General features: G+C 39.1%; 4 protein-coding genes across 4 annotated transcripts; 2 read left to right on the top strand and 2 right to left on the bottom strand.

Annotated features, from left to right (window-relative positions):
* Nucleotides 1–33,319: 33,319 nt before the first annotated feature.
* LOC113506040 lies at nucleotides 33,320–35,370 on the top strand. Its single transcript, XM_026888900.1, has 2 exons — nucleotides 33,320–35,005; nucleotides 35,113–35,370. Exons 1-2 carry the CDS (start codon nucleotides 33,671–33,673, stop codon nucleotides 35,368–35,370), a joined length of 1,593 nt encoding a protein of 530 aa, XP_026744701.1. The 5' UTR covers nucleotides 33,320–33,670.
* Nucleotides 35,371–47,310: 11,940 nt separating this feature from the next.
* Nucleotides 47,311–48,949, bottom strand: LOC113506114. The gene is made up of 2 exons (XM_026888968.1): nucleotides 47,800–48,949; nucleotides 47,311–47,322 (listed from the first exon to the last, which is right to left on the bottom strand). Exons 1-2 carry the CDS (start codon nucleotides 48,601–48,603, stop codon nucleotides 47,311–47,313), a joined length of 816 nt encoding a protein of 271 aa, XP_026744769.1. The 5' UTR covers nucleotides 48,604–48,949.
* A 9,108-nt stretch (nucleotides 48,950–58,057) lies between these two features.
* LOC113506032 lies at nucleotides 58,058–58,915 on the bottom strand. Its single transcript, XM_026888896.1, has one exon. The coding sequence runs from the start codon at nucleotides 58,913–58,915 to the stop codon at nucleotides 58,058–58,060; it is 858 nt and encodes a 285-aa protein (XP_026744697.1).
* A 9,196-nt stretch (nucleotides 58,916–68,111) lies between these two features.
* On the top strand, nucleotides 68,112–71,150 carry LOC113506031. The gene is made up of 2 exons (XM_026888895.1): nucleotides 68,112–69,441; nucleotides 70,741–71,150. The coding sequence occupies exons 1-2, from the start codon at nucleotides 68,112–68,114 to the stop codon at nucleotides 71,148–71,150; spliced, it is 1,740 nt and encodes a 579-aa protein (XP_026744696.1).
* Nucleotides 71,151–71,311: the final 161 nt, after the last annotated feature.

Genomic DNA, 71,311 nt, shown 5'->3' with positions numbered 1-71,311 from the left:
ATTTCAATGGAATGGATAATAATATACCTGCATAAGATTTATACTTACAAATATACTTACAACTTATTTTCGTTTTTTTTTTATCTTGGAAAAGATAAAAAAAAACGCAAATAAGTTGCATATTGGATTAAATAATAATTAATATTAGTAAAAATAAATTCATGCAAAAGCACAAAAAATGTCAAAGCTGTAAAAGATAATATGCAAAAGCACAAAACATGTCAACAATTATATATACAAATAATGATAGCTGTGTAATCGAGCAGTTCAATCCCAAGCATTTTTATCATTTAAATAATCTGATATTTTGTAATGTCCTTTTCCGGATAGTTTTATTTAATAAAAGTTTTAAATTTCCTAGTCGGTAGCTTACGAACATGAATGGGAAGCTTGTTGTAGAAACGTATACATTACCCATGAACGAGTTGCTTACTCTATGGAGACGAGTAGCATGTACGGCTAAATTATTTTTGTTCCTTGTATTAACTGAGTGAACATCGGACAATTTTACAAAGTTCGATTCGTTTTTATGAACAAACATTAAATTCTCAAATATGTACTGTGAAGTTACAGTCAGAATGTTTATCTCTTTGAATTTCTCTCGGAGAGAAACTCTGGGGCCCAAATTATAAATAGCGCGGACGGCCCTTTTCTGAAGTACAAAGATAGAATGAATATCTGCACAGCCTCCCCAGAGGAGAATCCCGTACGAAATAAGGCTATGAAAATAGCTGAAATAAACTATTCTGGCTGTATCCACATCAGTTATCTGTCTAATTTTTTTTACAGCATAGGCCGCTGAACTTAGCCTGTCTGATAACTTAGTTATGTGAGGGCCCCACTGTAACTTGGCATCCACAGTTATGCCAAGAGAGACAGTTGACTCAACAGGGTCCAATTCTAGCCCATTCAGTTGTACATTGGTACTTAATTGCCTTACATTCGGCATTGAAAATTTAATTAATTTAGTTTTACTTGGGTTTAAAAGTAGATTATTTATATTGAACTAATGAACAACCTTTATAAGGGCAACGGTAATTTCTTCAAAGTCTTGAAGCTGACGTTTAATTTTCAAAAACAAGTGATGTGTCATCAGCAAATTATAGAATTTTGTGATAATCCCTTACATGAAAGGGTAAATCGTTAATGTAGATCAAAAATAGAAAAGGGCCTAGTATTGAACCCTGCGGTACACCCATAGTTACAAGAGCTCCTTCAGATTTTTTGCCATTTACATCTACTCTTTGAACTCGATTTTTTAAATAAGAGCTTAATAGACTAAGAGACTTATTTCTTATGCCATAGTGTTGCAGTTTTTTGATTAGTGTATCGTGACAGACACAATCAAAGGCTTTGGACAAGTCACAGAATATACCTAAAGCATCCTGTGAATTCTCCCAAGCCTCATACACATTTTTGAGTAACTCCATACCCGCATCAGCAGTAGACCGATCCTTGGTAAATCCGAATTGTTTAGAATGAAAAAGATTATGTCTATTGAAATGAATTAGCATTTGGTTCAAAATTAATTTCTCAAAAATTTTGCGCAATGTGCGCAAAATTGAGATTGGTCTAAAATTAGTTGGATCGGTTGTACTTCCTGATTTGAATAATGGAATCACTTTACTTAACTTCATTAAATCTGGAAACACACGGGAGGCGATACAAGAATTGAATACTATTGCTAGGAATGGGGCGATTGATTTAATTATTGAAGATATAATATAAACAGAGAGTCAGTAGTTTTCTTAACTTCAATATTCTTAAATGATTCTAAAATTTCCTTGGCGCTAACAAATGTTAATTCAAATCCTGTTTCGCACTCCTCAACACATTCTAGGAGTATCGAGTATGCGGAGCTGGAAGACGACAACAGAGTTCTGGTTGTTACGATCGAAATATTAGTGAAAAACTTTTCAAACTCAGTCGCTACCTCCATATCCGCCCTTATATCTACGTCATTAATTTTTAAATGGAAATCTGTATTTTTAACTTTACTTTTTCCTATTTCAGTATTAATAACATTCCACGTAGTTTTAATTTTGTTTCCAGATACTTTAATCTTGTTTCTTATGTGCATTGATTTTGCCGAAGCACAGACTCTCTTGAAGAGCTTTGAGTACCGTTTGACATATTCTATAAATACTCGCTATGGTTTATTTTCTTTTCATTATAGAATTCAAATAATTTCAATCTACTCTTGAAGATACCTGGTGTTGCCCAATCACTAAACACAATACGATCACTTACAGAAACTGATTTAGAAGTGAAAACCTTCTTAAACTCGGAATTAATAAGATTAAATAATAAAGTGTAAGCTTGATCTGGGTCACTGTGATAGGGCAAACCGGTCAATTTTTCATTTAAATTGTTATCAAGAACTTCCAAACGATATTTAGTAACAGGAACAAAGTTTACAGTTTTTCTATGACTTTTAACACTCTCCCTAGGCAACGTGATTAGCTGGCCACAGTGATCAGAGTCTAGTATATTAATAACTGAATAAGAAAACGGCTTAATGTTAGTAAAAATATTATCTATGCAAGTAGCACTAGTGGCAGTTATTCGAGTTGGCTCAAGAAATGTGTTGTACAAATTATATGACTTAAATAATGTAATGAATCTATTTACAACATGAGCCTTTTCTAATAAGTTTATATTAAAGTCTCCACAGACAGCAATCGTCTTGTTAGTATTAGAAATTTTAAATAATACATCTTCTAGTATTTTCTCAAATATATCATATGATGCAAAGGGGGCCCGTATACACTCAATACAACAAACCGCTCAAGCTCAATACATGCTATCTCAGCAACTCGCTCAACAGACAGACTCACAATATCACTGCGTTCTTTGAATTTAAGATTGTTCCGAACAATAATTAATGAGCCACCATGTATTAAATTATTTCTGCTGAATGAGCTGGCCACTTGATGGTTATTAAAGCTGAGCATGAACTGATAATCTCTTAACCAATGTTCTGTGATACATATGATATCAATGGAATTACAGTTCATTAACAACTCCAACTCCAATTCCTTACCCGTCAAGCCCTGAATATTCTGATGAATAATACTTAACATATGCTTATTATTGATTTTACTACTGACAATTAACAGGCTTGACGGACCACAGATAGAAATTTGGCTATCATTGCAAGAATTTGACTCTATTGTCTTAATATCTTATTTAAATTACTTGGAACAAATTCCAATGTTGTATCCACTAAGCTACAATCTACATGCTCAATAGGAGGATGACGTTTAGCCAAGCAATTGGCTTTATTTAAAATACAATAAGATAGCGAAATTGCTACCTGTCCCTTATAATAATTAGAAAGATAATAATTATCTTTAGTCCTAAAATAATTTCTACTACTGATCACATTAGTGTCAATAAATTCCAATTGTTTATTATACAATGTTAGTGTATGCAACTTCATACTGCATTTGTTCTTAATATTTTTCTCAGTCTGTGACAATCCCTGACCATATGGAAAAACATATAAAATATTTTTTTCCACACTCAATTTCATTAAACTATCAAAGTATCTCATTGTCATATTTACACTAGTGTTACCCCTTCTCCCAATTAGTACAATTATAGTAGTTGATGGACTATAGTTGCCCGTTATTATCTTATTCATAATTTGTTTATAGTCTGCTGCAGGCATGCAACAATTGATCACCTGAGCACCTAAATGTTCATACAGCTTATGAGACATATTTTGTCCAATTTCATCACAGAACATCATTATCTTGTTGTTCTTATTTGTAGATAAATTATTATTACAATTAATTTGTGTGATGAAGGAAGTACTGAGGAGACAGTTACACAACTCCACAGGGTGAGTGCTGGGTGGTAAACACTCCAGAGATATAGCTGGCTGTGAACGGTCTGGCTGACCAGATTTAGTGTCCGATGTTTGACTGTTTACAAGGGAGTTATACATCCTCTCATTTTCACTGCACAGGTCCACCAGGCCATTCATTGCCAGTATGTATTCCCCTATTTCATTTTGTGAAATGGTATATTTTTCCGAAATAGTAATTAAGGAATCCTGTAAGCGGAGAATCTCTGACTGAAGGTGTTGTATATCAGCCTCATATTTTATTTTGGTGTTCTTATAATTTGTTTTAATAATATTACATTTGTTTATTTTTCTGAAATTATTATTAAAATGTTTTTTTATTTTTCGACTGTTTAGTTCAGCGTTGTGCTTGAGGGTTAAATCAAACCCATCGCTGCACTGGTCAAACTGATCAACTAAAAGCTGAAGTTTGTCCCTTTCTTCGGTGACATAAACTAACTGACAATGAAGCTCTGCCATCTCACCTTTGAGTTTGCTATTGTTGTAATGATATCTACAATATAAGACTATTGTCGCCATCTATATTGTCTATGTTAAACATGTTTTATAAAAATTAAAAAGTTAGTCTATGATTTGCCTTTACGAGTCACGTTGTTTTATTATAGGTTATGGGCCGCTCGCTTAAGCTTATAAGTAATCACGTCTTTTTTTTAACCAGTATTTTGCAGTATTAGCAAGTGTTAAAAAGACAATTTCGAGACGCGATTGAACTGTGTCGTGACGGATTGATATTAGAATCGCAGTGGACTAGTGGGTATCGTAGTTATGTCGACGAACTACCTAGTCAACGTGCCCAAGTTAACGGGACGCGATAATTACAGCGAATGGTGTTTCGCGGCAGAAAATTTCTTAATCCTGGAGGGCATGAAGCATTGCGTGCAAGCAGATGCCGGAAAAGAAATAAAAAATGCTGATGACGAAAGAACTAAAGCGAAATTGATCATGACAATCGACCCGTCTTTATACGTACACGTGAAGAATGTTAAAACTTCAAAACAATTATGGGATAAGCTAAAACAGTTATTCGACGACAACGGATTTTCACGAAAAATAAGCCTACTGCGGAATTTGATTTCGATTCGCCGAGAGAATTGCAGTTCGATGACGTCTTATGTAACGCAGATTATCGATACAGCACAGAAACTCAGTGGAACAGGGTTCGAAATTAATGATCAGTGGACAGGATCATTGCTGTTGGCGGGATTGCCTGATCGTTTCTCCCCTATGATCATGGCAATCGAGCACTCTGGAATTCCTATAACGGCAGATTCCATCAAAACAAAATTGCTGGACATGGATTTGCCAAGTCATGACGAGAGTGAAGTTAGTGGTGCTTTTACCATTCGTTCAAAGTTCAAGGGAAAACCAAAAACTAATTTGTCTATGGCCCGAAAAAATGATGTTGGTAACACTGGTTCATCAAGGTCGAATGTCAATGTCAAACAAATTAAGTGTTATCGATGTAAGCAAGTCGGTCATTACAAAAATCAGTGTACAAATAACGAAAACAACTCATCAAATCCTAAAAATAAGGAAAGAATGCAGTCTAATGCTTTTAGCGCAGTATTTCTGAGTGGAAACTTTAGTAAAGATGAATGGTATATCGACTCGGGTGCAAGTGTACACCTTACAGCAAATGAAAGTTGGGTTATGAATGCACAGTATGAACAAAGCAAAGAAATTGTTGTTGCTAACAGTCAAAAGGTGTCAGTATTGTGTTCTGGAGATGTAAATATTACGACTACAACAGATAACTGCGAATATGACATCATAGTTAAAAACGTGTTTTGTGTACCAACCCTAACCACAAACTTATTATCTGTTAGCCAATTGATGTTGAAAGGCAACAGTGTCTCTTTCACAAAAGATGGTTGTTCAGTTTATAATCAGAAGAATGAGCTAGTTGCTAAGGCAGTGTTAAGTAATGGAGTATACAAAGTAAATTTGTTAAAACAAGAATGCTTAGCAGCACCGGTCGTGTCAGGACTAACATGGCATCGCAGACTAGGACACATTAATAAAGATTATTTGAATCACATGAATAACGCTGTGCAGGGTATGTCACTTGATAAAAAAGTTGATATAAGCAAATCCTCATGTATAACATGCTGTGAAGGGAAGCAGTGCCGGTTGCCGTTTTACAGTACTGGCCATCGAAGCAGTAATCTTCTAGATATTGTACATACAGACATCTGTGGACCTATGGAGACTGTGTCTATAGGTGGCTCGAGATACTTCTTGTTGTTTGTTGACGATCACAGTAGGATGACATTTGTTTATTTTTTAAAACACAAAAATGAGACTTTGAAGTATTTCAAAATTTTCAAAGCTCAGGTGGAAAATCAAAGCAAGAGAACAATCAAAGTATTAAGAAGTGATAACGGGCTGGAGTATTGCAATAAAGAATTTGAAGATTGTCTTAATAGTGCTGGTGTGATTCATCAAAAGACCAATCCATACACACCACAACAAAATGGATTATGTGAACGATTCAATCGTACAATTGTAGAAAAGGCAAAGTGTCTTCTTTTTGATGCAAATTTAGGAAAAGAGTTCTGGGGTGAAGCCACAAATACAGCAGTGTACCTGCAAAATCGAATTGTAGCAGCAGCATTGGATAATAAAACTCCATATGAGTTGTGGACTGGCTCCAAGCCGGATATTAGTCACATAAGAATATTTGGTAGCACAGTTATGGTCCATGTAGCGAAAGAAAAGCGAAAGAAATGGGACAAGAAAGCAATCAAAATATTCTCATAGGATACCCAGATAATGTAAAAGGATACAGGGTCTACAATCCAGAAACAAAGAAAGTGTCGACTAGTAGAGACGTGATCATCATTGAGAAAGAATCAAAATCTGAACATCTCATTGAAGTTCAGGATCAGAATTTTGATTCAGTGGGGGATAATAAGAAACCTGATGATACACAACAACAAGAAACTGAATCAATACCTAGTCTAAATAATTCTGAAAGTTTTGTAGACAGTTTTCAAGATGATGATGAGACATATTTTCCCAGCGACTATGAAGGCTCTGACAACACACTAAAGGATATTGAAGAAGGAACACCGCAGTGCCGACCTAAACGGATAAGGAAAATTCCTGAGAGATATGGACTCTCAAACCTCTGTGTCGACAGTGAAACATATGATGATGTGGCTAGCCTGTCTCTTCATGATGCTTTGAATGGACCGGAAAAGGAGCAGTGGGAATCAGCTGTCAGAGAGGAGCTACAGTGTTTCAAGGACAATGATGCGTGGGAGTTGAGTGACGCTCCAAAAGATGGTAGAGTGGTACAGTGCAAGTGGGTGCTTCGTAAAAAATACGATAGTGAAAACAGAGTCCGTTTTCGTGCGCGTTTAGTAGCTAAAGGTTTTTCACAAGTTGAAGGTGTAGACTTTACAGAAACCTTTTCTCCTGTGGTAAGACATACAACTTTGAGGTTACTTTTTGCATTGTCAGTACAACTAGGTTTGAATACAGCCCATCTTGATGTAACAACTGCTTTCTTGAATGGCACTCTAGAAGAAACTGTTTATATGCAGATACCAAAAGGTTTTCCTGAAAGAACAAAAACCAGTCAGGTACTTAAATTAAAAAAGGCCATTTATGGGCTCAAACAGTCCTCTAGAGCATGGTACAAGAAAGTAGACGAATGTTTATTGAACATGGGTTATATTAGATCTAAAATAGAACCGTGTATGTATACAAAAATGCAAGATCAATTGAAAACCATTGTCACATTATTTGTAGATGATTTCTTTATTTTTTCAAATAATATAAATGAAATTAAATATTTAAAGCAGGTATTAGCTAGTCAATTCAAAATAAAAGATTTGGGAGAAATAAAGAAATGTCTAGGTGTAAACATAACTATTAACAAATCTCAGCAAACATTAACATTAAGTCAGAGAGATTATATTGATCAGCTGTTGCAAAAGTTTAATATGAGCGAATGTAAACCGATTAAGACTCCAATGGAAAATAAGTTGAATGCATCTAACAATGAACATTGTGCAGGTAATTTCCCATATCAACAAATAATTGGATGTCTTATGTATTTAGTAGTTTTAACAAGACCAGACATTGCATATACAGTTAGTTATTTAAGTCAATTTAATAATTGTTATTCTAAAGAACATTGTGCATATGTAAAGCGGCTATTGAGGTATTTAAAATGTACCAGAGATTATGGCCTGAAGTATTCTGGTAATGGGAGCTCAATATTAAAAGGGTTTGTTGATGCCGATTGGGGTGGAAACATCATCGATAGAAGATCATACACTGGAATTTGTTTCACTTTGTCTGGTTGTGTAATATCTTGGGAAACAAAAAAACAGAAAACTGTTGCTTTATCGAGTAGCGAAGCCGAATATATGGCGATTACCGAAGCCTGTAAAGAAGCAGTTTATTTGCGTAATTTACAGTATGAAATAACTCAAGAAATGTATACTATTGATCTTTTCAATGACAACCAGAGTGCACAAAAGTTAACCATAAATCCAGCTTATCACAAACGAACTAAGCATATTGATATAAAATACCATTTTTGTAGACAATGTGTAGAAAATAAAGTTGTGAGAGTCAGGTATTTGCCAACGGCTGAAATGCCTGCCGACTTATTGACTAAGAGTTTATGTTCTATTAAACACTATAATTTTTTAGATAAATTAGGTGTGCAGATTGTTTAGTATTTAAGTAATTTTATATTGTTAGATATAGTGGGGGTGTTGTAATGATATCTACAATATAAGACTATTGTCGCCATCTATATTGTCTATGTTAAACATGTTTTATAAAAATTAAAAAGTTAGTCTATGATTTGCCTTTACGAGTCACGTTGTTTTATTATAGCTATTATTATTTAAAATTTGTAGTACTTCCTTCTCATTGTCATCTTGTTCTCTTTGCAAATCCTCACATAAATTCTTATATTTATTTAATTCCATCAAAGTAAGTTGGAGTTTGGATTCCTCCATACGAGCAGCGCTCCTTCTGGTCATCACCCTGTCCATTTCAAATAATAAAAGGGACGAGTGCCAACTCAGAAAGAAGTTTTATCAATATTCTATGAGGATATGCAACGAGGGAGTGCAAATGTACTAGCAATTTAGCTGGCAAAACGTACCTTGACACGAATAATGCTCAATTAGTGATGATAAAAATAACATTAAACACTGACACACAACTTTATGATGACAATGCACTTTAAAATGTTCGTTACAGTTTAACTCGCTCCTTGTAAAACACTTTGGTACTTAGCTGAAACCGGTTGGACTGGTAGCCGACCCCATAGTTGGGAAAAGGCTAGGCCAATGATGATGAGTTTAACTTGGTTTGACAGCGAAACTCGTCACAACTTTAAAACACTTTACTAACGAAAGCGGATCAAATCACGACAAAATAACACTGCCCGACCTATTCTTAATATATTTTGCGTATGAAATTGGTATTTAAACTTAACAAAATACAAAAATTACATTAAAGTTAAATTAATTAATTGGGAGAAGTTTTGTTGACGTTTTGTCAACAGTGTTGCCACAGACCAAAGAAAAAAAGGTTTAGTTGTTAAAGGTTAGTATAACTTAATCTAACAAACACTGGATAATAAAAAATGATTAGTAAAATATAACATTGGTGTATATACTTATGAATACGATTAGTTTAGAGTACATATTATAATAATATCTAACGAGTACATTCCACACATTCATACAATTTGGTGCGGTTTTTATGTACCACATCTTCTTTTCCATTTTTAAGAATTTTTACGTTACAGTCTAAGTCGCTTAGTACTAAATACGGACTAATAAATAAATCGGTTCCATTTTATTTTCGGATGGATTTCTTAACAATAAAAAATCGCCTTTCTTATAGTTTATAGGGTTAATACCCAAGTCATATTTATTCTTCCTCTTAATTTTACTTCGAATTAAATTACTACGAGCATCTTGGTGAGCTATCTGCAGTCTGTACTTCAATTCTAAAGCATAGTTGTCATGAGCGTAGTAGATCGCCGGTGTAGTAGATCCGCTAGATCTACTACACCGGCGTTTAAGTTTCCTGGTAATAAACATCTTTTACCGAACACTAATTCATGAGGCGTATAGTTGGTTTCCGTATGAACCGTATTGTTATATGCGAAACACCAATACGGCAACCAACTACTCCACGCCCCTGTCTTATTTTGGCAACTAATTCTTAGATACGCACCCATATTATGCGTGTTCTCCAATGCTCCAATGCTCACATGGAGATATGCTGTAGAACAAAGTTGCTTAATTTGTAGAAGTTGGCATACCGCTTTCATTGTGCTGGAAATGAACTCCGAACCACGGTCGGTTGCTATCTCGCGTGGTATGCCAAATCTTAAAACAAAGTTGTCAACGAATCCACGAGCCACACTTACCGCATCTTTGTTGTGCAATGGATAAGCTTCAGTAAATTTTGTTAACTCACATTGCAAAGTGAGCACGTAACAATAGCCATTCGCATCCCTCGGGAGCGGTCCCATGGTGTCTATATATATTTTTTCTTATGCCGAATTAGCTGTAGTAGTAACTGACATTGGCTGCTTGACGCCCACCGAGTACTTTTGCCGTTTACATTGATCACACTTAGAAACATAATCGATTATGTCCTTCTCCATGCTCGGCCAAAAATAATATCTTTTTATATTGCTTGTCATTCGCCTAACGCCAACATGGCCACTTGTTGGTAATAGATGGAAATCATTTAAAATGACTTTCCTGTTATCCAAATTGTCTATTCTTTGTACATGATTAACTACATAAAAACGAGGTCCTAGCCATTCCTTGTAGTTGTTTATCTGCTCTGCAAGTTCACATAAAAGGGCCTTATTTTTATCATTTCGGATTATACATATTTCATTAACAGATATTTTTTTACATAAAACTAACAAATCTCTCACGTTGTTGATGATCGAGATACTGTTTTATTAATGTAAATAATAGACTTACTCGGCAGATAAGTTAAATATTTATAATTTTCCATTACTATGCCCTTAGATAATAACTTGTCTAGTTGTTTACTATCAATAAGCACTAGTTCGGTTATATTTGCAGGTTTTTTTAATTATATCAACGATCCTAGGCTGGCGGGACGTCAAACCGGTGTCTACCGGCGCCTCACTGTTGCCATTTTTATTGGTACTCATTTCATGTTCACGAAGTTGTGCCCTTGTCATCATACTAACTACCTGCTCATTCATTATTTTCAAATCATCGCTTGAAATCGTAATTCGCGAGAGTGCATCTGCTACCGAATTAGTTTGACCTTTGAGATATTCTATATAAAAATTATACTCTTCCAACTGTAAACTGAACTTCAAAAGCCTGCTTGATGGGTCCCGCATACTGAATAAATAAACTAACGGCCTATGGTCGGTCTGTATCTTAAACCGTTTTCCGTACAAATAAGGTCGAAAATGCTTTGCACTCCATACTATCGCTAGAAGTTCCTTCTCAATAGTGGGATAGTTAATTTCCGCCTTATTTAAACCTCGACTGGCATAAGCTACAGGCCGACCATCTCTGTTGCACAATACAGAACCTATGGCTTTGCCAGACGCATCAGTTTGTAATAAAAATTCATTGCCTTCTGAAAAGTCGGGATACTGAAGCACTGGCGGGCTCATTAAAGCAAGCTTCAAAGCTTGAAATGCTTGTTCGCAGTCTATGGTCCACACGAATTTCGCGTTTTTAGAGCATAAGTTATTTAAGGGCTGTGCTAATTCTGCAAAACCTTTTATGAACTTTCGGTAGTAATTAGCAAATGCTACGAATCGTTTTATCTCATCCGCGGATTGCGGCCTTGGGTAATTTTATTAACTTTAATTATTTGGATCCAGCAGAATTTCTGTACCTGAAACTACGTGACCTAAGTATAATATTTCTCTCTGTAAAAAAATACATTTAGCCGGGTTTAATTTCTAACGTTTTATTTCGGGTTTAATTTGCGTAGTCTATTAAAAACATCCATTGTTTTTTTATTGTGAACATCTAAATTGCGGCCTATAACGACGAGGTCATCTTGATACACTAGACATTTCTCAAAATTAAGACCAGACATTGCTATTGCCATGATTCTACTGAAACTACTGGGGCTAGATTTTAGCCCCATTGGTATCCTTGTCATTTGGTACTGATTTTTACCCGTTGTGAAAGCTGTACAAGGTCGACTATCTTTATTTAAATTAATTTGGAAGAAACCCTGATACAAGTCTAAATGGGTGTAGTAGATTGCTCCGGATAAGGAATCCAATATTTCCGAGATATTGGGTAAAGGAAATTTGTCGTCCTGTATTTGATTTTTTAATTTACGGTAATCTATTACCACTCGCCACTTTCTATTGCCGGCATTATCGAGTTTCTTTGGCACTAATAACAATGGACTGGACCAAGCACTTCTAGCCTCTTCAATAATACAGGGTGTCCGGTGGCAGAATTAGGATTTAAATTTCGAACTGTTTTCGAACCGTTAGCGGAGGGGCGGGCGGGGGGGTCACGTTCGATTCGTCATTCGTGCGGGTTCCTTAGTCACGATGTCGCAGTGGACGGGTGAACAACGTGCGTTCGCAATCGAAGCTTATTTTAAAGCAAACGATTCCTGTGCTATTGCTCGTCGAAGATTTTGTTCGCGGTACAATATCCGATGGCTACGTGATGCGCCAAGCGAAGATTTGATTTGATTGTGGGTGCGGAGGTTCAGAAAAACAAGTTCAGCAGCAAATAATCCGCGGCCGGGACCCAGCCGAACGTCGAGGACTGATGACAACATCGAACTTGTCGCAAACAGTTTACGCGATAACCCACGACAGTCCGTGCGTAAGAGAGCGGCTGCTGTAGGGCTGCCAAAAACAATTGTGCACGAAATATTGAAAAAGGACCTTAAACTTCACCCCTTTAAAATTAAAATTGTGCAAGCGCTTAAGCCTAATAATTACAATTTACGCAAAAGTTTCTGCGAAACAATGTTGCAGCGATGTCGTACAGTGAACACAATCTTTTGGAGCGATGAAGCCCATTTTCATTTAAATGGAAGTGTAAATAAACAGAACTGCCGTTATTGGTCATCTAAAGGACAGAACCCACGATTGAAACATCAGCAGCCACTTCACAGTCCCAAAGTGACGGTTTGGTGTGCATTGTCAAGCAGAGGAATAATCGGACCCTATTTTTTTGAAAATCGTCAAGGACAAGCCATTACTGTGACCGGCGTTTCTTATCGGCAAATGCTTAACGATTTTTTTCTGCCAATATTAAGAGAACATCCTGCCTACAGTTCACAGACATGGTTTCAGCAAGATGGCGCCACGCCTCACACTGCTAGAGAGACCATGGCGCTTCTTCGTGATTTGTTCCCTAACAAATTGATAAGCCGATTTGCTGACATCCCCTGACCGAGGTCGCCGGATCTTACCCCCATGGACTTTTTTCTGTGGGGGTACCTCAAAAGTAAAGTTTATGAAACCGCCCCACCGACCATCTCAGCATTAAAAGAAAATATCGTTCGCGAGGTTAATGGCATCCCGACGTCCCTTCTCCAGCGAGTGGCGCGCAATACTGAAGCCAGATTCCAAGAGTGTGTCCGACATGATTTAAGAAATAAAACCCGCACTTCCCTTCTTTGTTATAGTCATTGTAAAAATATTTTGCAGTTTTTTTATTATTTAATTTTCAAATCCTAATTCTGCCACCGGACACCCTGTACCATCATTTAACATATTTTTAATTTGATTATTTATCAATTTCTGACTTTTGGGAGTATGGCAACCGATACGGTTTTGTGTAAATTGGTCTGCTAAGCGGCTTTAAATCAATAGTTTGCTCGTTTATCGGTGTTGAAGTGTCCGGATATTTGGCGCATATTCTCTCAATGGATATTTGTTCCTCAGTATTAGGTCCTTTTAAATTAAGTTGTGAAAACAACATTTTTACTCTATCCGCATTAACCGTGGGTGTGTTAAACTGACAAATAAAATAATCATTCAATTTAGCAGTATTCAAATTAAAATTATACAATGACACGTCTTTGTCTCCCGTATTCAATATGCGTACATCATCCGGCATCCTTCCATTTTTGGGCTTAGTTAACATATTGACTAAGAAAATACTTTCGCTAATTTGCTGGCCTAGCACCACACATTCGTCCTTCAAATCGGTGTTAATAAAATGAACGGACTCACTTCGTGCTGGCACTTTTATGTAACAACTACCAATATCACGTGTAAAGAAATTAAAGGTAACTGTAATATGATTCGACTTTTCCGTTATTGACTGTATTGTATTAGACTCAATGTAGCTCGATATTTTTTCGAAAAATCCTGACCTAATATTCCGCTATCTTTACAGGGTAGATTTTTAAAGACATAAAATTTGTGCCTTAAACTGTACTCATTATAACTTAAACTAAGATAAACATATGTATCCCTCCGAATATACATCGCCACCGATGCCCGTAACACTGATTCTCTCTATATGGTATGGTATTCGTAAACACTTTAAACACTCGTACTTTATTCCACATATTGATGCAACGGTGTCAATTAACCAGTCATGCGCATGTTGTCCGATTTTGAATGATACTTTGTTTAAATTATTATAAATGAGAATATGACATCAGGCTTGAAAAAAATGAGTTAGCTTCATTATTCTTATCACCTGGCTCTGCCTCGTGATTATTTTCCTCTTCGTCAGGTGTTGTACCTTCACGATCTGTTGCTATGACGTTTATGTCGTTTGGTGATCTAAAACCGCGACCTCGGCCTTGCCTACCCCTACCGCGAAAATAGTTATTGTAGGTCGAACGCCGATAGTCATTATTACCTGCAGGTTGCTGTTGCAAATGCTGTCCTCGTCGAAAGTTTAAATATGCATTTTGCATGGGCCCGCGTGAGCCAAAATTTCTTTGCGCTCCGTATCCTCGCCGCCCTCTCCTAGACCAAGAAAAAGGCTGCTGGTACATACCTACAAATTCCTCTGAACCAGCCGGAGACGACACTTCCTCGTCTAACGCTGCTTGCACCGCATCTGTCAAAGAAGAGTAATTACGCGCAGCCACGAGAGTACCAAGGCGACGATCCCGCAGGCCGTCGGCGAATCTTTATATAGCAGTTTTTTTATTTAGGGGTCTTAATACATTGTAACTACTCGAATTTTCTTCGGCCTGTGAAATAGTGAAGTCCACGAAAATTTCTGTTATTTCTTTGGCAAACTCTGAAATGGTCTTGTTATTCTGTCGACACTGCTGCAACTTAGTCTGCAGGGCGGTAAAGCTTTTTTTCGGCAACAACAATTTGCGCATATCTCCTATAAGCTCATTGACACTATCATATTTTTGGCCTATTTTTAGCTTGGCCTGTTGCGACAGCCTATTTTTTAAAACAAATTGTATCATTTTATTCTTACACTCAGAACTAGATAAAAGGGAACTATAATATTCAACACCCTCTATTAGTTGCTTAGTATTATCATCATTGTTAGTCATGAGTGGCAGAAGACTCAACGCAATTTTTAAATTAAACTTTTCTTCAGCCATTGTAGAAGAGGACTCTTCCCCTCTTGTTTCCGCTTTACACAATAAAATAACTTCTGAATACAAGGTATCAAATTGATTGCAAATTTTATTCACTAATGAAATCTCTTCAGAGCAAGTTTTTCCCGATTCAGATTTACTTTTATATATGTCCAAATATTCATTATATTTTACAAGTATACTACAAGCCTCTTTTTCCTTTGTCTCTAATATTTGACCTACTCTGCGACTAGGGCCAATTTTAATCAGATACTTTCTTATAGACTGTAGCTCGTTACACAAAAGAACCAACTCCTCTGCCATAGCATATTGTTAAAATATTTTAAAACTATTATAGGTATACATACAAAATAATGGTGAAGTTCCTATCCAGTTTAGTTATTTGCCGGTCACCTATTTGCCGCCTATTTTATTTCTTTCTCACTATGGCACTACTTTTCCACACACACTCACTTTTCCAAACGGCGACGTTTCATACGATGACCTCAGGTTTCCCGAATGCCGGCTGCTGGTTTGCTTGGGATTGGGCCCGCTTGAGAATACTGGAATACCTCCTCAACCTTAATTGATCCAGCCTGCGTTCAATTTGTTTGCCACGATATCGCTTATAGAGCTTGTATATGATCCCCAGTAAACCAATCGCCAGAATTGTGCAGATAACTATGAGAATAGCGTTGGTCGTCTCATGCAACTGCCTCGTGTAGACTGTATTCGAACCGGCACCCGCAGTTCGGGCTATCACCATCTCTTCTTTAGAGCTTGAGCCACCCATTTTTATAATTGAATTCGGGAAAGGATGAGCAACGATATGTCAAATACTCCAAACGCCGTGCAGTAAAATATTCCATGTTATAAGTTTGCAATAGATCCTTTCCACGATTGTTTATAGATCGTCGCCCATATAAGGAATCTCCGCGCGCGCTCTTCACATGAGCTCATTCACAGACTCCTGTCTCTGGCAGGGTCGCCATGTAAGGTTAGGTAATCAAGACACAAGTGAAACACCAGAATGCTGTTAACGTACTGAATATAATTGAATAATAAACACGGTTATATGGCTTAAAACTACTACTACATCACAGTAAGACGAGATGCATTTCTTTTTGGAGCTAACCTCGGAGGAAAAATAAAGGCCACAAAATCAGGCCTTCAAATAACGCGCAACAATATAAGCAATCCGTCTTCATCTAGACTGCAGTTAAACTGGAGAGGCCTACTCCGGTACCAAGCAAGCAGGGCTTCAAAACCGGGTGGGCCGGAACCGAGGTTCACGCCCCGCCAAGAATACTCAACACAGCAAGGTCGGCGACAGATAACTGTGAACCGAGGCCAACCTACCCGGAAGTCGGATCACAGGACACGCAGGAACCAATAGAGGTAACTAGTGCTGGTAGATTGCAATATTTCATTGGCTGCTGGAAGGCCATAACCAAGGATACAGTTGTGTTAGACTATATTAAGGGTGTAAAGATCCCTTTTGTCACTCAACCTTTTCAAAATGATGACCCTAGTAATCCTAGGTTTAGTAAGACTGAACTTAAGCATATGAAATTGTCTATTTCGAAGCTACTGTCCTCAGGAGCTATTAAAAGATGCAAACATGCGTCGGAGCAGTTCATATCAAATATATTCTTGATTCCCAAAAAAGATGGTTAGTTTAGATTCATTTTAAATTTAAAGTGTCTTAATAAATTTATTAATTCAGAGCACTTTAAAATGGAAGCCATTCGTACTGCTACTAAGTTGATCAGTAAAGATAGTTTTATGACAGTTATAGACTTAAAGGAAGCGCATTTTCTAGTACCTATTCATGATTCTCTGCCTTTTGGCTTATCCATAGCACCTTACATTTTTACTAAATTAATGAAACCAGTTGTATCTCATCTTAGAAACAAAGGGTTGCTCTTTGTCATATATCTAGATGATTTGTTGTGTATAAACGAATCGTTTGATACTTGTTTAAAAAGTACAAAAATAGCGGTGGATCTTCTAGAAGAATTAGGGTTCATCATAAATACAGAAAAAAATAGCTTAGAGCCAAGACAAATTCAAAAGTTTTTGGGTTTCGAGATAATTCACAAGATATGTGTTTGAGGCTGCTAGATAAAAAACGTCAAATAATATATGACCAAACAAAGCGAATCTTGAAGAAAAAGGTTATAATAATTAGAGACTTTGCTAAATACATAGGTTTACTTTGCTCGGCTTGTCCAACAATTTGTTATGGTTGGTTATATACAAAAAGTTTCGAACGCGAGAAAATGCTAGCTTTGCGTAATTCGGCAGACAATTATGATTGTATCATGCATCTTTCGCCCAGCCTAGGATCGGAGTTTACCTGGTGGAAAAATAACATATTAACATCAAGAAATCCAATACGTAGTGGTAGGTTTGCACTTGAAATCTTCTCAGATTTATCTCTTACGGGATGGGGTATTTTTTGTATCGGAGTTCGTGCTCATGGCTTTTGGAGTCAAACGGAATCTAAAGAACAAATAAATCTTTTGGAGTTGAAAGCAGCTTTTATTGGCGTTAAATGCTTTGCAATGCTTCTTTTTAAGATCTATATGATAAAGAAATTTTACTTAGAATCGATAATACGACTGCTATAGCTTATATCAATAAATACGGAGGAATTCAATACCCACATCTTAATAAGAAAGCTAGAAAAATCTGGCAATGGTGAGCATAGGAATTTATTTTATTTGCTTCCTACAACAAGTCTTAAGATAATACTGAGGCCGACCAGGAATCTAGACGAATTAATATTGATATTGAATGGAATTTAGCAATGTCCGCTTTTGAAAGGATCACAAATACATTTGGTAATCCCCAAATTGATCTGTTTGCCACACGATTAAATACAAAATGTAAAATATATATATATTGGAAACCAGATCCTTCGGCTTATAACATAGATGCATTTACAAAAGACTGGTCACATTCTATTTTCTACGCGTTTCCTCCTTTCTCATTGATTCTTAAATCTTTAAGAAAGATAGTAACCGATAAAGCTACTGGTATTATGGTCGTACCTTATTGGCCTAGCCAGCCATGGTACACTTTGTTTTTATCTCTTTCCCAAAACCAAGTTATTTATTTAGATCCGAGTCCTTCATTGCTACTATCACCTTTCAGGACTCCACACCTACTTTGGAAGAGACTTACCCTGGTATCGTCAGTATTATCAAGCAATCATACATAAGACAATCGCTACCAGAGAGTGCTATAAATGTAATGACATCGTCATTGGCGGACAACTCTCTTAAACAATACAATGTAGTTTTAAAAAGATGGTGGCAGTTTTGTGTTACAAAGAGAATCAGTATTTTTGATAACAGGGTATCGAACATTCTTGAGTTTTTAGTTAGCGAATATCACTTGGGGGCAAATTATTCTACCTTAAACACCTGCCGTTCGGCGCTTACATTAATTTTGGTAAAATGCATAAGTCAAGACAACCGAGTCATCAAGTTCATGAAAGGAGTTTTTAGGACTAAACCTTTCTTCCCTAGGTACAAATGTACAGGGGATCCTAATCTGGTGCTTGATCACCTTTCGAATTATTATCCAAACGAGAGCCTGACCTTGGCCTCGATGTCAAAAAAAATGGTAGCTCTGCTCGCGTTGTCAACTGCACAACGTGTGCAGACGCTATCGCTAATTCGTTTGTCTAATATTGAAGTAAACAACACGAGGATAAAATGCTTTCTATCTCCTTTTTCATTTATCGGTTGGACAAAATACAAGAAAAAATATAAAATAGATTAAATACACTACGTACGAGTCCTATTTGTAACTTCCTAACACTACTACAAATAAAGAGAGAGCTGTCTAAAAAAAAAGTGAGCCACTGTTGCCGCCTTGACCCTACAGCAAACAAGATTTTAAACTAAAAAATACACGTTTTTACGAAAATCTAATGTTTTTTTAATACATTACCCATCATAACAGTAATAAGATTAAAATTACCCACATCAAAAACCTATAACCATGTACATTGACACAACCATAGCTAAGATAGAGTTTAGTCCATAATTCTACAAAATTCGGCTTTTGGAATCCCTATTGTTGCATTTATATAACCCCGGCGCTAACATTAGAGGTAAACAAGAGCGTAAACGTGAAATTATTTCCGGTTATCGATTTTATTACTCAAACTATAAATATGTTCAATTTGTGTATGACAAAGGGTAATAGAAAAAAGTTTTCCTTTTTAAAAGTTTTCCTGTTTAAAAAAAAAAATGGTCAATGACAGGACATTTAATTATCGCTGCTTTCACGGACATTGCTTTGCGAGACTCCGAAATGGCAAATGCGGGTATGTGTTAATTTACAATTTTAATTAAATATCAATTCTATTTGTTTTATGCCATCTAAACGTAGACACTTAAAATATTATCTGTAGTAAATTTTTACTTTCTACAAAAAATAATAATTCGCAATATGTTTATAGGTTCCAAGCGTTCGAGAATGGAATTGAATGACCATGAAAATACCCAGGATCTGTTTGAAAAACATGTCCAGGCAGAGTTAGCCTCAAGGGTGTAGAAAACCAGTATTGGTGGTGCACCGAACGCAAGGCCACAATGTGAGAAATGTGCAACGTTTGGTGCAGACCAAAGAAACGAACATTTCACACATCTAATTCTTGAAGAGTTAAAGTATATAGCTCCGTGTATGCGTAGCCGAGCTTATATAAAAAAAATAAACTTTTTAAATACCTACAATAAAAAATTGTCACACTGAAGAAATTGATTTAACGGAAACCGAAAAAAATTAACATAATTACATACATACCAATAAAGCAAGATAAAATTATTGAATAAAACACTTTAATTATTCAATCATGGGTTTTATTTTACTTATTACCACCACTAGGCTTTTTGTGAAATTCTGAAATGCAGTTGTCTAAACACAAATAAGTGTTACACTGTTTGCACATATATCTTGTATATTTTGTTTTTTTTTTTTCAAAGCACAAACTCTGCAACGCTGCCTTTTCTTATTTGGTATGGCCACAGGAAAATGTTTGAGAACATCATTTGGTAAAAAGCAACAGGGATCTTTCTGAACGCCACGCGATGTCGAAGGGACCGGTTCATAATCATGTATTTTGTTTTTATTAATGATTTGCCGTATAACTGTCAGCTGAAATTCGCTAAATGGTTTTTTTGGACAGTTATTAATATGTTTGTAAGTGTAGAATGCATTCAACATAGACATGTCGATTATACGAAGGGCTAGTTTTAAGTACCATCGTCTCGTTTTCCTTATGCACGATAAAGTACTCATCATCATGTCTACGGTGTCAACCACTCCCATGTTGTTATTATAATCAATTACACATTCAGGTTTTAATTTTGGCAGACCAGTAGCTCTGTCTTCCTTATTTGAAGGTAATATTTTAGCATCGTGCATGGTGCTCATCATAGTTACAGCTTTTTTATCCTGCCATTTTAAAGTCATTAAAGGAGGAGAATAGTAAGCATCCACTTCTCCTTTAGACAACTTCTTAAATTTAGGCATGCCCGTTCTATTTTTCTTAACTGTACCGCATGCATATATCCCGTTATCTTTCAAATAAAGGAATAACTTTGGACTCGAGTACCAGTTATCCACAAAAAGTTGTCTGTTCGTGTTAAAGTAGTCCTTAAGGAGAACAACCACTACCGACCCGCTCACACCCAAATCAGAAATCTGCTCAATATCCGTTTCCGATCCACAATAGACTATAAATTCCAGTATATATCTAGTTTCCACATCGCATAATACGAACAGTTTTATTCCAAAGCGATTTCTCTTTTTAGGCAAGTATTGCTTGAGTACAAGACGGCCTTTGAAAGGGACAATACTCTCGTCGATACATAATTTCTGGTGCGGTGTTAAACCGCTTTTAAATTTGTCCCGTGCATGATTGATTACAAATTGCAGTTTATGTAATCTTGGCAATCCGGTGCCGACGGAAAAAACATCAGTGAAATGCATCATAGCCAAAATTAAACAATATTTATTTCTGTTCATGGTGTTTTGAAATATTGGGGAACTCAGCAGTGGATCCGTGGACCAATGTTCTTCAATGGATAACCTTTTGTTCCTGGAAAATAACATTGTTACAGCAAAGAACAAATAAATGTCTTTCGCGTCAACGTCACGCCAATCATGGGTTCTCGAATGTTCTCGTATTTCGACACGTCGGACGTAAAATTGGTAATACCTATTGGTACACCTCACTATCTCAGCCACAGAACCATCATCGACGAAGTATTCCAAAAAATCTAGTTCATCAGAATCTGTTGAAATGTTTATTTCTGATAATCATTAAATGGTTGTATGATTGGCGACGTTTCTGCCGTAGTCCAATGGAATTCACTGTCACCGCTTTCCTAAAAAAACAAAAAACAATATGTAGTGAGTTAGAAAAACAAAAGGTATTGTATTTTTAGAATTATAAGAATAAATCAAATTTGTATACATACCTCTTCTTCTTCTAACTCATTATCGGTCACAAATTCTTCTACATCTTCCTCGAAATCTTCTAAAATTCTTATTAATTCCTCTGCACTCGACATTTTGCGATACAAACACAGCCACAATAACCAATGAAATAAATTAGGTACCCACTAATTCATTATTAAATAATGTAACGGTTTACTCACGTGTATTTATCGGGGTAGCCCGACTAGTTTCGGACCCAACCGGAGTCCTTAATCATGAGCAGACGCGGCGGGATCGCGAGTCGAACTGAACTAGTCGGGCTACCCCGATAAATACGCATGAGTAAACCGTTACATCATTTAATAATGAATCATTCTCACGACAGTAACTATCAAAAAAACCCACTAATTCATTAATATTTTTTAACAAATAAAGCAGATGTACCCTCACTATTATCATTATTAGTTCGCTTATGACGTCACAAGCGGTTGCATATATGTATACAACTCCGGCGATGGACTCCTTTGATAACATTAAAGTGCTAGGGTTGTTACCAAAATATGATTTAGTAAAAACCGTCACTTCAATTGTAATATGAATCTACCTTAAATCATGTGAAGTTTTAGATGTTATAGTTAGAAATAGAATCAAACAGCAACAAGCATTGAATTACTTTCTAATTCTGAATGCCTAACTTATTTCTATGTTATTTGAATAAACTAAAGTTGGTGTTAATGAGCAATAAATAAACTTACGTATTACATCACTACTGTTGTATTTATACACCTCTGGCGGTACAGGTTAAGGTCAAACTTGCATTTTGCGACGAGTTTTATTCATTTTTTTCACCGTCAATTTGGCGCTTAGCATAAGTGATTTTAGGGAATATAAAAAAAAATTCTTGAAAGGCAAAGGTGGTCTTTATAATTATTATGAAACTAGCTTTTGCCCGCGACTTCGTTCGCGTGTAATAGCGACTTTCGGCAGAAAAGATAGCTGTGTCCGCGAATCTGTTAGCGTGTGACTCCTTCTGTTATTAAGTTAATGTATTGGTAATATTGTTTAGATCACATTTACATGAGGCTTAAACTATATTGGAAGTTGTTGCGTCCGGCACGTGAACATAAAGATTTCTAGAACTGCTAACCCGGGAAAGAGCAACGTATACCTGACCATGCGAGAAACAACTGACACCGAGATCTACTCCGGCAACACGAAAAGTCTGCCCTTGAGCTTTATTAGTTGTCATTGCATAACACACCGATACCGGGAATTGCGTTCTTTTAAATTGGAACGGAAAATTATTTGGTATAATGGGTATTCTGGGGATAAAGACGGTTTCTCCTGCACCGCAACCTGTTACAATTTGAGCGTCGATTATATTTTGTTGCAACTGGGTTACTTTCAGTCGAGTTCCATTGCAAAGTTGTGGTGGTCTTAAATTTCGGAGTAGAATAATCGGAATGCCAATTTTTAAACAAATTTCATGAGAAGGAAGTCCGGGCATAATTAAAGAATTTAAGAATTCTATCGGGTAGGTAATTAGTGGCTTCTTGTTCATCGACCATTCTATTTATTGATCTATAAACTTTGCTTTCCCCTTGTATATTTGACAGTATTTTGTTATTAATCTCAAATGCCTGATCATTGCGAGGAGTTAAAATGGATCTTTCGCTGAGCCAAGTATTGTCCCTATTTAATATATTTGTCACTGAAACCGACGATATCAGATGTGTTTGAGATTGAACTATACAACATAATTCAGGCGTCAAAATAAGTTTTCCTTGGTGTAGTTGTGGATAGGTACCTCCACCAATCTTTAATAATGTATTAGAAAATTGACTATTATCTGGATTATCTCCAGTTCTCACTCGCATGTTTATAGTTAAATGCATCGATTGTATATCACGCCACAAATAAGAGCTTTTCAGGCAAGCCCTAACCTCATCAGCTCGGGTTCCCCGTAGTATTACCGGTAAGGTTTGTCGGAAATCACCACAAAATAAAACCGTGATACCGCCCATTGGTCGATCATTTTGTTTTATATCCCTTAAAGTTTTGTCTACCGCTTCTACTCCTTTTCGATGGGCCATCGTACACTCATCCCATATGATTAAATTACACTCGCGCATACCTTAGCTTTATCGCTATTGCTTGAAATACTACAGGTTGGACTTTCCGTGCGATCTAAATCAATTGGTATTTTAAACATAGTGTGAGCAGTTTTACCTCCTGGTAGCAATGTTGCAGCTATCCCTAATGAAGCCACGGCAAAAGCAATTTTACCCTGGTTTCGAACGGAAGCTAATATTAATTTAGTAACCATATTGTCCCCAAATTATTTTGAACACTCTCGCACATGCGATCATAGACTGAACGTTGTTCTGCAGTCATCATTGGGACACCGCTTTCTAATATCGTCAGCAGTTCCATTGGATTGTAACCAATCTCTGCGGAATATTCCCTTTTAGTAACGTCTCCGACTGAGGTTGGTGTTGGCAATTTTGGCAAACCATATTCACATAGTAATTTACCGCCTACTGCTGTTAAGTCATCCTGAAGAGCCAATAAACACTGATTTATAGCAAGATCACGGACGTTATCATTAGTTGTGCCTTCATCATTGTCAGATATATTCCTAAGAAAGTCTTCTGCAAGTTTTTCTTTATATTTTTCCCATAATTGTATAGCATCTGACAAATTACAAAATGTTAGTAATGTTACAAATAAATGGCGTAACCATCGTTGATTATCACTAATACAGGATTCTGCTAAAGCGTCATCCCAATGCTGATCATTTTCAAGCAAATGACGCGCTTGGCAAGCTTTTCTAAAATCTATAAATGAGGTTGGTCCTCGCACTGTGTGTAACAATAATCGCAAATAGAAACACTCAGCGTTGTTAGGATGAACGGTATACACTCTACCAAGAACATGTTCTGTGAAAATACCTGACTCGCCACCTACAGGCCTGCCACGGCGTCTCCGATTAAAGACACCTCGTTGCTTATTGTAGGTATAATACGATGGAACTTCCTCATACAAAAGAGATTTTGCAAAATCATCAGTTTGGCAAAGTCGAAAGAATGCTAATAAAGTTGTTTGTGTAGGGTTCTCTAATCGTTCTGTAACATTTTCGGCGTTGAAATATATACGTTGACCGCCTTCAAGATGAACATCTAGATGAGTCACAGGTGGATATCTTTCGTGAATGTTGAAACTTAAGATCCGCCGCACAGCTTCTGAAGAACTAATATATCTGCCTGACTGAAATCTAGTAATTTCATTATGTTCATTTCTCAACGCAAATGTAGCGTGGTCACTGCCCTTATTAATGTACTTACAAATATATTTTATTGACTCTACACTATTACACATTTCAACATTTATGTGAGTTTGAAATGTTCTAGACAACACAGGCGAATACGGAACGCCCCACCTATTATCTAAAGTTACCTGTTGTCTAGACTCTCGTTTTTCAACAGTAAAACCACCATTGTCTCTTCAACGACGACGATATAATGGGTATCCATCATGTCCCGTTACAGTTTCATCCACTAAGCATTTTGGATATCTTTTAGTGCAACGACCGTCTTGCATGCAAGTAGGATTCCTGTTAAATGCACCACATGGACCATGTATCATATGGGTTTTGACAATGTCGTATAGCACGCGATCTGCAATCGGACTTGGAATTTCAGCACTGATTAAACTGTCTACATCATTAGGTCGAACCTCATCTTTTAACCATAGCAGGATATGTGCGTGAGGTAAGCCGCCAGCTAAGTCGCCAATCCCACGCACTCTAGCTGTGCTTAATAATCTCTTGGATCTTAATCCAACAGCTGATCTGTTTGCGGATGTATGGCCGAAGATTTTGTCGGTATGCCTGAAGTACTGTGGGATAAATTTATGAAAGTGTTTTGTTTTTATGTTTTTTTTATTTATATTCTAATTTGTTTAATGTTTAAATTTGTATAATGTATATTTTTTAATTGCTGTTATTGGTTTTTCACCGTTGTAATTGATTAAAATAAATTAAAAATAAATTAAATAAATTAAATTGAAGTTGTGAAATTAGTTCAGTATTTAAATTCGGGAAATATTGATTTCTTATATTCGACTGTTCGTTGTAGTCGGATACGAAATATATTCGAAGAAACTTAGGTTGGTCTTCAGGCAAAAGGGATCCTATCAAATGGTAAACATGACCTTGTACCTTAAAAGTAGGCATGAAAGGACCTTTTGAGATTTGTTTAGCACCAAAGGATGTCATTTGAAACGCACTATTATAAGTGCGAATATTGTCTAAGAACTGTTTAGATTGCTCATGTTCCCCTAAAAGTAGTGATTTCAATGGTTCCGGCGGGTCTGCGAAAGAAGGCAAATTTATTTTGCCTCCAGAACAACAGAAACCAGCCGACTCCTTACTCCACTTTGAAGCATTACAAAGAACACATACTATAGCCCATTAAAGAAGATGATCTGTAATCAATTGCAAGGATATAAGCAAACCCACTTTTATATTTGTCGGACCACGCCACCGAAATTCTAGATTGATCATCTATGTGTAAATCTAAGTTATTAAGACTATGTCGAAATCTGTCTGAGGTAAGACGGGCCTCTCGCTGTTCGTCCGTTTCAAGAGACCGAATATTTTCGATTCTTAATCTTTCATTAGACAAACTTATTAATCGATCTTGTTTCAAAGAATTGTAATGTTCACGTACCGACTCTATTCGTTGTACATGCTCATGTTCATCTTCAAGAGATCGAATAATATTATGGTGCACCCTATCATTTGTCAATTCTCGAGATAAAATATGATGTTCGCGATCAGCTGTAAGCCGTAGTTCCCTTTCAGTGAAGGTTTCTGACTCACGAAACAATGTATGACGTTCTCGGTCAGCTGAGAGCCGTAGTTCTCGTTGTGAAGCAGTTTCAGCTTCTCGGGATAACACATGTTGTTCTCGGTCAATAGTAAGCCTAAGTTCTCGTTGAGAAAAGCTTTGAGACGCACGTGATGTAGCTCGTCTCGCTCTGTCAGCTGCTAATCGCATCTCTCTCTCTGGAGAGCTTGCATTGGCTCGAGAAGTTGAGGCACTAACTCTCATAGAGTTTAACCGATGTGCTTTTTCCTCTGCTGATTCTTGAGAACGCGCATTTCTCATCCTCTTAGCATCTCTCGAATTTCGAGATAAAGATGGTCGTTTTTTAGGTGGCATTTTGTATTTTTAATTAACGGTATATTAAATAATAGCTGTTGCCCGCGACTTCGTCCCCGTGGGTAGAAGATATAAGTTATGATTCATACCTGCCCTGTTTTTTTTACATTTTCCATTTTATCTTCGCTCCTATTAGTCGCAGCGTGATGGTTTATAGCCTAAAGCCTTCCTTGATGAATGGTCTATTCAACACAAAAATATTTTTTCAATTTGGACCAGTGGTTCCTGAGATTAGCGCGTTCAAACAAACAAACAAACTCTTCTGCTTTATATATTAGTATAGATTTGTATTTTTAATTAACGGTAAATTAAATATAGCTGTTGCCCGCGACTTCGTCCCCGTGGGTAGAAGATATAAGTTATGATTCATACCTGCCCTGTTTTTTTTACATTTTCCATTGTATCTTCGCTCCTATTAGTCGCAGCGTGATGGTTTATAGCCTAAAGCCTTCCTTGATGAATGGTCTATTCAACACAAAAATATTTTTTCAATTAGGATCAGTAGTTCCTGAGATTAGCGCGTTCAAACAAACAAACAAACAAACTCTTCAGCTTTATATATTAGTATAGATTTCTGCTACGTACAACCGTGGCGTCAGGGGCTCAAAAATGATAAGTTGCTTATATACAACTGCGGCGGTTAATGGGTTAACATTCGCCACATTCTATAATCGGCCGATTGCCATTGATGAGGACAAAGGTTGTCTGGAAGAGATTGCTTTTAAGCGATAAGACCGCCTTTTGTACTCATCATATTTATTTGTATTGACCTAAATTGTTTTTCCTTATGGTGTAAAATAAAGAGCATTCTATCTATCTATCTATAATGTATTTGTAGAGGCAATTTACAATTTCTATTTATCATTTTAATCTATCGCAGAGAACGCTATTTTATTTTGTCGCAATTACTCTGATTCCATTCATTTTATTTTATTTGTGAAATAAAGATATTTCTTGATTTATAGTATTATAGTTTTATTATTATTCGATGACACGAAGCCAAAACAATCTCGTTTGATGAAGGCGCTAAACACCTACAGGTCGTAGTAAAACGTCTCGTATAATTATGGTCAAACATCACTTAAGGTATGTTCGTTTAACCATTAAATATGTCGCAGAGCGAAGAATCGGGGGGTTAATAGTGGAATGTCAAGCGTCCATAGCTATTTTATTTCATGTTGATCTGAAATATAATTGATTAACAGAGTAGTATTCCCATTCGCTACTGTGTGGCATCGCGAATTTTTTCAGAGAGTAAAAAAAAAAAAAGTTTTTTAGTCTATGGCAACTCACAACTAAATGTCACTTTCTTTCTTTTTTCGCGACTTAACGGCATCGTGTTGATTTTGTTGATTACACTTTAATTACGTTATATAAATAGTTTTTGGCATATTTCAAGTCGAAAAAGTATTGCCAAGTGATACAAAAGCCTTGAAAATACTGGCCAAGATGTTTAAAAGTGATCTTCGAGACTATAAAGGCGCTGCGGAGTTAATGCAGGATGCGTGTACGCAGCCCTTGCCCTAGGTTCATCGCCGTGGGATGGAATCCCAAATTACGGAATATAAACGATGGAACACTGACCCATAACCTCAAAGAGGGGGGCCAACAGGTGAGGTTTTCTCTGATTTTACGTTCAGCGAACAAGGACGCAAATATGATGTGAGATGATGCGAAATACTAAAAACATGCATGAACCGAGCGGGTCCGAGAGACTTAAGCTCGAAGATCGGGCTCTTCGCGAGACGTCGTAGCTCTGATAAACCCTACTGCAAAGTTCGGGACGCGAGCCCGCAACTTTGATAGTACACAAAACAACATGCATTACGTATAACCGAGCTAGTACGCGATGCTCAACGCTCGATGTTAAATTGTGGGCGCCCCCAAATTACGGAATATAAACGATGGAACACTGACCCACAACCTCAAAGAGGGGGGCCAACAGGTGAGGTTTTCTCTGTTTTTAGGTTCAGTGAACAAGGACGCAAATATGATGTGAGATGATGCGAAGTACTAAAAACATGCATGAACCGAGCGGGTACGAGAGACTTTAGCTCGAAGATCGGGCTCTTCGCGAGACGTCGTAGCTCTGATAAACCCTACTGCAAAGTTCGGGACGCGAGCCCGCAATTTTGACAGTACACAAACAACATGCATTACTACAAAGTTCGGGACGCGAGCCCGCAACTTTGATGGGTACACAAACAACATGCATTACTACAAAGTTCGGGACGCGAGCCCGCAACTTTGATAGAACACAAACAACATGCATTAAGTATAACCGAGCTTGTACGCGATACAGCACGAAGATCAAAACTTCGTACGAGATACGACAGTTTTGATGAAGAACATACTATGTTCACTGGTTCTCACAGTCCACAACAAGAACCAATGGTGACACTCTTCGAGGTGGATTCGAGGCTCAAGATAGAAACAAGACCAATGCAACTATCAAGAATGTATAACAAAAGTTATAACCGAATACTACCTCTAAACCTAAGCAAGGACTGTGGAAAACATAAGTGGTCCGGCATCAAACCAAAGTGCTAGCACAGCAAGGTGGACCCAAGAGTGGTATGACACAACTGTGACACTCTCGCTGAACAGGACACAGGAAGGGTGGGCCCGAGAGGGTACACCATGCCATGCATCCAGCAGGCAATTGTCAACCAGGTATATGTAATATATCTAACTGTCTTTCATGTTGTGAACATACCACCACTAATGTACTTTAAAATACTTGAACATAACATTGTTTACATAAACAATATACATATAAATGAAATCAACAATATGTGTCAGACCATCAATAACTCATGAGTTAGGGGCTGTACAAATATGCACTCACAGTAAAAAATTCTATCTATATGTCGGAGATGAGCATGAGAATAAATAACTAAATCATAATTAAAACCTCATTGGTGATAAATAGTTCGCAACCTCATTCATAGAACCTACATATATAGTTACTGTTCGCGCCAATACTGGCTGGTTGTAAAATAGAAGCGCGGGTATATTTGAATTTAGAATAGTGGATTATAAGTTTTGTAGATGGTCGTGTTACTAAGTGATTATCGCGTAATATAAAAGTTAGTAATTGTTGAGGCGTAATTGATGATTGTGTTGTTAATATTGTGAATATAGATTGTGTAAAGTGACTTAATAATGTGTAGTGATTGGACAGCGCAAGGCTGGGGAGTTTGTTGCGCCGTTTGTTCTCTCCAGCGCGCTTAGCAAGCGGTGACGGGCGGGCGTTGTTGGGAATATGTCCAGATAGGGTTAGGATTAAACGATAATGAGATAATGAGGCGTGAATGTGTGTTTTATTGAATACTTTATCCCGATGTCGGCTATCCTGACACCCAAAAGAGAGCTACGCCGAGATATATATATGTCTAAAGATTTAATATTCTTAAGACCACCAAACTCAACGGACAGATCAGATTTGTTCTTAACTGAAAACCAAAACTATATATAGAAAAATATTATTGTTTTCAAATAGTGGATATGGGAACCTTGGACCATCAATATCACATGTCTTGCACAGTCTTAAGATAAAACTGATTCCTTAGGGTCAATAACACCTAAACTCAGAAAAATTAATCCGTTTTGAGTTTGAAAATGTCATATAAATTTACTGCAATTCCATGTAGTCCATGTACAGCACCCACAGTCCTTACAGACTACAGATTTAACAAACGGTTGTCTGACCACCCATTGGTTAGAATCAGAATAAATGTCTGGCTGACAGAGGGGCTACACTCACATTTATCTAAATGATTTTCCCTCATTGTTAACTATGATTAAAGTATATTAGTGCACTAAATACTTTAGGTTTACTATGAATAGAGACTAGTTAACATCAGAAATACAGCAAGAATGCAACTCCTATAGAGATACTAAATAAATATCAATGATATTAAACATTGCCCAATCAGCAAACTGGCAAGATTGTTGGGAACCTTCTGTCAACCTGCCCAAGAGGTTATGTTCAAACACACACAAAAAACAATAGAACAAGTTAAGTACTTAGCCTTGTTGCATAACAATAGCAATCTTGATGCTGTCAACTGACCTAAGATGGGGCCCCATTACATAATCCGAAACTATAAGAACATTGCAGAAAATGCATACTAGAACTAGTTTCTAAAGCTTTTCTAATAGAATGGTGACACATTGTAATGGCGAAAACAATTGTAGTGTGGTGCCTTGTTTAGAATGATGACTTGCATTTAATACATCAATTAGAACATAATATTAACTGGATTAAAACACATTGCAAGATTATACAGCCAGAGTAACATGGCTGCAAATACATAAGTAAGATAAATAGTGCTCAGTTCCACATGTAAGTCAACGAAAAAACCATACTTGTTTCGTTATCAATAGATTTTGGCCCCACAAGTTTATCTATAGCAATAAAAAACAATGTGACACACATATCTCTAAGAAGTGAGGCACCCAATAACATTAATGCTACTAAACACTAAATGTATATGCATCAATACTTAGTTGACATGAATATGTTTTTTAAGCATTCCCAACATTTGTTTACCTTACTAAATGTTTCAGAATATTAATAATGACATAGTAAAAAGTCACTAAGTTCCTATTCACCCAATTTTGGGATTTTTAACCGTGAATTGAACACACACTGAGCAGACTAGGTGCCCTGACAAAAAGCATCTCTTAGGGGAAGCACTTAGAAGCCAACGTTAGATAGCTCATTAACCATCATGTTACCATCTGTGTCAACAAAGTAGTAACCGGGATCCTATTCTGATCTTCACTCTTATTAATTAGGAAACATTAATAGAAAGTTTAGAGAATGGAGCTAGCTTCAAAACCCTAAATTTCCACAAATCAGCATTGACTCTAAAGATGGGAGAGGAATTAGGTATGGATAACAAAGGATTTCTGAGAGGCTTACTCAGATTGAGATTTGCCTGTATTACAGAAAGCCAGAACCCATATTTCGTATTGAACCAGCTAACTCATCTGCTAGCTGCCTCAAAACACAATATTATAAACATATTGCTTATCGTATAGATGGTTATTAAATAGAACTTGCAACAACTGGTTACAAGCAACATGATGACAAAATAGGCTAGAACATAATTATATGGCACAGGAATAACTCTGTTGACAATAGACACAAACATACATATATTATGTTAATGACACATACAATACACCTGTATCTGAAGAGACAGAATTATTTAGTTATTTATTTGAACCAAGACACAAAAATCTCCTAACTCCTAGCTTGGATAGCTGCTCAATGGGTACTAGCCGCCCTCTCATATATTAAACTAAATAACATAGCCCATGTCACACCCTGACAATTAATAAGATGAGAATTGTGATAACCAATCTTTTGACAGTACCTTACTGTCAGTAAAAAAGAAAAGGAACCATAATGTACTTTTTACTTTTAAGATCATAAATTATGGCTAACTTCTAAGATTTAAAGATCCTTGAAGCCTCAACCAATACCTGAAATAAGTTAACTTTACCATATTAAAAGTCTTACCCTTGGCCTTCAAAACAGTTAATCAGGCATCAAATTTATACCTGCTGACAGCTGTATCCCACACTCCAGCAGTACATCTGCAAGAGCAGCAGGAATGCTCTTGAGTTTAATCAGGGAAAAAGGTGGTTTGGTTGTAGGTTCTACTACCTTTGCAAGGCCTTATAGCTCATGTCTTAGGAACCGACAACTGCAGTGACAAAAATTTGTATTACTAAAAAATCATAATTACATTGTAAATAATTAAAAACTAATTATCTAATTGTTTGACACAATTAACACAATATGTAGAAAATTAGTTACTAAATATTTATTGTTACATTGTTAATAATGAATAATTAATTATCAAACTGTACACAATATCACTATGTATTGGAAATGTGTCTTACTTAAAATCCATAGTAACATTGTTAAAAATATAATCACCCACCCCAACCCCAGCATCAATAGCTGAACCCTGGCATAATGGGACCCACAAAATCATGGTTAGCTCTAAATCAGTGACGTTTAGTTGTGAGTTGCCATAGACTAAAAAACTTTTTCTTTTATTCTCTGAAAAAATTCGCGATGCCACACAGTAGCGAATGGGAATACTACTCTCTTAATCAATTATATTTCAGATCAACCTTCATAAAATTACAATTGGATGTCACTTAGGTAAGTTAATCCAATGTTCAATTAATGTCAATTACATTCTGTTATTTTATTTTGCTTGAGTGTGTTTAGTTGTGTTGCGATTGCGATGACAGATGACAATTGACAAATAAACGGCGGTAGAATTAATATCAGGTGACATGTGACAGTTGAAACGTCAGGTGAAAGATGTATAAAAAGGGGACGATCGCCCGGAGAGGCACTGAATGTCGGATAGAGCTAACGAACGGTCGTGTTCGCAGCACAACTGACGTCACTATATTCCATGTGATTATTTTGGAATTAAATCTCAAATTATTTCGTGCATCCTTTATTATTTTGCAACCAAAGTTTGGTTATCAATAAAGACTAGTGTAGTGGACAATAGCGTGCTGTTATTTCAAAGTTACCTTTATGTCGGACGGACATCCAGACGGTCGTGAAAATGAAGTTTTCCCTCCTCCGTCGTTATCAAAAGTGGGATTACCGCCTATGCGCCCACCTAATTATCGACCGGAACTAACAGCTGACGGAGAAGATAAATGGCGCTTGATGCTCGATCAACAGAACCGAAACTTTCTCGCATTGTTGCAAGCGACGAATGCTCCTACTTCAAGTAAGATTATCCGTTTACCCGAATTTGATCCAGATAAACAAAGTGTGGACGCACGTGCCTGGGTCACCACGGCTGATATGTGCATGGCTGATGGAGAGCTTCAGGGTGCGTCGCTCATGATAACGTTGAGTCGAGCGTTGAAAGGACAAGCGTCAACCTGGTTATCACAGGTTACATTTCCGGGCATGACGTGGAGTGAATTTAAGGAGAATTCCATCGCAAGATATGATTGCCCTGAGACACCAGCTGCTACACTGATCAATTTGAATAGCAGTACGCCAAGAGAAGGCAGTCTTGCAGCTTATTCTTCACATGTACTCACTTCGCTAATGGCACGATGGAAGAATTTGACGGTCGAACAGATCGCAATATCCACCGTCCTCGCTCATTTATCATCCGTCGATCATCGTGGACAGCGATTGGCGTTCACAACAGAAATTGATACGAGAAGCAAACTACAAAAGGAGCTTCTTGCCATGTCTTTCTTGAAGCGCAAGAACTCGAAGGCTCCGAGTGATTCTGACTTGGACAATAAAAGGTTCAAGTCCAGTTTTACAGCGGTTAGCTCTAGGTGCTACCGGTGTGGCAAATCAGGCCACAAGGCATCTGTGTGTTACAGTAGAAGGGACTCTACTTTGGACAACAAGTCAGGCAGTATTTCCGCAACGAAGACCAGGGATACCAGCTCTATTACCTGCTTCAAGTGCAAGAACCAAGGCCACTACGCAAACCGATGTACCGCAGTGGGCAGTGGAGGATCTGGAAGTGGTGGCAATAGCACCAGCGGCAGTGTTGCTGCAGGCGTAGCTACTGAGCAACGTCGAGTGGACATTTGCGTGGTTAACGCACCCTCTGGGACTTTACATCAATCTGGTGAGTCGTTTGCCTTTTGTTACGCCTCTGGAGCAGAATGCTCATTAGTTCGAAAATCCGTTTCGTCCAAACTTAAGGGTGAGCGCATTTATTCTGTCGTTACTATGACTGGAATAGGTCAAGCGACAGTGAACAGCAACTTTAAAATTGTAGCTTGTGTGGAAATTGATGACGTCACCCTAAACATTGTTTTTCACGTTTTACCTGATGAATACCTTCAGCATGACTTAGTAATAGGACGAGAAATTTTGACAAATGACGTATTTGTCACCATGACTTCCAAACTTTTGACTTTTAGAAAAATGTTGCCACGAATGTTCATCCAATTATAGGGTCCAATATATATATATTATAATATATATTATAGGGTACCGACCGCATGTGCGTCGATTATAGGCAACTTAATGATAACACTGTGCCTGACAGATTTCCTTTGCCGGTGATTTCGGATCAGATTAATAGACTTCATGGTGCTTTATATTTTACGACCCTAGACATGGCTAGTGGATTCCACCAGATTCACCCGGACTCCATAGAGTGTACTGCCTTTGTCACGCCTAATGGACAATCCCACCAACCTTCCCATGGCCCCATCGACGAATTCGTCATATGGGCCGAATCATGAGATGGCTGCGGACTTATAGCGCTCTTGGCTTCTTGTTTCGTCCGCAGGCGATTCTTGACTCTACAAATTCTTTATTCTGTCCACTCTTGTGCTTCTTGTGCACTCTCCCCATTCTGGGACTGCTGTACCAGCGCTGGAGAGCTGCTGCTTAGCCTTCCATACATAACAATTACGGCTGCGCCTCCCGCCCTTTGCCGATCCTCTTGCTCGAGCCCGCTCCTGATTTTGAACCAGCCGTGTGCGAAGCGACCCAGCCGCCGGAAGTTAGCTTCCAAGCTGACGAGATCGCAGTAGTAAACCGGTCCCGCCTCTTCGCGTTCGATCCCGTCCATCATCTCTCGCCTCAGGTCCGCGTATATCGGGCAAGTCCATAGTACATGGTCCAAGTTTTCCTCACCTTCACCGCAGTAACATTCACTCGTCTCTTGCAGCTTCATGTCATACAGTCTCTTTCTAAAACTACCATGCCCCGTCAGGATCTGTGAGGTTTGGTAGTCCGGCTCGACCCAGGTTGCCCTGAGCCTTGCCGTCACATCCGGGAAGAATCGGTAGAGCTCGCGGCCCTTGGTCTCAGCGTCCCAGCGACGCTGCCAGTCCGCGACCGCACCCTTCCATGCGTCTTTCTTGCCCTCGCGGAGTTCCTGCCGAGGCAGACCCCGCATCTCGTCGATTCTGCCAGCACGGGCAACCTCGAGGTCCGCCGGTAACACCCCTGTTAACACCGGCAGGGCCGCGGTACTAGTGGACCTGTAAGCCTTCGTCAGCAGAATCAGAGCAGGCCGTTGCGCTCTCAGCAAAGCGGTGCGGACCACGTATGTGGAGACCCGCCGCCACCAGCATCCCGCCGCGTATGTCACTATAGGGGTGAAAATTCCCCCGTACAGGACCTTAAGGGCCCTGTACCGCATGCCCCACGAAGTGGCAGTCATGCGTTACATTTTCCCCAGTCCCGACGACGCACGTTCGCCGATACTACGTGCGTGTTCACTGAATGACAGACTCGCGTCAATCACCACCCCCAGAACTTTGGTTGACCGCACACTTTTGACTGAGGCCCCATTGAGACGTATGGTGGGTGGGCGGCCGGCCAGTCCCCCCCTCAGAGTCATCGAAAATGACTTCGAGGGTGAGAAGCCCAGCCGATTCCGCTCACCCCATCCAGAGATGAGTCCCAGGGTGCATGAGGCCGAAGCCTCGATGCCGGCTCTTGAGTTGGACTCAATGAGGATCGTAACATCATCAGCGTACGCCACCAGTTTTACTCCGTCCGGGAAAGGCAACCGAAGCAAGTCGTCCATCAGTAGGTTCCATACATACGGACCCAGTACCGACCCCTGAGGACAGCTCATGGTAGCGGTCTTCCACACGACTCCCCCGCCGACAAAGAGCCCGACGCGTCGGTTGCAGAAGTACGCCGCCAGCATCCGATAGACGTTTGGCGGGCATCCCGTACCCTTTGCCTTCAGGAGAATCATGGGCCACCACGCGTTGTCGAAAGCGCCCGAAATGTCCAGAAAGACGGCCTGGACGTACCGTGCCGTGGTTCCGCCGACGGTGTCCAGAATATCATTGAGTGCTGTTAACGTCGACTTACCTCGAGAAAACCCGTGCTGACTCGACTATACCGCTCGCTGGAGTGCGGGGGCGCACCGCAGCATGACCCGCTCTAAAATTTTCCCAAGCACTGGTAGCAACGTCACCGGACGGTACGCTTTGGGATCGGAGAGCTCCCTGTCATTACCTTTCGGCAGAACAACGAGCCTCCCATCCTTCCACGTGTCCGGAAACGTGCCCTCTTCCACACATTTCCCAAGCACGCTTGTCAGTTCTGGGCCGGCAGCACGCCAAGCGTGCTTAACCATACAGGCCGTGATTCCGTCGATCCCCGGGGCTGTGTTAGGGAGGCCCCTGACTATATCCTCCACCACCTGAACTGATGGAGTGTCCTTACCCGACGGAACGCATGCAGCCGCCACCCTCACCGTTCGGTGGTAGGCCGAGTCCCGCGACGAATCATCGTCCGGGCACAGAGCCCCCACCAGGCCGAGCATGGCCCCGCGCACGTCCGTCGTGTGTCCCTCCGGAAGCCTCAACCCCGCGATTAGGTTGGGAGGGGCACGGAATCTCCCACTGGCTGCACGGTATGCCAGGCCCCATGGGTCCTCATTGCCGGACTCGGCAAGCCTCCGGAAGAACTCCAGTTGCGCCCTCTCCATCTCTTTTCTGTACTTACTGCGGCATTCACTAAATCTCTTGCGTAAATCCTCTTCCTGAAATCCTTTCACCCTCCTTGCCCTTTGCCATTCTTTCCTCGCCTTATTTTGTCTTTTACGCAAGGAATCCAGTTTTGGAGACCACCATTCATACCCTTTCGCTTTCTTGCCGTCTCCTCTCGTTCCCAGGCACTCTTCAGCTGTACGAGTAAGTATCTCCGTAAGCTGCTTGCATACGTGTGATGCAGGCCTCTCCCATTTAATGCTCCCCACTCGCTCGTGGATCTCAGCTTCGAAGCGTTCCCAATCCACCCCACGGTCCCGAAACCTCCTCGGCGCCCCCGATGGCTCGGCTGCCGGAGCGGGCTCATTATTTTCGACGCTGCCCGCTCTAAACGTGATCAGCCGGTGGTCGCTGCTGCTGGCGTCGGCGTGGACCTCCCACTGGGACACCCGTACGCGCCCCGACGAAAATGTCACATCCATGTTAGACTCCCCGTTGGCGGTGCTGAATGTTGCTGGCTGTCCCGCCGTGTTGTGGAGTTTAATGTTCCTCGCCAACAGGAAGTCTTCCATGTGCTGCCGTCTTGCCGATACCTCCGGACCCCGCGACACGTAATTCCGCCGCTCGCAGTGCCACATGGGAGAGTGCGCGTTGGTGTCAGCGCCCACCAAAACCGCACGACCCCTCAGCGCGTTGAGGACTTTGTCCAGTTGCGCGAGGTGCACTTGGATGTCGTGCGAATACTGGAAGTAGGCGCTGACCAAGTAGATGCTGGCGCCCCCCCAGGACACGTGGCATACGGCGCAGTGGTCCGTCGATAGGTTCGGCAGCAGGCTGCACTGCACATCTAGTCGGGGCACGTATATGGCCGCCTTCGCGCCCGGGCCCGCCCACACAAGATAGTTGGCACTGGCTTGCTGGACGTCATTATATGGTTCCTGTTTTAGGATGACATCCAGTTGCCATTCTCGTGCCAACGCTGGCAGCTCTCGGGTGGCCACTGCCGACCCCTGCGCATTAATTTGCCCTATCTTTAGGGACCTATCCATAGCTTATCATCTGGACGGCTCGGGCCTCTGCATGCTGTAGGGCTGGGTACTCGCGCGCGTTGGTCCTGTGCGTTGCTGCGCCCCTCTGCTTCAGCCTAATGGACAGTACGAGTACTTGTCCATGCCATTTGGGTTACGTAATGCCCCTTCAGTCTTCTAACGGGCAGTGACGAAGGCACTTGGAGAGCTTGCCAATACCTTCGTTGTGGTCTACATGGACGATATCTTAATTATAGCTTCTATCCCTAACCTCTGTAGAGCCTGAGCTGGCGATACAGAGGTTAGAGATTGTCCTGGACTTACTGACAAAAACCGGATTTTCCTTTAAATTGAAAAAATGATCATTCTTAAAACAAACAGTTGAGTACCTAGGCTTTGAGGTTAGTTGCGGTGAAAAAAAGCCTAATCCCAAAAAGATATTGGCTTTGATAGCTCTCTCACCTCCGAGTACAGTGACTCGGTTGCGCCAGTTTATTGGTTTGGCATCATATTTTCGCCAATTCATTCCGAAGTTTTCCCAAGTAATGGCACCTCTGTATGCATTAACGAGTACCTCAAAGGGTAACATAAAATGGGAACCCTCGCACGAAGCTATTAGACAAGATATTATTTTGGCTTTGACCAGTGACCCAGTTCTGACAATTTTTGATCCAAATTGTCCAATTGAAGTCCATACTGATGCCAGTGCGATAGGGTATGGTGCAATTTTGATTCAAAGGAAGGATGGCAAACGCTGTGTGGTCGCTTACTACAGTAAACGCACCACAACTGCAGAAGCTAAGTATCACTCTTACGAACTAGAGACCCTTGCAGTCGTGAATGCAATAAGACATTTCAGACACTATTTGTATGGTCAGAAGTTTACTGTGTTTACAGACTGCCATGCGCTTGAATCAACACGTAAAAAGTTAAATCTCACACCTAGAGTTCACAGGTGGTGGGCATTCTTGCAGTCGTTTGACTTTAACATTATTCATGTTGAAGGAAAGCGAATGCAACACGCAGACTTCTTCTCCCGCAACCCTTTACTTGAAAAGGTTCCTTTCAATAAAATAGAACAAAAGAAAATGTAGCGTATGTAACGTAGCTAATCTTTCTCCCAATTGGTTATTAGCGGAACAGCAACGGGACGTAGAGATCTCGGAAATTATGACTAAGCTAAATGACGGAGACCTTGATGATGACATCGCGCAGATGTATGAGATTAGATCTGGTATCTTGCACCGTAAGATACAGCGTAACCATAGATCCCGAACACTTCCCATAGTACCTAGAGCGTTAAGATGGTCTGTTGTTAACACCACACATGAGCCTCTTATGCACCTCGGGTCGGAAAAGACCCTTGAAAAATTGTATGACCTCTACTGGTTTGATCACATGTCAAAATTTGTAAGAAAGTTTTTCGAAAACTGTGCTACTTGCAGAGTATCCAAATCTCATTCAGGCAAAATCCTCGCCGAATTACATCCAATCCCTAAGGTTGCGATACCCTGGCATACCTTGCACATCGATGCTATTGGCAAGTTGAGCGGCAAAAATGATAGGAAAGAATACGTTTTTGTTCTCATTGACGCTTTCACAAAATATGTACGTCTTGTTGCATCACACCTTAAACATAGACACAGCTAGTAGTTTTCGGGCACTTAAGGCTTGTATCTCCTTGTTTGGTGCCCAAAGCCGTATCATCGCGGATCAGGGACGCTGCTTTGCAAGCGCTGAGCTTCGCGAATTTTGTTCCTCGCATAATATTAGCCTGCATTTAATAGCAACCGGTAGCTCACGCGCAAACGGTTAGGTTGAAAGGGTTATGAGCACCTTGAAAAATATGATCACGTGTGTTGAAACGAGTAGAGATCGCTCGTGGCAGGACTCACTCCCCGTCGTACAGTTAGCCCTCAATTGCACGATGAACAGAGTAACTAAACACAGCCCTTTGGAACTCCTTATAGGTAGGGTTGCGCGACCTCTTCACTTAATGTTCTCTGATGAGCCTGAAATCGAAATGAGTGATGCGAGATCTAAAGCTGTAGTTAACATGGATAGGAGTGCACAGTACGAAAAGTCACGGTTTGATTCGAACAAGTCCAAATTCAATCGATTTCTAGTAGGTGACTTTGTACTCCTTAAAAACGAAGAGAGGAACCAAACGAAGCTTGATCCAAAATACAAGGGACCTTTTAAGATTACTGAAGTTTTGGACGGTGACAGATACACTTTAAAATCCTTAGCTAGTAATCGCCAGTATAAGTACGATCACGATGGATTGAGAAAAATGCCTGAAGCAAATTTTCCCCCAGAGTTTGATTGTTGGGCGTAAATCCAACAAAAAAAAATAGTAAAACCTTGGTTGCTAAAAATATGGTATATTGGGTAAAAATGGTAATGCTTAATGGTATGAGCAAACGCGGCTTGGTTGATGACCGATCGTTAACCAACTTTATAACAACGCTAATATTAAAACTAAATATTCGGGTCAGTGTATAACTGCTGACTGCGCGCGCGATTGACATCAATAAACCTGTACTTTGTACATATTCCCGGGGGACTGTATGATGAGGGTGCATGGTGTTACAAGGTGATAAAACAATAATATGGTGCAATAAACAAGATGATTGTAACATAAAACTTAAAAAATAAATTTATTACAGTCTCTATTCCACTACACCAAAACTGAATGAGTTTGGGTATTTCACTTTATTCACTCGGGCATATAAATGGTTCGTCGCACTCGTACTAGGATGGTTATTCACTCTATTGTATTCATCACTAACACTAAAACACGGATTATTTTCACTATGATACTGGTGGTCAGCTATATGGCGTGTTCTCGGTTGCGGTTGGGGCGGTGGCAGCGCTTCTGCGCGCGGCTGTACTCGTGCGCGGATCCTCCGCACTCCGTACGCCAAACATGTTAATAGAATAGCTCCAGCAAGTACATAAATCGCGATGTAGTGGTGAACATCGTGGTAGTTGAAAGATGCTTCATCTTCTAGATTTGGTTTGGTGTTATTCTTTACTTGATCGATTTTATCACCGATCGTTTTTAATTCCCAGCGAATGTCTGCGTGGTCAGTGTCATTTTCGTAAACATGTAAGGGTAAGGTCACGTTCACAATATTGTTAATGGTAGGTACATCAATGTTTACAATATCTGGTTTCAAATTTAAGTCATTGCTCGACTGTCTGCGCGACAGTAATGTGATTCCGTCGTCTTTGATGACGCATCCACTTGCTAATGCGAGTATCCCGACCTTGTCTAATCGCTCTATGGTAATTTGATCGTCACATATGACTTGTATGGTGCATTGGCCGCAACATGAATACAAGTAATTGTTTACCTTGTGCAATTGTACCCAGGTATTCTTGCACTTTCGACTTTTCGTTTTACAACTTAAGGACTCAATTTCTCTTGCACAGTAATTTGGTTCTGTTTTAGTTATTGATATAGGTATTTGATGAGCACAGAGCAAGATGTCTAAATCATAATGAACGCACTGTTGCAGTTGTAGACTAGATAGTGGTATTTGTAAGTCCTTTTGGTAGTTCATGGCCAATAGATCAGATGCAATAATTATTTGTCGCATTTTGTCGCCGATTGCTATTGGAATTGGTGTCAATTTGTATATTTCAAAGGTGTCTCTGCCTACTAACGGTAACTTTATTTCGAATATCAAATTTTCCCCTGTAAATCTTGTTTTAACCGTTAATAAATGGTAAAGTTTGGTTAAATCAGTCTGAATATTATCGATTGGTAGCAATAATTCCTTAGAAATGTGGGCTGATATGATATGGAGTTCTTTGGTTAATTGCTCTGGTTGTAGTAGATGTATGTTAAACGTACCATGGAATATGTCAGTGATTGTGTTTAATAACATTTGTTGTATATCCTTCAGGTTCATAAGTATACCGTTGGCCGATATTGAAGACAAGGTAAATTCATTGGTATATGCGTTTTCCGATATTTGTTTTTGCATACTATTAGCTAAGCTATCTATTTTATTAAGGTGCTGGTTAAAATTCTTATGCTGTTGTCTTACGGTTTTTTCCATTCTCTTTATAACATTAAACTCTGATTCAATTATCGATGTTTGATTTTGCAGTAATTGGTTAAAATATTTCTGGTTGCCCCGAAGCTTAGTCAAATCTTGCTGGTATTGTTGTGCGAAGTCATCATCGAGTACTCCAAACAAACTGTGAGCTATAGACCCCACAGCATTCACTAAGCCACGACGACGAAGATGGTGCTGTTCTGGTAACTGTCCATGGTTGGTCAAAATTTCATTATAATGAGCTAATTCATCTTGACTATGGCGCAGTTGTAACAGAACAAGTTGACAGTGAGATATGGTTTGTATTTTTTGACAACAATTATCTAAATGGTCTATATACTTTGTGGCTAACGATACGCCTTCCCAATAAGCAGTCATATCATAGAATACTACCAGCTTCCATTCGTCTCTAATCAATCTCATATTACTGACTTTATCGAAGTAGATGGTTTGGTTATCTGGCAGCTTTTTTGTATGGAGAGTGCAATGAGATGGCGACACTAACAGCATAAGCACCATAAGTGCCATGGTTAACATGCTACATTTCGTCGACTTGCTCGTTCTTCGACGTGGTGGTGTCTCATAACCCTTTTCGGGGTCCACTTCAGTAGTGGTTCTTTGTTGAGTTATGTCGGTTGGTGTATTTGGTTGGTTCTCCTCGTGGATTGGAAGGATTGCCAGCTTGGTAATTGGTCTTTTTAGCATGCCTCCTTTGGTTTTGAGCGTGACTACTCTAACAAGACCGTCATCGCCGGGATGAATTTCTAATATTCTTCCGAGGGCCCACCTCCCTGGAGCCACGTGTACGTCTTGAATAATCACTATATCATTGACCTTAACATTTTTATGAGAATGGTGCCACTTGGATCGCGTATTTAGTTGAGTTAAATACTCAGATTGCCAACGTTTCCAAATATCTTGGTAAATTTTCTGGACTAGTTGCCATCTGGTACGTTCGTCTTTCTCTGACTCTATTTTTATTTTATTTTATTTTATTAGGGAAACAAACAGATATTATATATAAACAATTACAATCATAATAAACTAAACATAATCCAAAACAGTTTCCACACTTAAACAATACATTCGCGCCAAGAATGTTAAACAGGTATGAAAAAGAGGAGAAAAAAAAACATTTCAGTATCAAAAATAAATAAAAATAAAATTCTTCCTTGCATCAAACTAAAATGTTGAAGTTAAAAAAATCTCAAATGCTGATGGGAAAATGGGAACCAAACAATCGTGAATGGCTCTTTCAAATTTAGGAAACGAAATGTTAAAAACATCTATGAAAAAATACAATATTTCAGTATTCAAAATAAAAATTATTTGTATCTTACAGATGTCTCCAACACCCCGCCTCCCAAATCCAAAAAAAAATAAAAAAATAAAAAATCACCCGCGCCCGCCCGGCCCCTCCCAACATCCGAGACCCCTTCCAGCCCGATACATAGAAGAATTCCCATCCCCGACACCGAAACACTGCACCACCTCATAGATGCTTTCAAACTTTCGTTGTTTAAAAACATCCATGAGAAAAATACAACACCTCAGCACCAAGAACAAAAACTCCTCCCCGCACCAAGCCAAAAAATCCCAAATGCTGAGAGGAACCAAACAAACGTGAATGACTTCCCCAATTCTAGGAAACGAAATGCTAAAAACATCCATGAAAAAATACAATACTTCAGCATCAAAAATTTCAATACAATATTTCAGTATCAAAAATAAAAATAAAAATAAAAAATCTTCTTTGTATCAAACTAAAAAAAAATCTCAAATGCTGAGAGGAACCAAACAATCGTGAATGATTTTTTTAAATTTAGGAAACGACAGGTTAAAAACATCTATGAGGGTATCACTATTTCCGTTATTTATAATATCATTATACAGCCGGCATGCTCTTGAAATAAATACATTTTTTCCATAATTAGTTCTTGCAGTAGGAATGAAGAATAAAGATTTCTTTCGAGAATTAATACGTGGACATCTCAAACCTATCCTATTTAAGAGGTAAGGAGAGTCAGCTTGACTTCTTAATATTTTATATAAAAATAAGAGGTCACGTTCCTTTCGTCTTGTCTCTAACGAAGGTATATGAGGTATTTTTTCAGAATAATTATTTTTATGACTTCTCCATATTATATGCTTATTCAATTTATCTTGGATCCATTGTATTTGCTCAATATATACTTTGTATTGTGGGTTCCATACCACAGATGCATATTCCAGAATTAGCCTGATGATCGTCTTATACAACAACAATATTGTCGACAAACGCTTAAAATCTTTAGTAGCTCTCGGCACAAAACCTAACATACGATAAGCCCTACTAACAATGGACGTGATGTGCCTATCAAAGATCAGTCTACTATCTAATTGGACTCCCAAATCTCGCACTTCAGACACCCTATTGATATATCCATTATTTAATTTATAACTATACTCAATATATTTTTTCTTTCTTGTATATGTAATTATATGACATTTTTTTACATTGAGGTAAAGCATATTATTAGTACAATAGTTAGATAAATTATTTATATCATTTTGTAGTCCTCGACAATCATCTATATTTTTTATAATTTTATAAACCTTCTTATCGTCAGCATATAACAAGAAATTTGAATTATTAAATACTGAATGAACATCATTAATATATATATTAAATAAGAGGGGTCCTAGATGCGAGCCTTGTGGTACGCCTGATGTAATCGGTATAAATGTTGAACAGAAACCTTTAATAGTAACAGCCTGACTACGATCTCGCAGGTAAGACTCCAACCACCTAAGCAAGTCGCCGTGTATACCGATGCTCTCGAGCTTACGTATCAGTATTCTATGGGAAATTTTATCAAAGGCCTTTGAGTAATCGGTATACACGACGTCTACCTGATAGCCCTCATCCATAGCCAAGGTCACATTATCAATAAAGTCACACAAGTTAGTTTCAGTAGATTTTTTACTAATGAAGCCATGTTGCTGAGGTATCAATAAGGGCTTAACAAGCGGCGTAATCATATCACACACAATTCTCTCAAACAGTTTAGGTATTACACTAAGCTTAGAAATGGGACGGTAGTTCTTAATATCGTGTTTGTCACCACTTTTAAAGATGGGGACAACAAATGACCGTTTCCATAATATTGGCATGACACCTGATCGTAAGGATGCATTGAATAATTTATGTAAAGGGGTTGACAGAGCTTTATGACACTTTTGCAGAAATAAAGGAGGTATGCCGTCAGGACCAGATCCCTTTTCAGTGTTTAGTTTTTTAAGGTAATTCAAAACAGTATTTAAGGGAATACTAATTCCACTAAGATTTAAAAACGTCTGGTTTTGACAAACAAAACTTGAGTTAGTTGGACAATTCATAATATCTTTTTCAAAAGCAGAGCTGAAATAAGTGTTAAAGAGATCTGCTATGTGTTTACCGTCTGAGGATGCAGCATCATCCAGGTGTAGACTCTTTCTTGTGAAACTTTAATTTTTCTTTAATAATTTTAGTTAATGCTGTGGAGTACCATACTGGATATTTATTTTTATTATATATAGTTTTACTTGGAACATGAGCACTTATCACTTCCTCTAGAACACTATAAAATCTTAATAAAGATTCATTAATGTTATCCTCATCTATGACAGTCTCCCAATCTATACAACAAAGAAGAGAAATAATAGCATCATAGTCGGCACTACCAAACATACGAGTAACTTTCGGTGGGGAATGTAAAGTGTTTAATTTTATGTATCTAATAATAACATCCAACGCTGGATGGTGAGGATCTTCAGTGACTAATGGGAATGTAGATTTGGCAACTATGCAATTAACATTACTTAATATTAGATCGAGTTGTCTGTTATTAATATTTGCAATAAGATTATATTGTGAAAAATCATTAAGTGACAAAAAGTTTGACAAAGCATTAACTAAGGGATCTGTTCCTATTGAGTTTAAAACAGCCTGGTTATTCTGTCCTGTTGATAGACAGTCTGCATTTCTTATATTAAAATCACCTGTTATGAAGAATAGATCATTTGGATAAGTTACTACAGATTGGGAAACTTGTTCATAGAATAAAACTTCTTCATTAAGCTGAGAATTAGTCTGCGGAAAATAGCAACAATACAACCTTAGTTTGGAATTTAAAGTTGGTTTTTTAACACAAACACTCAAAGATAAAATATCTGCTGACATTGAGTCATTTGAAGGTTTGATGCTGACATCCTCAACTGATAAACCCTTCCTTATTGCAATAAGAACCCCTCCACCCTTCTTATCTGATCTAGAACTGTAATCCCTATCACATCTGTAAACACTAAACCTGTCATCAAACAATTCTGAATTAAATATCCCAGGCAACAGCCAAGTCTCACTCAAACAAATCACATCATATGAGCAGAGCAACAAATTTTTGAGAAATAAATTTGTCTTTGTGCGTAATCCCCTAACATTTTGGTAATAAATACTTATTTGAGAGAATGTGAGATATTAGTAATATAACATTTTGTGACAATTAAATAAAAGGTACCTTTTAACATCAAGAGATAAGAACAAGACGAATCCACAGTGCCAATTATGGAATATGCATCATAGTTTACCAATTTAATCAATAACTTCCTCATTCTTCCTGCTGTAACAAATAATGCTATAATTAATATATACAATATATAGTTAAGTAAATAGTTCCACTCAAGAACAAAACAAAAATTGAATTTCCTTACTCTAAGCATTGAGCCAATATTGGAATGTATGTAATATTTTACCAACTGAATTAATAATGCTGTAACAAACAATGACATAATTAATATATTGTTAAGTTTTTGGTTCCGTTCAAAACAAAAACAAAAAACAAGTTTCCTAACATTAAGAATTATAACAAACAGAGATACAATTAATATATTACTTAGAATTAGGTTCTGCTTATGAATAAACTTGAGAATAAGCATAAAGACTACAATGATAAACTCGGCTAAAATTAACAGTTGACAATAAAGAACAATAGTAAATCTTCCTAAATTAACTTTTTTAAGTCATCCTCGGTCAAAATATGAATTGCTGAACCTGAGTCGAATTTACGTACTAGTATAGTGTAGTTTTTTACCCATACATATTTGTATTGCTTTTCTTCAGCTAACTTCTTCACTTTGCTTAATAACATCTTTTTGGAACTTGTTAGGTGTTCATTAAAATAAATCCGAGATGTTTTATCAGTATAGCCAATGTCACAGGCTTTTAGATCTTTTTGATCTCTCAAGTGGGATAAAAACTCATCTTTCTTATACCTGGATAGAAAGCGGACTACCACTGGCTTTGGTTTTTTGAGATCCTTGTTTAGGTGAGCCACTCTAGTCACAAAATCGATGTCAGTCTGCGCGTTGAAAGGACATTTAGCATATGTAGCTAGCTTAGAGAGGGTTTCAATCAAGTTTTCACCATTTTTTTCTGGTAGACCTATAATTTCAATGTTGGACCGCCTTCCCCATTGCTCTTGTTTTTCAATACTTTCATTAAGCACTTTCAAGTGACCTTTCAAGTCATTTACTTCCATCTCGAGTGTATTTATTATCTTGGTCTTTACTTCTACACAGGATATTCGTTCAATGATAGAATCATACTTTTCAGTCATGAACTTTACACTATTTTGCAACACAGTTACTTCAGTCTTCAGTTCCATAAGTGTATTATTAATATTGGAGAAAGCCGAGTTAATTTCCTCTTGAATAATACTGCGTAAAGTTTCCTTCGACGTAGAAATCAACTCCTCCTTTCTTACAGCAGAGCCTTTTCTCGTCGTTACATTATGTGATGCTGAGGATCGCACTTCCACCTTATTATCATTCTTGATGGACTTAGCTGGCAGAGGGGTCTCACTTTCTTTTATTTTACCATTACTTCTATTACTATCTTCCATTTTTTTTTCCGTACGTTAGGGCTATGCAAAGATTATAAACCAAACGACGCTTGTGGTTGCTGTGTGAATGTTGGTAGCACTGCTCACTGAGCGGGACCGTAGTATACGCCACTTTAGCAGTTATGTAGTGCACGTAGCGACGAAAATCCCTTGAACCACTATCTTGGCGCCATAACGAGCACTTTTATTCACCGGTACGATATTTGTAAATCCACTTTCTTAGCGTTATAGACTTGCACTATTGATTATACAGTAAGGACTAAGTGTTAATTATGGAATGTGCGCACATTTACTGTAAATTTCGAGGTTGAAAAGCCAAAAAACAATAATAGAATTAGGAGCTATTGACAGAGTATGTGTTCCGGGCGCGGTCCACAGACTAAATAAAATGGTTTATTATTATGGTTAATAGTGGTCCACTGGCAAGGAAATGCGAAGGTGTCAAAAAATTTAGATCGCCTGGATCTTCCGAAATGGCACACAGTGGTCGTGAATTCAAGCAGCCCTCTAACTGAGTCAATAATGTCGAGAATTCTTCGTAGGTTAGTTTTTGGTTACCTAGCACTCTACGTAGATGGTATTTAAGGCTCTTGACGGCGGCCTCCCACAGACCTCCTGCGCTTGGCCATGATGGCGCATTGAAATGCCACTCTATTTGCATTTCTGCCAGATATTGATAAGCAATTTGGTCTATGGTTTGAGTCAAATTAAAATACTCCTTTTGTATGGTGTTGTTAGCTCCAACAAAGTTAGTTCCGTTGTCGCTATACATGTGTCGAGGCGCTCCTCTTCGAGCTGACATTCTTCGAATTGCAGCTATAAATGTTGATGACGTGAGGTCTGACACAAGCTCAAGATGAACTGCTTTGGTTGCTAAGCATACAAAAACAGCTATGTAACCTTTACTGCATTTTATGCCGCGGCCCTTGTTGCTTTTTACTTCTACATAGCCGGTAAAATCCACGCCCGTATGGTAAAAGGGTCGTGCCTGATTTATCCGCGCAGCTGGTAAGTCTGCCATTAACTGGTTTTGGTTTTCAAATTTAGCTCGTCGGCATATAACACAGTTACGTAAACGCTTCTTTACGGCATTATTTCCACCTATAATCCAAAATTTCTTCCTCAACCAAGTTAACGTAAGTCGAGTTCCTCCATGAAATGTCATTTTGTGTGCATGGTCAATGAGCATGTCAGTAAACTGATTATTGTGCGGTATTATCATCGGGTGCTTCATGTCTTCACTGAGATTGGCATGTTTTATTCTCCCGCCAACTCTTAAAACATCTTCAGAGTCAATGTAAGGGTGTAATGGTAATAAACGACTTTTTGAACTCAACTTAGTCTGGTTTTTAAGATTTGTAATTTCTTCATAAAATTCTGTTCTTTGTACGTGCCTCACTAATTGGTTGACGGCTCTATTCAATTCGCTAATGGTTAGGTATGTTGGTTTGTTATTGTTATTTGAGAACGCACGTAATATCCACGCGAGTACTCGACACGTTCGTGAAAGGGTACTGTTGCTGGCTATCAAATTACTTATGACGTCATTCTCATATGGTTTGGTGATGACATTGGTTTGATATTGTTTTCTGGTTTCTTCTTGCGTGTAGTATTTTGGTTTCTTGGTAAGAGGATTTGGTTTCAACGTTAGGAGCCAGTCCGGACCACTCCACCAAATGGGATGTTTTAACAGTTGCGCAGCGGTTATCCCTCGGCTAGCACAATCGGCGGGATTTTCGTCCGATTTAACGTAACTCCAACGTTCAGGTGGTATACATTTGACGATTTGGTCAACTCTATTAGCTACGAATGGTTTCCAACGGTTCGGGTTGCCGTTAATCCACCCTAAAACCGCTGTAGAGTCTGACCATCCGAATGTTTTAATATGGTGTTCTGTGAGACACGATTGCACTTTATTCATTAACTTGGTCATTAATTGCGCAGCGCATAATTCTAATCTCGGTAGCGTCACATCTTTGGTCAAAGGTACTAGACGCGACTTTGCAGCTACTAGAACCACTGAATTTTGCGTCTTACAGTATATAACACAGGCGTAGGCCTTGGTTGAAGCGTCGCAAAATCCATGCAGCACGATGTTATCGTTTTCAAGGCATTGCAACCATCTTGGTAATCGTATGTCATTTAGCTGTGGTATGTCTAGTTTAATTTGGTTCCAATCGTTATGAATATTTTCTGGTAACCTATCATTCCAGTTGATGTTTAGTTGCCAAATTGACTGAAATAGGAGTTTTAATTTTGTGGTTACAGGGGAAAGCCATCCCAGAGGGTCAAATACTTTCGATATCTCGGAGAGAAGCTCTCTTTTGGTTATGCGTTCGTTATGCACCACTTGACACATTTTTAATTCAAAACTAAATTGGTCAGTAGATGGTGTCCATTTCAATCCTAGAGTCTTAGTAGATTCCTCCTGTTTGAACTGAAATGAGTTTTCATTATCATTCGGAATGGTTTCTAGTAAGGCTGTGTCATTTGATTTCCACTTACGCAGATTAAACCCACCGGCGTTAAATAATTCGATTAGTTGACCCTTAATCTTTTTTGCAGATTCGAGATTGTGCTGACCATGCAAAACGTCATCCATGTACAGATTATTTTCCAGAACCTTCGCTGCTTCTGGATATCTGTGGGCTTCATCTTTAGCTAACTGCTTCATAGTCATCAGTGCTAAAAATGGTGCCGCTTTGGTTCCATAGGTAACAGTGGTTAATTGGTATTGACTTAAAGGATTGTTCGGAGAGTCTCTCCATATGATTTTCTGGTACTGCTGGTCCTCTTCATTCAAATTAATCTGCCGAAACATCTTCTCAGCATCTGCTACATAACCTACTTTGTACTGTCTCCATTTTATAATTACAGATAATAAGTCTAGTTGCAAGTTCGGTCCGCTGTACATGAGGTCATTTACACTATGTCCAGTAGATGTTTTCGCTGACCCGTTGAATACAACTCGTATTGCAGACGTTGTTGATTCGCTGCGTATTACACAGTGGTGTGGTAAAAAGTACTCTATTGGTTGGTTATTATGACTTAATTTCATGTGACCAAGGTTAAAATATTCGTTCATGAATTGCTTGTAATCAGCTGCTATTTAGTTATTTTTTCCAAATTTTCTTTCTAATTGGTGAAATTGAGCTATGGCCTTTGACTTAGATTCCCCCAATAGTTCCTTTACTTCCGGTTTCATTGGCAATCTTACGACATAACGGCCGTCTGGTTGACGTTTGGTTTCCGTTTGATACTGTTGTATGCAGTATAAATCTTCTCTAGATTGGTTATCCGGTTGTTCTGTCAAATCTTCTATTTCCCAAAACCTTGTTATATCGTCACAGTTGTTCAAAACCACGTTACAGTAGTACGATCTCACGTTACCACATAAGATCCATCCTAATTGCGTCTGTTGTGCGATGGGTAGTGACTGATCTTCCTTTATAATGCCGTGTAGGATAATTTCAGAATACACCTCTGCACCCGGTAATAGGTCGACAGGGCGGCTTTGGTTGAATTCAGGGTCTGCGAGTTGTATATTTTCGAGGAACTGCCAGGATGGTTTGGTGAAAGATTGGTTTGGTAGCTTATTGATAAGGGTTTTCATTATTAATACATCAATATTCATAGTAAACTCATTATGTTTTGATGCTATGGTAATTGTCATTACTCCTTTACAGTTACTTTCTTTCGATCCAATACCGAAGATGGAACCTTTGCACCTTCGGCGATGAATTCCAAGTTGTTGTGCTGCATTTTCCGAAATAATGGAGGTTTGAGACCCTTGGTCAATAAGGGCTCTCATAGTTTTGTAGGTCCCGTCAACTCCCAAAACATTAACTTGAGCTGTAGCTAATAGAATGTCTGTCATTGGCTCGTTGTCTTTTGACACGTGTGACACACATTTTGGTTGGTTGTACTTATTAGTATAAGTCTGGTTGGTAACAGGGTTAGTGATCACGTAGGCATTGTGCAACAGCGAATTATGCTTTTCGTGGCAATGACGACATGTTTTTTGCGACGTACACTCTTTGCCGTTATGGTTAATTAAGCAATTTTTACAAATGTTATTTTGCGCAATAAGTTTCCGTTTTTCTTGGTTATTTAGTTCACGGAATTTATTGCAAATAAACAGTGCATGATTTTCGTCACAAATTAAACATTTTTGGTATGGTTTAATAGCAGAATGGTTAATAAATGGTTTGCATTCATCGTGTCTATTAGCATTATTGAATCCTGAATCTTTTGGGTTTTTCCGTTGAGTACTGGTGCTAAAATTTTGGTTAGAATGTTTTTGTTGGTTATTGAATGGATGCGTATTCTTGATTGTCTCAGTTTTGCGACGAACTGTCTCTAAAGCAATAAATTTTCCTTCAAGATAAGCTAGAAAATCTTGCAGATGTGGCAGGGCTCGAGGATCCGGCAATGAGTCAATATAATCTGTATACGTTTCAGCGTCCATTTTCTGCGATACAAGGTATACGATTATCGGGTCCCACGTAGATATGTCTATGCCTAGATTTTTTAATGCGTTGAGGCATTCATTAGTGGTGTCATGAAGCTTTTTTATACTAGAAGCTGTTTGTTGGTGCATTACTGGCAAAAACATGAGAACATTCATGTGTGTATTAAAAATTAGTTTTTTATTATTGTATCTTTGATTTAAGATGTCCCAACAGGTCTGGTAATTGTCGGAGCTTACACGAAGATGTAGTATTAGTTTTTCAGCTTCTCCACGTAGTTTCATTTTTAAAAACTGCATTTTTTGGGCCGGAGAAATTGAATTATTATTGTGGATAGATTCAATGAACAAGTCTTTGAAAGAAATCCATTGTTGGTAATTTCCGTTGAAAATTGGTATATCTATTTTTGGTGTAGAATTATCTCTGTGCTTAACGTCCCACATTCTTTGGTTAATAGATTTTTTAATTTCACAATATTCACTCTCATACTTGTTAAACAGATCTTCATAGTTACTGTTTTCTCCCTGTAAGTTACTGTCGATTTCCCAATGTAAAGAATCAATTGCTGCCCATCGTGATTCAATAGTCTTCAATACATCTTTAAACTCCCATTTTTCAGACAAAACATTCAGATTAATCTGAGAAATAGTTCGAGCAAATGCTTTGAAGTTACTCTGCTGTTTTCTCATCATTTCCTCGACATTATTTGTTTTCTCGACGTCATGGAAAACGAATCGTGGTAGTGGTAAAACTTTTTTCGGTACTGTTCAGGAACTTGGAAAACCGTGATCTGATGTGCTAGGCAATGGAGCGGTTGTTGAATGCGATGATGGCGTTAGTGGTTGGTTCTTTGGTGATGGAGACCGAGTAGAAGTTTCTTCAATGACTTTTAAAAAATGTCTCTTAACGTCGTCATAAAATGTTTTAGTTTTATTGTACGAATCGTCACCGAAGTACTCATTATCTTCAGTTTCGTCACATAAATTCACTAAATTGTCATGGTTACGCGAGAATTCCCTCCAGTAGGCCTCTAAAGATTGTAAACGACGTTTAATAGCTTCCGATGTTTTCCGCTCTTTACCTTCTTTTTTAAAGTTAATATACAGTTTTTTCATATTTTCCATGATCTCCCTATGTACCGCAAATAAATCGGCAATGGTAGTCATTCTGGTAAGTAATAAAATGGAAAGATCTTACTTGATATCTCCTGGTTGGTGGTGAATTGTGGTGGGTGGTGACTCGAAGAAGTCTGATGTTTCAGTCTAACTTACGACGATATCACTTGGTTGGTAATGGTTGCTACGATATGATGTCTTAGGGCTGGTTATAGAAAGGTAGTTGCTAACACGTCACGTACAATGTCCACAACGCGATAGGTCCCACCTTTCCGGAGGCTCGAAGGACCAATTTGTTGGGCGTAAATCCAACAAAAAAAAATTAGTAAAACCTTGGTTGGTAAAAATATGGTATATTGGGTAAAAATGGTAATGCTTAATGGTATGAGCAAACGCGGCTTGGTTGATGACCGATCGTTAACTAACTTTATAACAACGCTAATATTAAAACTAAATATTCGGGTCAGTGTATAACTGATGACTGCGCGCGCGATTGACATCAATAAACCTGTACTTTGTACAGTCTCTAAACAGGTCCGAGTATCAATGCCATGCAAAAATAGCATGGATAGTAGTTTGATGCCAAACTGCCAACATTGACAGCAATCAGGAGGCACCAGGTTCGCGCCAACAGCACTGCGGAGGATCGAAGCCAAGGATTGTGGGCCGAGATCATGGGGTAAATAAACATATTTTTATGAATGTTGTACATGAAGTAGTAGTTTCTTTAGATGCTCTTTAAATGTCTTGATTGTTTTTAGGCCCCTCAATGGTGGTGGAAGATCATTCCAGCAGTGCGTGGCAGCAAACCTGAAGCCTCCCCTGAAAGCCGTGGTTTTGTGTGGGGGTGCCTTAAGCGGGTCGACATTGGAGCGAAGACCACACGTGTATTGTGATTTTCGCCAAGTGAGTTTGTCATTTAAATAGTGCGGCTTGTGGGTTGTTACGACACCAGACATAAGGCTAGCCAAATGCAGTTTTCGTCTGGCATCCATTCTCAATAAGTTAAGCTTTTTTATATAGTGGGTAACATGATGCCTACGAGGAATATTAACACAGAACCTCGCGCAGGCATTCTGAATCCGTTGAATTAGCCTCTCTGTCCTAGCAAGTAGGCAAGGGCCATATACTGTATCGCACTAGTTGAACTTTGATAGCACTAGAGTGTCCACTAGATGTTTCCTCAGTGGCACACTGAGAAATTTGCGGATACTGTACAGGACCCTCAGCCTGTAAAAGCAATTCCTAACAATACTGTTAATGTGTGGCTCAAAATGTAATTGTGGATCCAGGGTTAAACCTAAACTGCAAGCCTGCTCAACCTGTTCTATCTTATTCCCTTTGATAACAATCTCTGGCTTGGCATTCAGTGTTGAGGCCACCTGTTTTTTTGTCTCTAAGACCATGAACTTGGACTTAAGTGGGTTGAGAAGCAAGGAGTTCTCCTCAGACCAAGTCACAACTCTATGTAAATCCTCATTCATCCTTTGAACTGCAGATGCCACATCATCCCCCTTGAAGGATGTGTACAACTTAATGTCATCCGCATACATATGATATCTGCAGTTTACAAAGGAATGAGTAACGTCAGCACTGTAGAGGATGTACAATAAGGGACCTAAAATAGATCCCTGCGGAACTCCCCTACAGACCGGGAGTGGAGGGGATGATAGGGTAGATCCGTCTTCCTTTTGTATTTGAACAAATTGGGACCTATCTGTTAAATAGCTCTTAAACCAAACCACAGCGTCGCTATCAAACCCGTAATAGGCTAACTTTGACAGCAGTAGATTGGTATTAATAGCATCAAATGCCCGAAAGAAATCCAGCAACAATAGAATAGACCCCTCCCCCCGATCACGTGCCTCTAGGATATTGCCTACCACGTCTAACAAGGCTGTTGCTGTCCCCCTTCCCTTGCGGAAATCTGATTGGAACTCGGGTAGAATATTATTTTCCTCTAAGTATTCAATTACCTGTAAGTAGACCACACGTTCCAGAATCTTTGACAGACATGGTAGAATACTTATTGGCCTGAGATCTTTCAGATTGACCGGGTCATTGACTTTAGGAATGGGGCAAACAATTGCACGACGCCAGAGACAAGGAGATGTACAAGATTCAATGGAATTGTTGATGATAGCAGTAATGGCTTGCAAAGTGCTAGGTAGTGTGAGTATGTCCAGACTGATGCCATCTTCACCCCGTGCATTTGATTCCAGACCCCTGATTATTTTAAGTGCTGTCTCTTGGTTGGTCTCAGTGAGCGAAAACACAGATGGACTATGCCTGCGAGAACGGAAACTGTATATCAACGAGTCATTCCCATTGCAACTCCCCGGGACGTCTAAAAAGGCTGCATTTATACTATCTGGGTTGTCAAAGTGACTAGGCAGTCGCCTCTCATTGTGGTCCGGAAGAACATCTGATTTTAAGTTACGCCACAGCAGCTTGGGATCTTTGCTTTGCTCGGCAATGTTTTTTGTAAAATATGCAGATTTTTCCCTTCCCAATGCGGCGGCCGCCTCGTGTTTAAGATCCAGATAGTACTGCTTATGATGCGGTTCTTTTATCTTATGACATCTGTGTTTGGCTTCCTCCCTCAATCTGAACATAAGACGAATATTGTCAGTGATCCAGGGTGTAGGCCGCTTGAAAAAGGTCTTTTTCGTCATAGGAGCATGGAGATTAAACATCACTCATGTCTCCTATGTCGGACCATGGAATCATGTGTAGGTGTTCATGGAATATATCTGGCAAGATGTCCAAAAGAGGGCGAAACATGACGACCCTAGGTTTAGCCCTAGGCTTTCTAAATACTGTTTCACACGTGATAAAGGAGTGGTGACCGAGCTCACTAATGTGGTGCACTTCAACATTTCGTGTGGTGGCATTTGTAGATATAATGTCAATGAGTGAGCAACTGTCATTTATGAAATGTGTGGCTTTTGTTACTACTTGAGTCATATCAAAGTTATCAAAGAATTCCATGAGCTGTCTAGACTTAGAGGTGTTAGAATTTAATAGATCGACATTGAGGTCACCTAATAATATGACATTGTCATATGGGGCCAATGCACCAATGCTAGTAGTTATAGCATCAAGGAAAAGCTCCAAATCCTGCCAGGGTGGTCGATACGCGGTCCCTATCAAAAGTTTTCTTTTATTAATGGTGAGGCTCAGTCAAAGCTGCTCCACCGTAGGGTGTTCAGGATGAGCCTTGAAACGCGCATTTATCCCATTTTTTATATAAAAAGCGACTCCCCCGCCGCGCCCACCTCGTGTAGACACAGGTCTTGGTACATGCCTAAACTTGTACCCTGCAAGACTAGGAGCACGGTCTTCCTCCCCTTTGCGCAACCATGTCTCGTTGATTGCCATGATGTCCACAGAATGGTTGCCCATTGCGATTAAGAACTCATCCTGATTAGTCCCTAGAGAGCCTGCATTCAAAAGACCAAACTTAACATATTTGCTAGGAGCCATAGATGCTAGGAGGCATAGGCATTAATTGCGTGAGTATGTGTGTAAAGTATAGTTTGTATATATATAAGTATATGTTTGCAGGTGCAGTTACAGTTTGTAAATAGTTAGTTGTAAGTGTAAAAAAACATTGTAAGTAATTAGAACTAGGTGATAGTATTAGTTGTAAATAGTGTGTGTATGAAAGTGTTTGTATGTATGTAATAGATATAGTATACATATGTAGCATAGTTAAACATTTGATCACATTAGAATAACTTTGTTTTCGCGTTGAGTAAGCCTCGTGTACGTTATGGTTGAGTCCATCAGTATAGCGACACATATTTCCCAAAAAACACAATACTGGACTATTTTTACAAAAAAAGACACGATAAAAATTAGACCGTCTCATTTCCAGTGCCAAAAACGCGGGATAAGTCCTCCTCTGTGCGAATCCTCTGTGCGAATCCTCTGCGCCTTGTCACCCGGAGCCTTCCTGACGAGGATGCGGTCCCGCTTGGTCCAGACGAACTTCCAACCGAGAGCATTCGCGGCGTCACGCGCCTTACGAAATAACAAGCGGTTGGGTTTCGTCAACCGCTCGTTCAGGAAGAACCGCTGCACTGGTGCGGGCAAGTCGAGGTCTGCAGTGGTCGCCCCGCGCCGGGCTCGCGCGCTGTCTAGAAGCTGGTCGCGCAGGTCCCGGCGAGCGAGGCGCACGACGATTGGCCGTGGACGAGATTCAGCTAGACCCGCTGAATTAGTCACGTTCAGCTGCCTCTCACCGACGCGCTCTGCACTAACAATATCGCGGTCGTCTAGGCTGATCCCGAGCTTGTGGCCGATGACCTTAAATATATGGGCAGGGTTTTCCGCCTTTCCCTCCGGTAGGTTAGACACCTCGATGTCGTTGGCGAGCAGATCCTGATCTCTGTCGTTGAGCTCTCGCATTAGGTCCTCCACTATCCCATCCACGTTCGAGTTCGAGGAGCTAGAGGTGGCGAGCTTTTCAAGGGCATCCACCCTTGTTTCCAAGCCGTCAATGCGCGTGCTGCAAGAGTTTAAGGTGGTCTTTAGTTCAGCCATTTCTTTTCTGAACACCTGTATCTCCGCACGGACCGCCCTCAGCTCGACAAGTATGACCTGCAAGTCCATACAAGGCGCTGGCGGTTGCTTGTTGATGGTAGCGTAGGCAATAGACACTTCAGACGGCGTAGGACTTGCGACGGAACTTGTTGTTGCATCTGGCGAGCCTGCTATGGTCATTATCCCTGCAACATCACTAGGAGGGCTTTGCGCGGTGCCTCTGACCGGGGTTTCATTTCTGTTGTCCCTAGCAACGTTCTTTTTGCACTCGAGACAACGCCATTTAGAAGAAGCCCTGGTATTCGGAGGGATCCCTGCACATATAGTCTGCAGTAGAATAGGTTACATTTGCCACACTTAGCGCCATCTATCGCTGAGGCAAAGCGCGCGCAACCTCCGCATTTGACGCCCGGCATTACTAGGAACTAGTTTTACAGGTGGTACCGAGGGAACAAACTAGATGGCGTGACAGGAGATTCACCGCACAAATCAATAGGTTGCTTTGCACGACGAGACAGATGGCGCTGTATGGACGTGACAAGACCTCATGGTTTAATTTTGCTTATGGCAAGGATGTAAACAGTACTGTCACTGACTACACTAATTCTTGAAGACTCTAATTTTGGTGGGTAGCCGTATAAACAAGTCAAAATACAGATTTTTATATTGTTCTATTTCAGCCCACAAACGCACTATTTAGCAGTCACTGCAATATATGTAATTCCATGTATCACTTGGTTCACTGATTATACTGTTTCAAACCACTTTGTGTATTATTTCTGTTGTTTACAAAAATAAAAAGTTGCACATATGACTTGCCGAAACAGACGTCAAACGTCAATGGGTTCCAAAGATTTGTAAAACCCATGTGGAGTTAAAGTAAATCACTAGTTATCTAAATAAGGCAAGTAAAGACTTGTCCTAACTGATTCTTAATTGAAAATATTCCTCATTATTAATAATTAATATTTAATCAGCATTAAATATTACTTTATAGTAACTACTAGCTTTTGCCCGCGACTTCGTTCGCGTGTAATAGCGACTTTCGGCAGAAAAGATAGCTGTGTCCGCGAATCTGTTAGCGTGTGACTCCTTCTGTTATTAAGTTAATGTATTGGTAATATTGTTTAGATCACATTTACATGAGGCTTAAACTATATTGGAAGTTGTTGCGTCCGGCACGTGAACATAAAGATTTCTAGAACTGCTAACCCGGGAAAGAGCAACGTATAACTGACCATGCGAGAAACAACTGACACCGAGATCTACTCCGGCAACACGAAAAGTCTGCCCTTGATCTTTATTAGTTGTCATTGCATAACACACCGATACCGAGAATTGCGTTCTTTTAAATTGGAACGGAAAATTATTTGGTATAATGGGTATACTGGGGATAAAGACGGTTTCTCCTGCACCGCAACCTGTTACAATTTGAGCGTCGATTATATTTTGTTGCAACTGGGTTACTTTCAGTCGAGTTCCATTGCAAAGTTGTGGTGGTCTTAAATTTCGGAGTAGAATAATCGGAATGCCAATTTTTAAACAAATTTCATGAGAAGGAAGTCCGGGCATAATTAAAGAATTCTATCGGGTAGGTAATTAGTGGCTTCTTGTTCATCGACCATTCTATTTATTGATCTATAAACTTTGCTTTCCCCTTGTATATTTGACAGTATTTTGTTATTAATCTCAAATGCCTGATCATTGCGAGGAGTTAAAATGGATCTTTCGCTGAGCCAAGTATTGTCCCTATTTAATATATTTGTCACCGTAAACCGACGATATCAGATGTGTTTGAGATTGAACTATACAACATAATTCAGGCGTCAAAATAAGTTTTCCTTGGTGTAGTTTAGGTAGGTACCTTCACCAATCTTTAATAATGTATTAGAAAATTGACTATTATCTGGATTATCTCCAGTTCTCACTCGCATGTTTATAGTTAAATGCATCGATTGTATATCACGCCACAAATAAGAGCTTTTCAGGCAAGCCCTAACCTCATCAGTTCGGGTTCCCCGTAGTATTACCGGTAAGGTTTGTCGGAAATCACCACAAAATAAAACCGTGATACCGCCCATTGGTCGATCATTTTGTTTTATATCCCTTAAAGTTCTGTCTACCGCTTCTACTCCTTTTCGATGGGCCATCGTACACTCATCCCATATGATTAAATTACACTCGCGCAATACCTTAGCTTTGTCGCTATTGCTTGAAATACTACAGGTTGGACTTTCCGTGCGATCTAAATCAATTGGTATTTTAAACATAGTGTGAGCAGTTTTACCTCTTGGTAGCAATGTTGCAGCTATCCCTAATGAAGCCACGGCAAGAGCAATTTTACCCTGGTTTCGAACGGAAGCTAATATTAATTTAGTAACCATATTGTCCCCAAATTATTTTGAACACTCTCGCACATGCGATCATAGACTGAACGTTGTTCTGCAGTCATCATTGGGACACCGCTTTCTAATGTCGTCAGCAGTTCGATTGGGTTGTAACCAATCTCTGCGGAATATTCCCTTTTAGTAACGTCTCCGACTGAGGTTGGTGTTGGCAATTTTGGCAAACCATATTCACATAGTAATTTACCGCCTACTGCTGTTAAGTCATCCTGAAGAGCCAATAAACACTGATTTATAGCAAGATCACGGACGTTATCATTAGTTGTGCCTTCATCATTGTGAGATATATTCCTAAGAAAGTCTTCTGCAAGTTTTTCTTTATATTTTTCCCATAATTGTATAGCATCTGACAAATTACAAAATGTTAGTAATGTTACAAATAAATGGCGTAACCATCGTTGATTATCACTAATACAGGATTCTGCTAAAGCGTCATCCCAATGCTGATCATTTTCAAGCAAACGACGCGCTTGGCAAGCTTTTCTAAAATCTATAAATGAGGTTGGTCCTCGCACTGTGTGTAACAATTATCGCAAATAGAAACACTCAGCGTTGTTAGGATGAACGGTATACACTCTACCAAGAACATGTTCTGTGAAAATACCTGACTCGCCACCTACAGGCCTGCCACGGCGTCTCCGATTAAAGACACCTCGTTGCTTATTGTAGGTATAATACGATGGAACTTCCTCATACAAAAGAGATTTTGCAAAATCATCAGTTTGGCAAAGTCGAAAGAATGCTAATAATGTTGTTTGTGTAGGGTTCTCTAATCGTTCTGTAACATTTTCGGCGTTGAAATATATACGTTGACCGCCTTCAAGATGAACATCTAGATGAGTCACAGGTGGATATCTTTCGTGAATGTTGAAACTTAAGATCCGCCGCACAGCTTCTGAAGAACTAATATATCTGCCTGACTGAAATCTAGTAATTTCATTATGTTCATTTCTCAACGCAAATGTAGCGTGGTCACTGCCCTTATTAATGTACTTACAAATATATTTTATTGACTCTACACTATTACACATTTCAACATTTATGTGAGTTTGAAATGTTCTAGACAACACAGGCGAATACGGAACGCCCCACCTATTATCTAAAGTTACCTGTTGTCTAGACTCTCGTTTTTCAACAGTAAAACCACCATTGTCTCTTCAACGACGACGATATAATGGGTATCCATCATGTCCCGTTACAGTTTCATCCACTAAGCATTTTGGATATCTTTTAGTGCAACGACCGTCTTGCATGCAAGTAGGATTCCCGTTAAATGCACCACATGGACCATTTATCATATGGGTTTTAACAATGTCGTATAGCACGCGATCTGCAATCGGACTTGGAATTTCAGCACTGATTAAACTGTCTACATCATTAGGTCGAACCTCATCTTTTACCCATAGCAGGATATGTGCGTGAGGTAAGCCGCGTTTTTGCCATTCAACACTATACATATAACACAATACTTCTCCAAAAATGTTATCTTTGGTAAGTAGATCTATCATTAATTTTAATTTTAAATGAAAAACTCTTGCGATGATATCATGGCGTTCATGCGGTGCTTGACCCTCAAGAAGCTCCCGAGTGATTTCATCCCACTTAGGATTGGTAGTTACTGTAATAAATAAGTCGTCGGGACGTCCATATTTTCTTACGTAACAAAAGCATCTTGAGTACGTTCGTGCATGTACCGTGGACCATCAGTAAAAAAGAGGGTAAAATAACTAAACGGCCCATATTCACCGTATCATTATCTTGCTGCATGGCGTCGCGAAGGTGTACGTATTCTTCAGCGCGTAGCTGCCTTTGATTAGATCGTAAGTAAACTAACCTTTCGGTTTCAATTTTTGCATACATGTCAACAATAAACTGATTTAAGAAGCCACGAAAACGTTGAAAGTATACAAACCTATTCCGCCTCACTTGCAAGTGGTAACAATAAAATTGAAGGCATGAAATCTTTTTATTATAATTAGGTGCACCTGTATGCGGATCAGTTTCGTATAATAACCATCTTCCCCTCGACAACATATCAGACGATATTGCAAACTGTCATAAGCCCTGTAGGTTTCGTAAATACGTTGCAAACGATTGTCTCTGGACCGGATAACAATATCACGCCTATCACATTCTTGGTCGACCAATACCATAGCAACTTCATTTGTGGATGGAGCATTATAACGCCTAGGATGTTCCTGAGTTGGACGCCTATCGGCATTTATAACAATTTTATAATTGCTATCATCATATCGAGGAAGAGCTTCTAGTGCCGATTTAAAACTGCATACATATGAATTAACCTGATGCAACATGTCTTGAAGTTGTGAAATTAGTTCAATATTAAATTCGGGAAATATTGATTTCTTATATTCGACTGTTCGTTGTAGTCGGATACGAAATATATTCGAAGAAACTTAGGTTGGTCTTCAGGCAAAAGGGATCCTATCAAATGGTAAACATGACCTTGTACCTTAAAAGTAGGCATGAAAGGACCTTTTGAGATTTGTTGAGCACCAAAGGATGTCATTTGAAACGCACTATTATACGTGCGAATATTGTCTAAGAACTGTTTAGATTGCACATGTTCCCCTAAAAGTAGTGATTTCAATGGTTCCGGCGGGTCTGCGAAAGAAGGCAAATTTATTTTGCCTCCAGAACAACAGAAACCAGCCGACTCCTTACTCCACTTTGAAGCATTACAAAGAACACATACATTAAAGAAGATGATCTGTAATCAATTGCGAGGTTATAAGCAAACCCACTTTTATATTTGTCGGACCACGCCACCGAAATTCTAGATTGATCATCTATGTGTAAATCTAAGTTATTAAGACTATGTCGAAATCTGTCTGAGGTAAGACGGGCCTCTCGCTGTTCGTCCGTTTCAAGAGACCGAATATTTTCGATTCTTAATCTTTCATTAGACAAACTTATTAATCGATCTTGTTTCAAAGAATTGTAATGTTCACGTACCGACTCTATTCGTTGTACATGCTCATGTTCATCTTCAAGAGATCGAATAATATTATGGTGCACCCTATCATTTGTCAATTCTCGAGATAAAATATGATGTTCGCGATCAGCTGTAAGCCGTAGTTCCCTTTCAGTGAAGGTTTCTGACTCACGAAACAATGTATGACGTTCTCGGTCAGCTGAGAGCCGTAGTTCTCGTTGTGAAGCAGTTTCAGCTTCTCGGGATAACACATGTTGTTCTCGGTCAATAGTAAGCCTAAGTTCTCGTTGAAAAAAGCTTTGAGACGCACGTGATGTAGCTCGTCTCGCTCTGTCAGCTGCTAATCGCATCTCTCTCTCTGGAGAGCTTGCATTGGCTCGAGAAGTTGAGGCACTAACTCTCATAGAGTTTAACCGATGTGCTTTTTCCTCTGCTGATTCTTGAGAACGCGCATTTCTCATCCTCTTAGCATCTCTCGAATTTCGAGATAAAGATGGTCGTTTTTTAGGTGGCATTTTGTATTTTTAATTAACGGTATATTAAATATAGCTGTTGCCCGCGACTTCGTCCCCGTGGGTAGAAGATATAAGTTATGATTCATACCTGCCCTGTTTTTTTTACATTTTCCATTGTATCTTCGCTCCTATTAGTCGCAGCGTGATGGTTTATAGCCTAAAGCCTTCCTTGATGAATGGTCTATTCAACACAAAAATATATTTCAATTTGGACCAGTGGTTCCTGAGATTAGCGCGTTCAAACAAACAAACAAACTCTTCATCTTTATATATTAGTATAGAAGTATAGATAGTGTTCGAGCGCCTCATGTTTACATCGTAGCAATGACTCACTCATTAGTATTAAGTAAATATTAAGATTACATTAATTCATATTTGTTGCATCGTCACATGCATAACCTGTTATCTTTTTTCACTCCATTATACACGCTCGCAAGATCAACATCATTTTTAAAAGTAGTTTCATTTATGAATCTGAATCCTGAATTCCCAACATGGTCCTAACGAACCGGATTATCTGAAGATCAGTTAATATTATTTATTGAAGAAAATTAAGGAATATTTAACCAGGATTTTTAATTAAATAACCGAAACAACTGTTGGCTGTGAAGTTTGCGAAAGGAGCACAAAAACTATGTGGTGTTAATTTTAGCATTATTATAATCTCGGAACCCAACACTCTAATCAGGTATTCTTATTCATGTTATTAGTGGATTCTTCAGGTTAGTGTACCTATAAGTTTTTATATTGTTAATTATTAGATTATCCATGTGCAATTTCATTACGATTGTGAATAGTGTTTTTTTTGTCAATGTACTGTAATTAAATTGAAACTAATACTTATTATTGGTTATTGTTAAAAGTATAGTAATTATTATTACGTTATTTCAATTTAATTAACAGTGTGCAAATTAAAAGTTAAATTAAAATTTGTGTGAAAAGTTATTCACAATCAGTAGGTAGGAATTTGTAGGTTCCTGTGTACTTGGTATTACAATATAATATTTAGTGGAGTGTTAGAGTACCTAATTAAAACTTTGTTACTTGAGATAGCTAAGTTAACAATCAAATAACGCATAGGTTAAAGATAGGAATTACGTAATTATATTTTACGCTTTGTCGTTTGGATAATAATATCTAGTTGAGTTGCATAACATTGGCACACGTAGTCACTTCTCAGTAAATTGCAAGTAGGTATTTGTTTCTAATTACCGTCGAGTTTACATTAAATATAAAGTTAAGTACATATATAGTTTGTTTTCGCCTTATTATTGTAAATTACAGGTTTGAGTCACCCGATTCCCAATATGACCGAGGAAAGGGAGCTTGTAAAGAAGCGAGGCAGCTTCAAAGGGCGTTTAACTGCATTCGTCAACTATTTAGATGGCCTTGATAGATGTAAATCGATGAGTAGCTGCGACGTCACCGAACTACAGCTGCGCGTTGGCAAGATGGAATCATTGTACGAACAATATGATGAGGTACAATTAAAACTTGAGTGCGTCGTCGATGATATTAAATTACAATTAGCTGAACGTTCAGAGTTTGAATCTTTATACTACAAATCACTTTCTAGGGCTCAAAATTTGTTGTCTAGTTTAAATAAAGATAATGAGTCTGTCAGTAGTGGCAAATCCACTCGTGCTAGCAATTATAAGCCTGTCAAGTTACCCACAATTCAGCTTCCTAAGTTCAGTGGTTCCTATAGCAATTGGCTGGAGTTCCATGATACTTTTACGAGTCTTATCCACTCTAACGATAGCATTGATGTAATAAATAAATTCCATTATTTACGTACGTCTTTGGAAGGTTCCGCTGCTGTTGTTATACAGTCGATCGAGTTTTCGGCCAGTAATTATGATGTGGCATGGAAAGTTTTATGTGAGCGATTTGACAACAAGAGGTTGTTAATACATAACCATGTGTCAGCAATATTTAACATTGACCCAATTTCCAAAGAATCGTCATCAGTATTAAAGGGATTAATTGATCAGTTAAATAAAAATTTACGTGCTTTAGAAACTTTAGGTGAACCTGTTAAGTACTGGGACACACTTTTAATATTTATTATCACTCGTAAGTTGGACAGCAAAACGTTCCGTGAATGGGAGGAGTGTAAGGGTCGTATAAACAAGGAAACATCGATTACCTTTGATACATTCCTCACCTTCATGCGTGCGCGCGCTGATCTAATAGAAACTTTAGAGCTGTCACGCAATAACTCGTCTCACTCTCAGATGAATATTAAGTCACATTCTAAGGTCAAGTCTATGGTCTCGGTTCAAAATAATAGTGGTTCTAATTTAGATAGTTCTAAGGTATGTCCTAAATGTAAAGCTGACCACACCTTAGGCAACTGTCCTCAGTTTTTAGCATTAAGCAATGAAGCTCGTTTAAAATTATTGCCTATATACAAGGTTTGTTTTAATTGTTTTCGCCCCGGTCATTTTGCCAATCATTGCAAAAAGTCTGGTTGCAAACTTTGTAAACGCAGGCACAATACGCTAGTACATGTAGCTGAATTTAATAATATTGCTAATACGCGCCAGGATAGTAATAATTCGTGCGATAATCTCTCATTGCAGTCCCCACCGCTGTCGTCGTCGATGTCGGCCGCTAAAACGAACGATGTTGCGTTATCAGCAAACATCACATCTAGCGGTATTAGTCATAATGACGTGTTATTGTCAACTGCTTTAGTCAAGTTACATGATCGTGATGGTCGTGAACATATTGTTCGCGCAGTGCTTGACTGCGGCAGCACATCGTGTTTCATTACACAGAAATTATGTTCACAATTGAACTTGTCTACTAAAAAAATAGACAAGTCAATATTTGGCATTAACAACGTGACGTCACACGTAGGTAAAATATGTCGCATCAACGTGACATCATTAAATAACTGTTTCAGCACTGAACTTCGTTGTTTTGTTTTACCATTAATAACGAGTGAAATGCCATGTCGTGAATTAAATATTACTAACTTAAACATTCCCGCCAATCTTTGTTTAGCTGACCCTAAGTTTTACAAGCCTGCTGATGTGGACATATTAATTGGCGCTGATGCTTTCTGGGACTTATTAGGGTCGCAGCGAATAAACTTAGGTAATGGTAAACCCATATTATTTGAAACCAGTTTAGGCTGGATAGTGTCCGGACCCATAAGCCGCAATCATGTCACATTAAATGCAAATAGAATTAGGTGTCATTTTTCTAAATTAGGTTCTACTAATTCTGACGAGTTAAGCAACTTACGAAGTGAACTGACTAAATTTTGGCAGCTAGAGGAGATACATTCAAATGTTTCTCATTACTCCTCAGAGGAAAAAAGCTGTGAGGATCATTTTGTTAAAAATACAACTAGATTGGCTAATGGTCGCTTTTGTGTACGCATACCTCTTAAGCAAGACCCTTCTGTACTCGGAGACTCACTTCGTAAGGCCACTTATTGTCTGCATTCGTTAGAGCGTAGATTAAAAACGAAACCTGACTTAGGCAAAATGTATGATGCATTTATGTCCGAGTACGAGTTGCTCGGACATATGACTCAATTCAAGCCATCAGACACTGACCCAACAGGTTACTACATTCCACATCATGGTGTACTACGGGAACAGAGTACCACCACAAAACTGCGCGTTGTTTTCAATGCAAGTTGTCCCACATCGTCTGGAATTTCATCCAATGACATACAAATGGTCGGTCCGACAATTCAGGATGACCTTCTGGCCATTCTTTTGCGGTTTAGGCAGTATAAGTATGTCTTATCGGGAGATGTTCAGATGATGTACAGGTGCGTGGATGTTCATCCATCTGATAGACACTTACAGCAGATTTTGTGGCGAGATAATTCATCACAAGTACAAGTTTATAAATTAAATACGGTGACTTATGGCACTGCTAGTGCTCCGTTTTTAGCCACCCGCTGCCTTTATCAATTAGGTCTTGATTGCAAGGACGACAAGATTGCTGATGTCATCAAACATGACTTTTATGTAGATGACCTGTTAACTGGAGGGGATGACTTAAATACAGTCAGCCACATCCGCCAAGAAGTCACAAAGGCACTTTCGTCAGCTTGCATGGTACTTCGCAAATGGAAGTCAAATGCACCTCAATTGTTGTCTGATATTTCAGAGTCATCGCTTGATTTGAATATTGGCTCTCCTGAGCCAACCAAACTATTAGGTTTAGGGTGGCATGCCAGTTCAGATGAACTGATGTTCTTAGTCGACTCAACCATCTCTCACACTAATAGCACTAAGCGTGATTTGCTTTCTGTCATTGCAAAGATCTTTGACTCTTTAGGTTTGTTGTCACCTTTAGTGATCACAATGAAAATGTTACTGCAGCGAATGTGGCTTGATAAATTGTCGTGGGATGAGCCATTATCTCCAGAATTAAGTGCACCGTGGCAAGCTATTGTGAGAAAATTGCCACTTATTAATGACTTTCGTTTTCCACGTATCGTCGTCTGTGAGTCATACACACATTTAGAACTACACATCTTCACAGATGCCTCTGAACGTGCCTATGGCGCTTGTGCCTATGTTCGTAGTGCAAACGATGAAGGCAAGTGTATGGTCAGGTTACTCATGGCCAAGAGCAGAGTGGCACCTATCAAACCAACTACGATTCCGAGATTGGAGTTGTGTGGCGCTGTAGTCGGTACTCATCTATACGAGAAGATATCGAAATCACTAAGGGTTAGGTTTAGCCGTGTGTTTTGTTGGACCGATTCCACAATCGTGTTGGGATGGTTGCAGATGTTGCCTTCAAGGCTTCAGCCCTTCGTGCGCAACCGCGTCGCTGAAGTTTTAGAGCAGGCAGGTCACTGCACTTGGCGACATGTCCCAACCGACAAAAACCCAGCAGACCTAATATCTCGTGGTGTGGATATTAGTAATCTGCAGAGTCTAGACCTATGGTGGTCCGGTCCCGACTTTCTCCATCAAGACTCATGCTATTGGCCATCTTTAGTCAAACCTTTAGAGCCTGCCTCACTGCCGGAAACTCGGTCTGATGTAATTTTAACTGTCAGTGTTGACCACAATAAAAATAAACAATTAATTAACTTTAGCCGTTTTTCAAATTATTCCCGACGCTCCATGGCTTATGTGTTGCGATTTCTTAAATTATGTAAAGGGCATCAATATAATGGTAGCTTTCTCTCAAGTGACGAGTTGAACAAAGCTTTAAATGTTTTGATTATACAAAGTCAGCGTGAATCATTTACCGAATACAATTTACTTTTGTCTAAACAAGATTTACCTAAAAAGAGCGTCCTATTAAAATTTAACGTTTATTTAGACAACGATGATATAATGCGTGTCGGCGGACGTCTTGATTATTCGGATTTTAATTATAATAAACGGCACCCTATATTGTTACAGTCCACTCACCATTTTTCGAAATTATTATGTGATTTTGAACACAAACGATTAATGCACGCCGGGCCTCAATTATTATTAGCGTCATTACGAGAAACCTATTGGCCGATAGGAGGTCGAAATTTAGCCAAGGCCTGTTATCACAAATGCGTGCTATGTCGTCGAATGAAAGGTAAGGTTGTTACTCCATTGATGGGTAACTTACCGCGGCAGCGCCTACTTCCAGGGAGCTTTCCATTTGAAAGCACGGGCGTCGATTATGCTGGCCCTATATTGAGTGCTAGTCGTAAAGGTCGTGGTTGTAGGCTTGTAAAAGTATACATTGCGCTTTTTATTTGTTTTACCACTAAGGCGATCCATTTGGAACTTGTGGGTAACCTGACTAGCCATAGTTATTTATTATCCTTATATAGATTTATCGCGAGACGGGGAAAACCCGTAAATATCTACTCGGATAATGGTACCTCATTTGTTGGTGCGTATAATGAGCTTGCTAAGTTCTTAAAATGTAATCATGATTCTTTGAGTACAAGTATGGCCAATGAGGGAATCAATTTTCATTTTATTCCTGCCTATGCCCCTCACTTCGGTGGTCTATGGGAAGCGGGTGTCAAGTCGGTCAAGCATCATTTGTATAGAGTGCTGGGAAATTGTAATTTAACGTTTGAGGAACTTTACACCACATTAGTTCAAATAGAGGCTATATTGAATTCGCGCCCTCTTACACCGTTATCATCAGACCCAGCAGATTGCACGCCGCTGACTCCTGGTCATTTCCTCATCGGTCGCCCGCTCACTTCCCTGCCTCAACCGAATTTAGAAGAGCACTCCACTACCAACTTGACTCGCTACCAGCGGATTGAACAACTCCGCCAGCACTTCTGGACTAGATGGAGTAAGGAGTTCATCGCAGAACTGCAGCAACGCATCAAGTGGCATTCCAGTAAGGATAGTTTGAAGTTGGATACCTTGGTAGTAATCAAGGAGGAAAATCTTCCGCCTTTAAAGTGGAGATTGGGCAGGATCGTGGCCATACATCCGGGAACCGACGGAATAGCTCATGTCGCTGACGTCAAGACCTCAAATGGTATCATCCGAAGGGCTTTCTCCAAGATATGTCCATTGCCGGTGACTACAGAGTCTGGTTGAAAGCAAGAAGGCTTTCAACGCCCGGGGGCATGTTCGAGCGCCTCATGTTTACATCGTAGCAATGACTCACTCATTAGTATTAAGTAAATATTAAGATTACATTAATTCATATTTGTTGCATCGTCACATGCATAACCTGTTATCTTTTTTCACTCCATTAT

The sequence above is a fragment of the Trichoplusia ni genome, chromosome 28 (assembly GCF_003590095.1).
Source record: "Trichoplusia ni isolate ovarian cell line Hi5 chromosome 28, tn1, whole genome shotgun sequence".
NCBI lineage: Eukaryota > Metazoa > Arthropoda > Insecta > Lepidoptera > Noctuidae > Trichoplusia > Trichoplusia ni.
The sequence above is the reverse complement of the archived record's forward strand: the minus strand, read 5'-3'. Positions and strand labels throughout refer to the sequence as shown.

Excerpts from the sequence above, each read along its gene's own strand:
- LOC113506040 (XM_026888900.1), top strand. The coding sequence starts at position 33,671 with ATGTCGGACGGACATCCAGACGGTCGTGAAAATGAAGTTTTCCCTCCT. Across the intron at positions 35,006-35,112 it reads GAGAAATTTTGACAAATGAC|GGTACCGACCGCATGTGCGT; the intron begins GTATTTGTCACC and ends TATATATTATAG.
- LOC113506114 (XM_026888968.1), bottom strand. The coding sequence starts at position 48,603 with ATGGAAGATAGTAATAGAAGTAATGGTAAAATAAAAGAAAGTGAGACC.
- LOC113506032 (XM_026888896.1), bottom strand. The coding sequence starts at position 58,915 with ATGACCATAGCAGGCTCGCCAGATGCAACAACAAGTTCCGTCGCAAGT.
- LOC113506031 (XM_026888895.1), top strand. The coding sequence starts at position 68,112 with ATGTATGATGCATTTATGTCCGAGTACGAGTTGCTCGGACATATGACT. Across the intron at positions 69,442-70,740 it reads TGAAGTTTTAGAGCAGGCAG|ACCCAGCAGATTGCACGCCG; the intron begins GTCACTGCACTT and ends CGTTATCATCAG.